General features: G+C 35.2%; 4 protein-coding genes and 1 long non-coding RNA gene across 7 annotated transcripts; 4 read left to right on the top strand and 1 right to left on the bottom strand.

Moving 5' to 3' along the window:
• The first annotated feature begins 45342 nt into the window (after window positions 1-45342).
• Window positions 45343-51161, top strand: LOC131007781 (kinesin-like protein KIN-14N). Of its 3 annotated transcripts, XM_057934699.1 has the most exons (18): window positions 45344-45573; window positions 45685-45829; window positions 46145-46396; window positions 46517-46661; window positions 46757-46866; window positions 46951-47070; window positions 47170-47373; window positions 48172-48381; window positions 48461-48535; window positions 48656-48802; window positions 48924-49059; window positions 49163-49272; window positions 49543-49704; window positions 49793-50004; window positions 50167-50248; window positions 50344-50448; window positions 50533-50637; window positions 50762-51161. In XM_057934699.1, the coding sequence occupies exons 2-18, from the start codon at window positions 45785-45787 to the stop codon at window positions 50939-50941; spliced, it is 2400 nt and encodes a 799-aa protein (XP_057790682.1). In that variant the 5' UTR covers window positions 45344-45573; window positions 45685-45784; the 3' UTR covers window positions 50942-51161. The 3 variants fall into 3 exon arrangements, with proteins under 3 accessions (XP_057790680.1, XP_057790682.1, XP_057790683.1); XM_057934697.1 differs by having other exon boundaries at window positions 45343-45829; XM_057934700.1 differs by having other exon boundaries at window positions 45344-45871.
• A 9480-nt stretch (window positions 51162-60641) lies between these two features.
• LOC131007779 (transcription factor ILR3) lies at window positions 60642-65021 on the top strand. The gene is made up of 5 exons (XM_057934696.1): window positions 60642-61165; window positions 63905-63967; window positions 64124-64201; window positions 64287-64449; window positions 64569-65021. Exons 1-5 carry the CDS (start codon window positions 61029-61031, stop codon window positions 64836-64838), a joined length of 711 nt encoding a protein of 236 aa, XP_057790679.1. The 5' UTR covers window positions 60642-61028; the 3' UTR covers window positions 64839-65021.
• Window positions 65022-65136: 115 nt separating this feature from the next.
• On the top strand, window positions 65137-66861 carry LOC131007777 (uncharacterized). The gene has a single exon (XM_057934695.1). The coding sequence runs from the start codon at window positions 65745-65747 to the stop codon at window positions 66762-66764; it is 1020 nt and encodes a 339-aa protein (XP_057790678.1). The 5' UTR covers window positions 65137-65744; the 3' UTR covers window positions 66765-66861.
• Window positions 66862-66907: 46 nt separating this feature from the next.
• LOC131007776 (probable galacturonosyltransferase 12) lies at window positions 66908-69874 on the bottom strand. The gene is made up of 5 exons (XM_057934694.1): window positions 69470-69874; window positions 69332-69387; window positions 67964-68701; window positions 67576-67878; window positions 66908-67485 (listed from the first exon to the last, which is right to left on the bottom strand). The coding sequence occupies exons 1-5, from the start codon at window positions 69678-69680 to the stop codon at window positions 67201-67203; spliced, it is 1593 nt and encodes a 530-aa protein (XP_057790677.1). The 5' UTR covers window positions 69681-69874; the 3' UTR covers window positions 66908-67200.
• LOC131007780 (uncharacterized) lies at window positions 69647-70184 on the top strand. Its single transcript, XR_009096277.1, has 2 exons — window positions 69647-69779; window positions 69867-70184. It is a non-coding gene; the product is annotated as an uncharacterized LOC131007780 (long non-coding RNA).
• Window positions 70185-72089: the final 1905 nt, after the last annotated feature.

Below are 72089 nucleotides of genomic sequence, written 5' to 3'. Positions count from 1 at the left end.
TTATTATTATTATTATTATTATTATTATTATTATTATTATTATTTCCCTTTTTTCCGCTTCTTAAATCCAACCCCCTAGTCATGTCCCGGCATTCGTGCCTTCTTTCGGGAATTGGGGCGTGACACCGAGGTATCATGCGATGAGTGGTGTTGCGTCCTTTCCTTTCCCTTGAAGTGACAGTTTCTGCAAACTTATGCTGACTCTTTCTTCGTGGATCCCTCCTTCATTCCTCAAATATTTGTTCTTCTTGGTCAGAATTTTCATTTAATTCAGTCTCCTGGACGTTCTCCCTTAATTCGGTTTCCAAACTTTTCATATTATATAATACTCTCCCCGTCCCATAAAAGAGTATCACATATGAGATGATACGGGTTTTAAGAAACTATTGGTAGATAATGTATTGAGTGGAAATGAGTAATTGTGGTTGAATTGATTGTGAGGTTAGGTAGAAATGAGTGATTGTGGTTAATAAGATAAAGTAGGGTTATGTCCCAAAATAGAAGTGATATTTTCTTGTGGGACGAACAAAAATGAAAAATGTGATACTTTTTTTATGGAATTGAGGGAATATATGATATGGTAATATAATCACTTGTACATAAATTGTTGGGACCCGGTGGGGTACTGAACTAGTGTATGGGAGGAGGAATACACCAGTAGGCTATTTTGCAAAAACTGAAACTGAAACTGATGATCAGTAAAAAAAGATCAGTTTATGAAAAAGGTTCAAGGCTGAGACTGATAATGAGTCACTCGGTTTAACTTCAGTGTGAGGAACTGGTCGTCAAACTGAAGTTTAGTTAGGGGTGCAGCCTTTTCAGTTTTGAAATCAGAGTAGTGTTAGAAATCCTACTAATTGTCCTTAGACTTGTCAGTTGGACTGATAACACTTAGCTTAAGCGATTTACGAAATAGCCTTTAGTGAAAAGATTGTCAGTTTTAGGGTTTATCCTTAAAGTTAATAGCTTTCAGAGAATGTCAGATTTAAAGCGCAGATAGAAACTAAAATACTGAAAGCAATAAGAACACAAGAATTTTTACGTGGTTCGAAATACTGATTCCTACGTCCACGGTCAGTAGATCACACTGATAATCGATTACTGTCGTGCTTACGGGTGCACACCAAATCTTATAACTGAAACACTCGTTTCAGTGCCAACACCTGTTGGACTTCTCTTCCTTAGCTTACTGGTGCTAAGTAAACCACACGCCCAGCTTATGGGTGCTAAACAACCTAGTGTTCAGACAACTGTCTCGAACACTCTCTCAAACTCTTTTTTCTCTCTTTTGAAAAAGGTTCGAATTTCTAACAAGGATTACTAAGAACAGGATCTTAGTAATCAGTTTCTAGGCTTAGGGTGGGAATGTATATACCTAGAATAACTAAGAGAATTTATGTTATCAGTGTAGACTGATAGTTACAGAAATGAGTATTCTCTTCTTCGATTCAAACTTGAATGCAGTGAGTTAGATGGCTCTTGAGTTCGATAGAGTTTCAGCTTTGCGCGTTGAATCGGGGAAGAATGAGGTTGATCCTTGAGCTCTATTTATAGGCAGCGTCTTGGGAAAGATCCGTTGGAGGAGGTCAGTCTTCAATTTTCTGCCGTTGTGACTCAGATTTGAATCTGGGCTAAGGTCCTCAGTCTTCGTTCTCTCCAATAGGAATAAGGTATCGTCCTTTCTTTCATGGGAGAGGGTGCTACAATGTAAAGCAGCACGTAAAGGGAAACTTCATACTCTGAAGAGTGATTCTTCATATCTCCGCATTAAATGTTGTTGTACTTGCGTGGTTTGAAGTGAAGGAGACAACCTTAAACTGAGAATCAGTTTAGGACAGACAATCAGTCCGAGGTTTCAGCTGATACTTTACTTCAGTATCAGTCTTGCTTTATTCGACGTGGCATGTATCAGTGTTTCCCTAGCATTGATACTTCAGTACATGCGTCCTTCAGTGCGAGCCAGCAATCTTGTGTATTCTTGGTATTCAGTCTTCAGTCTTCCTAACTTCAGTCTTCAATCTTCAATCTTCAGTCTTTGCCTCTTCAGTCTTCAGTCTAGCTAAAAACATGAACTCTATCACTTGAGTCCAGAAATACTCTAGTCTAGTGAAGAATAAACTAAGTGTTTTGGGATCATTAAAACGAGGATAAGATATTTCTATTATTTTCTCAACATAAATTATCTTGAATAGACGCAATAATTTATTCATAAAATTATAAAAGTTTATATAATATGAAATTTAGAAGACATAAATTAAGTATTAAAAAATATAATATGAAATTAAAAGGCACAAATTACGAATTTAGAAAAGGAAAAAGAATGATTAAGCACTGAAAACCAAATAGGTCCCTAAGGTTCATAAATTAAGGCAAATAGGTCCCTAGCTAACATTCACAGTCGTTAGACGAAGGGACTTATTTGCCAAAATTTGTGAACTTTAAGGACTTATTTGCCCTAATTTGTAAATGTTAGAGACCCAATTGCACAAAATATAACGTTAAGGACATATTTGCCTTTTGCTATAGATGTTAGGGGTGTATTTGCTACTTAAGCTTTTATTATATAAATTTTTGCTTTTAGTTCATACTCCCTCTGTTAGGTCCCGGAGGGTCACTGAACTGGTGTATGGGGGGGAGAATACACCAGTAGGTTATTTTTACAAACATCTTTTGTATGACTGAAGGAGTGTTAACTGATAATGAAGAATTGGACTGAAGTCAACAATCAAAGATATTTTCAGTTGAAAAGGGGTTGTAGACTGATACTGAAATAACTTCAGTATTTTGATTCCAGTTAGGCACGAAGCTTTAACTGATAATTCACGTAAGGTTTCAGTCTAGATTTTGAAATCAGATAAGTGTTATGAATCTTACTGATTATCCAAAGATTTATCAGTTAGACTAATAACACCAGCAGGGGAAAATAAACTTAAGAAATAGCCTTTCGGATTAGCACCTTGCCAGATTTTGAGTTTCTCTTAGCAAATTAACAGTCTAAGTTCAATAAGAGGTTTGTGTATAGATAAGAAAGATAAAAACTGAAAGCGATAATCAAGGCAACAATTTTTACGTGGTTTGGAACAAGTTCCTACGTCTACGATCAGTTAAGCACACTGACAATCACTCTGGGCTTGTGCTTACGGGTGCACAACAAACCTTCAACTGAAACAAGGTTTCAGTGTCAATACTCTGGATTGGACTTCTCGTCTCCTTCTCAGCTCGTAGTTGCAAGGACTACACTTGTCTTGCTTGCGGGGACTGAGAACTCTTGAGTTCAGACCACTGTCTCGAACTCTCTCTCTCTCAAACTCTCTTTTCGCTCAGTTGAAAAGGGTTCGAAATACCAACTAGATTATAGAGAACAAGCTCTGTGTAATCGGGAACTTAGGCTAAAGATTTTACAATAGATTTGCCAAGAATATAAGAGAATGCATATAATCAGTAAACTGATTTGGGCTTTGAGTATTCTCTTCTTCGATTCAAACTTTGAAGACAGTAATGAAGGCCGGGTTGCAAATTTGGCAGAGGTTCAGCTTGTGTGTTTGAATCGGTGAAGATTGAAGGTGTTCCTCGAGCTCTATTTATAGACGGAGTCTTGAATAGATCCGTTGGCAAGATGGTCTTCAAGATTTCGGCCGTTGTGAGACAAATTTGAATTTTGGCTGAGGCTTCAATCTTCGAGATTCTAAATTTGGTGAGGAACGGCGTCTCTAGGTGCAGGAGCATGGTACTTCTGAAAAGTTAGCACCAAAAATGAATGCTCTGCTCAGGAAAGGACGATCTTCAAAATCTCTGCATTTAATGCGGTTGTACTTGGTGTGTATGTGGCTTCCTTTTAACTTAAATTCTTTAGTTCGAGGAAGAATGTCAACTGATACTTGACTTATGTATCAGTCCGCTAATTCCACGTGGCCATCATTAATTAGTTATTCAGTCATAATTGAATCTTCAGTGAAGTCTTCGTCCATTAAATACTTCAATATTTGACTTTAGTACTTCCACATGCTATCTTCAGTCGAGCAGTCTTCAGTCTTCAAGCTTCAGTCCGTCGGTCTTCAGTCTTCAGAACTTCAGTCTAACTAGAAAACTAAACTCTAACACTTGAGTTCGAAAAGTTCTAGTCTACTTAAAAGAAAATCTAAGAGTTTTGGTATCATCAAAACTATAGTAAGGATATTTCATTAATTTCCCAACAGTTCATACTCCATCTGTCCCTGAAATATCTTTCTTTATTTCGTTCTTCGTCCGTCCCCAAAACATCTTCCTAATTATTTTTGGAAATAATTCCACTAACTATCACTCTTATAATTATGGAACACATTATACACTCATCAAATACACAACTGACTTTCGTTAAAACTCATGTTGCCTCTCCTTAGGAAGATGTTTCAGGACGGATAGAGTAATTATTAATGATAGTTCATGCTACATTTTTAATTGGAAATTATGTTTAATTAATTAGTTAATAACTATTAATTAATCTTTATAAGGTTGATGTTAAAGGTATTAATTAGTTTATAGTTGTTAGATAATGAAAATTATTCAGAATTGATTGTTTCATAATTGCAGTGTACAACTTTTATGTTTACTAATAATTATTAACTCGAATTGAGTAGTACTATTTCATTATTAGGGTTCATATATCGTTAGTTTTTAAATTTTTCAAAAAAGAAGAAGAAACAGGAGATGAGAGGCAGAAAGCTGGAAATATCACCGTTTAGTGCACAACGTGATTTGTTATTCAGATTTATACATGTATAACATATCGTAACATAACATAACATAACATAGTGGAGATATATTAGAGCACATTATATCAACATCATATTTTGCTTACTTATTATTTCATTTATGTTATTATCTGACTTTTTATAAAGAGGTGGTCTTGGCCCTTGGGTACACTTGGGTGTACCGTACACTCGGGTTGATCCGTACCTAGATACTAACCTGTATCCTGACTTAAATCGTGTAAATGACACTATTCGATTATACAAATGATATTGCATGTAATTAATACTATTCTGTTATACAAATGACACTGTAATATTATAAATAATACTGTGTATAATTGACACTATTCAGAAATATAAATGACACTTACTGTAATAGACACTATAAGATTGTAAATGACACTATAATTATTTTAAATAACACTATAAAATTGAAAATGACATTATAACATTTTAAAATATTACAGTGTCATTTATATAATTGAATAGTGTCAATTACAAACAGTATCATTGTATAATTGAATAGTGTTCTTTACATGATATGGGTCAGGATGCGGGTTTGAATTAACATACAGGTCAGGATCTGAGTACGGGTCAACCCGAGTGTACGGTACATCCGGGTGTACAGGAGATTTTGTGTTTTATAAATATACTTAGCTGATCACCAATTAGATGAAATTGTATACCACAAAAAAGATAAAAATTAGATGAAATTGTGATTAACGCAAAATTACAAATACATATAAGTAAATCGCATATGTAAAATACACGTGCACCAGATTATATGTGTCCAATATATGAACTTCTTTTATCCTTTACGGTTATGAAAACTTTTTTTTCACACAAATTTTAATAAAAACTTGTCGAATATATTGATACTAAAAAAAATTGAGGGTGTTGTTAATTTAATTATGAATGAATAAGTGTAAGTCATAAAAGTAAAATTATGAATGAATAATATATAAAATAATGTCTAGAAATAAAAATATATATATATATATATATGGGGGATATACTAAAAAATATATACATAATTTTAAAAGACGAGTAGAGTATTGAAATAACGACTATTAATAATTAATAAAAAAAATTAAAAACTTGGTTGAGGCCCCTTATAAGGTAACCTAATTGTGGAGTTATCTAGTTCCGAGAGAATTCGTAATTGAGTTATGGGAAAATGATTTTATTCCGTGTGTCACTCTTAAATCTCAACATTTCAAATCTCTTAATTCTCCTTTATTTACAATTATTATTCTTTATTTTATATTTGTTGAACTATAAATTATAGTAATTATTAATCGTATATATCCTAATTGACATTAATACTTATTAATTAATCAATTAATAAATCCGATACAAAAGCATAAATCAACTAATTTTTGTTTTTTTTTAATTTGTTACAACCAAAGAAAGGAAAAAATCCACTCACACTTGAGCTCCTAGGGTGACTCAAACCCCCGATCTATTAGTTGGAGGAGAAGCGTCTTACCAACAGACTGCGTTTCATCGTCAAAATTAAACATAAATCAACTAATATATATATAGGGGCGCGCTCCATTGAGACCCCCTATCTTTCGTGAGACATTAAGTACAATGAATAAGACATATATATTGATGAACAAGGACCACAAGGCAGTATATACTAATGAATAACGAAATTTAAAAAATGATAATGAATAAAACATATAAACTGATTAACAAGACAACATATACCGATGAACAATGCAGTATATATTGATAAATAACGAAATTTAAAATATTTCGCTCCCTCCAGGATTCGAACCCTGAGAAAAAAATTTCTCCCTCTAGATACAATATCAGCCATAGGATTGATGAAATAAACGCACGAGATCGTGTCTTAGAACTCACTAAAAAATAGGATTGATGAAATATATATATATATATATATATATATATATATATATATATATATATATATATTTGTGTGTGTGTGTGTAAAAAATTATTTTTTACTAAATTTAAAAAATTAAAAAATTAAGAAAAATTCACAATAATAAAAACTAATATTATGAAAAGGCAAAACAAGATATAAGTTTAAAAAATGAAAATAAATATAAAGCTAAAATTAGAAAAGATGGGATAGGATTGAGAATGTTTAAAATTTTTAATATTTAAATAAATACAACTTTTACATTTTAAATCAAACATTTACTTGGTTGTTGGACCGCCGACTCCGCCACCGCATTCGGCATCCTGCGGCTCGTCTTCCACGGCACCAGCTACTTATCCCTCTGCGTCTCTGAGGAGATGCGCCGCCACAAGCCCTTCAACCACGTTGTTTCCGATTCCGAGCCCTTTCTTATCCCCAATCTCCCCCATCAAGTCCAGCTCGTCAAAACCCAGGTCTCCGATTACAATTTGCACGAGAACAAAGATCATTTCAGCCGCTGGATTCAGTAGATGAGGGAGTCCGACGCCAGAAGCTACGGCGTCGGCATCAACAGCTTTGACGAGGTCGAGCCCGACTACGCCCACCTTTCTTTCTTCTAATGGTGAAAGCTTGATAACACTCATGTTTCCATGGTTTTTAGTGTTCATATGATGTCAATTTTATAGGGAATTGAGTGTTGGATGATTGTTTTGTGCTTAATTTGCTTTATCTTGTGAAACATAATTCTTACTCGAAATTTGAAGGAAATTGCAGGTTTATTGAGTTCGAATTTCGAACACTTGTCTGAAATAGAAGTTGTAGATCGTCTCGATACAAGTTTGTGAGTACAAACGGATAATAAATCAGAGTTCGGACGAGAAAGTTATGACCAAAACAAGAAAGTCGCGCGCAGCAGAGAAGACGGCGGCGACCGCCGCCTGTAGAAGGATTTTTGGGAAGGAGCCGGCGACCGGGCGGCGACCGCCGCGCAGCCCGCCGAGTTTTCGGAGCCAGCGGCAACCGCGCGGTGAGCGCCGTCCGATCGCCGCCAGACCGCCGCGCCTCCGTATTTTTACGTTTTTTATGCGTTTTTCAAGTTCTTTTCCAGCTCAAACTCTGTATTTTACCCTGGTACTATAAATAGGTCTTCGTTTGACCTATTTTGGGTTCCCAACTTTATTTTTCAGTTCCCAAACTTAATTTTTCAGTTTTATAGCTTTAGAATTTTATTGCTTTCCAGTTTTCAAGGCTTGGATCTGGATTGAAGATTCAAGCCGCTATAATTGTTCTTATTCGGTTTTTATATAATTCAGTTTTTCCAATTGCGTTCTTATTAATTATGTTTATGTTTTATTTCATTATGTCTGGCTAGTTTCGTTTAGCTGATTCTAGGGTTTGTAAATAGTTAATTGAATTTATGTGATTTATTTGTTAATACATTTGTGCCTTCTAGTTTATGATTCATAATTCTTGGTGCTTGTTTTCTTGTGAATTATCTGATCAATAGTTTGCATGTGTAGCTATTCGGTTTGAGACCTAGCGGAGATAACTGTTTAGCGGATTCGGGATTGTATGATATGATTTTAACCTTGAGACCTAGCGGAGATTTGGGAGTTAGTAGATTTTCTTGAGACCTAGCGGAGATAGAGAATTTACTAATCTACGATCGTTGCTAGGGCTGGGAATTTCGGGATCGGGTAATCGGGTACCCGATACCCGACCCGAAAAAATCGGGTATCGGGTACCCTATACCCAAAAAATTCAGGTTCGGGGTCGGGATCGGGTATTTAGGGTGTTAGAAAATCGGGTATCGGGTATACCCGATCGGGTATCGGGTATACCCGAAATACCCGAATTAAATTCCCAAGTTCCCATTTAATTTTGAATTGATTTATGCTACCTACACCAGAACGGGCCCTTCCCATTTTCCCAAATCCCAATCCCAGTCGGGCCCTTCCCATTTTCCCAAATCCCAATCCCGCTCGGCCGTCCCCCACATTTCAGATTTCATTCCCGTCTCCGGCAACCCACCCAGCGGCGCCCCTCGCTCGCCCCTCTCAATCCAGAAATCCGGCGACCCTTCTCCAGCGCCTCGCCTCGCCTCGGGATCTGCTCGCCTCGCCTCGCCTCGCCCGCCCGCCATTCTCCAGCGGCGCCCCTTCTCGCCCGTCGTCGCCCTGCAGCGCCGCGCCGCCTTCGAGCTCCAACACCAGTTCTTCTTCTTCTTCTTTAATACAAATTTCCTATGTCAATGACTCAATGTTGAATAATTGAATTTGCTGCTTTGAATAATTGAATTTGGTCCTTGAATTTGACTATGGCAATGTTGAATTTCGCTTGAATTTGCTGATTTGAATTTGCTGATTTGAATTTCGGGTAATTTAGGGTACCCGAATACCCGACTCGGGTACCCGAGTCGGGTATTAGGGTACCCGATTTCAATTTTGGGGTCGGGATCGGGTATAGGGTTTAGGGGATTTTCGGGTTCGGGTACCCGATTTTTTCGGGTAGGGTACCCGAACCCGACCCGATTCCCAGCCCTAATCGTTGCTGCTCTAGCGAGAGTGATTGATTAATTAAGTGATCTCTCATCATAACTGGATTAAACTCGTACATAGGATTAATAGATTAATTGTATAGATTTAGTTAATGAATTTACTACCCTAGGATCAGTTGTCTTTAATATTTGATTTTTCTGCGTGCTTTTCTTTGTTGCTATTTGAGTTTAGTGTTAATCAAACCTTCTTTTTATTCGTTTGCCTGTCTACTGTTATAGTCTGTTTAGGGGATAGCTAAAGTTATTTCGTTGTGTCAGTCCCTGTGGATACGATACTCGATTCCTGTTTATACTACGATTACACCGTGTTAGTTGCGGTATTTTTATTGCTAATAAAATAGTGATCAACTTTTTGGTGCCGTTTCCAGGGACTGATTAGAAGTTACTTTAATATTTCCAATAAGACTTTATAGTAATTCAGGTTTTTGTTTATTTCCGTTTTTTCTATTCTAATTTATAAGTGGTGATTCTGTAGGTTGCGCATGAACACAAGATCTCACGGTAATCCTCTTTTTGAGTTTGATCCTGAAATCAACACTACTTTGCGCAATATCAAGAAGGAAAAGAATCAAGCTGAGTCAGATACGATGGCTACCCTGAGCAAATTCAAATTCGAGCTCTGCAAGATCAAATGAAAATGCTACTTGATGAAAAGGCGGCTGCAGGGGCTTAGAAGCAACCCGCTATTAATAAGGCATTCATACCGCAGTATGTATACCAGGAGTCAATGTTAACAATTTTGAGCTGAAAACGGGTTTGATCACAATGGTCCAACAGAGTCAATATGGTGGACATGCGATTGAAGACCTTAATGCGCACCTGGCGCATTTTGTGGAGCTATGCAGCACGATAAAGATGAATGGTGTTCCCGATAACATTATCCGTCTTCGTCTTTTCCTTTTCTCACTGCGAGATAAGGCGAAGTCGTGGTATCATACACTGTAGTTGGGAGAGAATACCGTGTGGGAGGATTTGGCTCATGCGTTCCTACGCAAGTTTCATCCGCCTAGCCTTACTTTGAAATTGAAGATGGACATCGTGCAGTTTCAGCAGTATAAGGGAGAAAATCTAGCGGATACTTGGGAACGATATCAGGAAAAGCTCAGAAAGTGCCCGAGCCATGGATTTGATGAAGGCACGCTCGTGATCATGTTCTACAATGCTTGCGGGGAACGTACACGGATGCATATGGATACAGCTGCAGGTGGCTCTCTACTCCAGAAAGGCAGTTCTGAAGCATGGAGAATTATTGATAGTATGGCTTCTACGAGCTACCAATGGCCATCAGAGAGAATGCAATTGAAAAAGGTTGCAACTGCTTCTAGCTCTGTACCTATAGCAGCAATGGTTACACAACAAGCAGCAATGGTTACACAACAAGCAGCAATGGCTACACAACAGGCAGCGATTTCTGCACAGCTGGCAGAGTTGCATTAGAAGTTCAGTGAATTGACTATTGGACATCCTGAACAAGCTGTGAAAGACCCGTCGAGCATGGAAGACATTAATTTTATTAATGGCAAAAACTATGGAAATTTCCAGTGAGGACAACCAAGAATGTATAGCAAAGGTCAGCAATATCAGTCGGGTCAGCAGCAGTTCCAACCGGGAGGACGCCCGCATCCGAATCTATCCTATGGCAACCCAAACAATGTTGTGCAACCTCCACCAGGATTCTCTGTTTCTAGTGGGGGAGTGATAAATGAGCTAAAGAAAGATTCCATGGAAGACATGATGAAGCTGATGCTGAAGAAGATGACTGGGATAGAGACAAATGTGGAGAATAAAATATCTAGTATAGAAAGTAATTTTTTAGCACTTTCCAAACAGGTGCAGATGTTGGAGAATCAAGTTGGTCAGATGGCCAACCAAGCAGCTGCGCAGGACAAGCCGGGCCAATTCCCAAGCAACACTACTGTCAATACTAGGGGCCAATGTAATGCTATTTTCGATGGCACTCTATCTCCAAAAGATAGGAGGATGAGCAAGGAGAACGAACAACCAAGTGAGGAACCATACAGGGCTCCTGTTCCACTTAGGGAATACATCCCAAAGGTTTCATTCCCCCGTAGGCTAATGAAGAGGGAGGTGCTTGAAGAGCAATGTGTTGTGAAGCCGAGCAAAAAGATGGATGCCAAGGAAATCAAGCTGTAGATCTCCCATTGCAAGAATGAGAAAAAAGTTACCAATCCCGATAAAACAGAGCATAGACGTATAGTGGATGAGCTAGAGAGACTACTTGAAGAATCGAACCGACGTGCACAGCCTCAAACTCTCTCAAAATTTCAGGATCCCAAGGAGAAAGAAGAAAAGGTAGTTGTTCACACCAAGAAGATGGGGGATGAGGATGAGAAAATCCCGCAGGCGAAAGCTGTGTGCACTGAGCTGCCAATGAAGCTACTTTCGAAGAAGAAAGATCCAGGTAGCTTCACCATTGAGTGGGAGATTGGAGGAGAGCTCTTTCCCGAGGCTCTTTGTGATTTAGGGGCTAGTGTCAATGTGATGCCCATCTCTATTTTCAAGCGGTTGGGAATTGGAGATCTCAAGCCGACCTCGATGGAGATTCAGATGGCGGATAGATCAAGAGTGAAGCCGAGAGGAAAGCTTGAAGACATCTTTGTGAAGGTTGACAAGCTCATCTTCCCTACGGATTTCTTGGTCCTCGATATTCCTGAAGATGCAAATCCGTCGTTGATTCTTGACCGATCATTCTTAGCTACGGGGCGAGCTATGATAGATGTGTCGAATGGAAGCGTTATCTTTCACGCAGCTGATGCGCATGAGTCATCTGTCTCTATTCATGTTAGGCGGTCTGTCACGCCCGCTGCGTTTGATGTTCATTGAGGCCATGAGGTATCGTCGAGCTCTAGACGTTAAATTAAGCACTTGTTGGGAGGTAACCCAACCGTTCTTTTTTGTTTTCCTTTCGTTTAGTTTCTTTTTGTTTCTTTGTTTTCTTCGTTTTGGGGTTTTAGTGCAGTGTTGAGTTTGGAAGATGCGGGAACTCGTGCCTTGTTCATACCACCACCGTGGAGTATAAATTTTCTGTACGTAGTGACACACATATCATCATCCCTCCAAACTTATTTTCAAACTTATGTTCTGTAATAAGTTTGGGGGAGGGGTGAGAGTAGATATGTGTATCACTTTTATCTTTTTGTTGGTTTTATTGTTTTATCTTGCTTGGTTGGTGATGTGTGTTTGTTTTATTTTTGAGTTGATTAATGCTCCATTAGATTTCTGGTAAGATGTCAATGATGATTTCTGTGAAAAAATTTTGGAGTTTGATTTTCTTTGATGATTTAAGCATAATTGGAACTAATTTGCATAATTCTAGAGTGATTTTGACCTTGACTTTTAGACGTTGAATAAACCTGTGAGATTTTGAGCCATAGCTGTTTATCATACACAGTTTATTCTTTATTGTGAATTTTGTCATGCATGTGGTGATCTTCTAGAAAAAGAAGGGATGATATTGTGATACTATTTATTGTGAGTTTTGAGCCATAGCTGTTTATCATACACAGTTTATACTTTGTATGGTGAATATCATAGTGGTTCATGAAAAAGAAGGGATGATATTGTGATACTATTTACTTTTATAAGCTCTAGAAGGTTGTGAAGAAAAAAAAAAGAAAAAAAAATTGTTGAAAAAAAGAAAAAAAAGAAAAGAAAAAGAAAAAGAAAAAAGTATAAAGTCGAGTGTTAATTGAGAAATTTGTTAGAAAATCGACTTTGTGCGTTGGAAATAAATGGAGAGCATAAAAGAGTGTTTAGTTCTGTTTTGTGATGATTAAATCCCTTGCGTTGTGTGATTATGGTGGCATAGTTGGGAGGAAGATGGAATTTATTCCATACTTGATTTGTGAAGTTATAAGGTTGGTGTTCTTAATTATTTTGAGTCACTTGGCCTATATTTCCCACCTTAACCAATGTCCCTACATTATAACCCAAAGAAAAAGACATTTTTGATCTTAGTCCTGGCACGCTATTAGCGATGGAGATTGTAGACGATTGACAAGCTTATGGTAAGTGATCTATATTGCATTGAATTTGATGAGAGCATACACGTCCTATATATTCCATCAAATTGAGAGTTGAGTGATACACATACCTTGTGAGATTCAATTGTTTGGAATGTCAAGGTTGATTTTGCTATAGGTTGTGTTTATTGGTGAATTTTGTGCTTAATTATTCAGAATTTGAGAATTCTATCATTCTTTATCTTTCGGAGGCATCGATGAGCTAGATTTCTTACCCATTCGTGTTATTGATTATGTTCTTCTCATTATTCAAGGACGAACAATGGCTTAAGTTTGGGGGAGTTGATAGCACTCATGTTTCCATAGTTTTTAGTGTTCATATGATGTCAATTTTATAGGGAATTGAGTGTTGGATGATTGTTTTGTGCTTAATTTGCTTTATCTTGTGAAACATGATTCTTACTCGAACTTTAAAGGAATTTCCAGGTTTATTGAGTTCGAATTTAGAAACATTGTCTGAAATAGAAGTTGTAGTTCGTTTCGATACGAGTTCGTGAGCGCAAACATATCATAAATCAGAGTTCGGACGAGAAAGTTATGACTAACACAAGAAAGTCGCGCGCAACAGAGAAGACAATGGCGACCCGGCGGCGACTGCCGCCTGTAGAAGGATTTTTGGGAAGGAGCCGGCGACCGCCGGGCAGCCCGCCGAGTTTTTGGCGCCAACGGCGACCGCGCGATGAGCGCCGTCCGATCGCCGCCAGACCGCCGCGCCTCCGTATTATTACGTTTTTTATGCGTTTTTCAAGTTCTTTTCGAGCTCAAACTCTGTATTTTACCCTGGTACTATAAATAGGGCTTCTTTTGACCTATTTTGGGTTCCCAACTTTATTTTTCAGTTCCCAGACTTAATTTTACAATTTTATAGCTTTAGAATTTTATTGCTTTCCAGTTTTCAAGGCTTGGATCTGGATTGAAGATTCAAGCGCTACAATTGTTCTTATTCGGTTTTTATATAATTCAGTTTTTCCAATTGCGTTCTTATTAATTATGTTTATGTTTTATTTCATTATGTCTGGCTAGTTTCGTTTAGCTGATTCTAGTGTTTGTAAATAGTTAATTGAATTTATGTGATTTATTTGTTAATACCTTTGTGCCTTCCAGTTTATGATTCATAATTCCTGGTGCTTGTTTTCTTGTGAATTATCTGATCAATAGTTTGCATGTGTAGCTATTCGGTTTGAGACCTAGCGGAGATAACTGTTTAGCGGATTCAGGAATGTATGATATGATTTTAACCTTGAGACCTAGCGGAGATTTGGGAGTTAGTAGATTTTCTTGAGACCTAGTGGAGATAGAGAATTTACTAATCTACGACAGTTGCTGCTCTAGCGAGAGTGATTGATTAATTAAGTGATCTCTCATCATAACTGGATTAAACTGGTACATAGGATTAACTAGCATTTGCACCCCGTGCAATGCACGGAAAATATTTTATATTTTTATATTTATATAAAATTGATTCCTACTCAATTATCATATTTATAAATATAATAAAAACTTATTTATTACATAATATATTTGAGCTAACTATTGAAAAATATAAAATAAAAATAAAGAAAGATTCACAATAATAAAAATTGATATTATGAAAGGAAAAATAAATAAGTAAAAAAGTAAAAAATTAAAATAAAAAGAATTGAAAATTTATTCAAAAAAAAAAGATGAGTGGGGAGAGAGAATTTTTTTAAATTTTAATCTTTAAATAAATATAACTTTTTTATTTTAAATTAAATATTTATATAACATATATCAAATTAAAGCTCTTATCACGATCTTTAATTTGATATGCGTATTAAATATTTTATAATTAGTCAAATTTCACAATTTTTGAAAGAAATAAAAAAAATAAGAAGATAAAGAAAAAGGAAATATAAAGAAAAATATAGTTTACAAATAAATCTTAAATTTTATTATGACTAAAATTTTTCACTCAATTTTAAAATCAATTTCAAATAAAAATTTTAGCTTTTTAATTTAATATGGACTTAAGAAAATAAATTAAAAATCTATTTTTTTTTTTGCTGCACAAATCTATTTGCTATTTGCTTTCTTAAATTCAATTGCAGTTTCCCAATGCATTTGCACGTAAAAAGCAGTTTTTAGTGCAAACTCCATTTTTGGGGTGTGGGATTTGTAATTTGTAATTTAAATTTAATCTATTTTTTGTGTATATATAATAAGACATTATTTTTTAAAGAAATCACAAAATCGCCATTGAAATCAATTTGAAATTGATTTCAAATTAGAAACTCCTTTTTTAATATAGTATAGATATATTAATTGCGTAGATTTAGTTAATGAATTTACTACCCTAGATCAGTTGTCTTTAATATTTGATTTTTCTACGTGCTTTTATTTGATGCTATTTGAGTTTAGTGTTAATCAAACCTTCTTTTTATTCGTTTACATGTCTACTGTTATAGTCTGTGTAGGGGATAGCTAAAGTTATTTCGTTGTGTCAGTCCCTGTGGGTACGATACTCGACTATTGTTTATACTACGATTACACCGTGTTAGTTGCGGTATTTTTATTGCTAATAAAATAGTGATCAAAGCTTAGCAGCTTCTGAATCTACTGCTGAAATGAAAATTTTATTGAAAAAAGAAAATTCGAAACCCTTGAGGGCACAGGCGCAAACTAAGGGAAGAGCCTCAGAAAAGAGAACTCAAATGAACAAACGAAAAACATCAAAGAACAAGACGGGCGGTGGCGGAAAGGTAAACCTCAAAGGCTCCGGTCGAACCATCGCCTCTAGGGAACCCGGCCCTAGACCCCAAAACAGGAAACCCAAACAAGAAGAACAAAAACCACAGAGAAGCCAACAGCCAGAGAAACTGAAACAGAGAAATGCTAGACGCATCAGGAGCCAGCCTAAAAGCCAAGTACCCCGGTACCAGCTGCAGCAAGAAGCACCAGAAACAGCACATCGGCGAACGAAGTAGCTTCCAAAACACGCAAAGACCACCCAAAAAAACACAGAAGCAGGGGCCAGAAACACCAACTACGAAGCCTTGCACACCTGAAACCTGCAAACCAAAGAAGAAACACAAGCAGCCAAGCAAAACCAAGGGAAACACAAGAACGAGCCCGACCACAAGCCCCAGAAAAATCGCTGAGGGGAAAGACCCGTCCAATCAATACCAAAAACAAGCTCCCAACGACCACCTCCAGAAAAGAGAAAGAACACAAGTGAATCCAACAACCAAACAAGACTCAAACCAGACCAAGTCCCTCAAGAAACTACAATCCCCAAGAGGTGTACAAGGGTTTGCAGCTTCTGAATCTACAACGTATGAGTGATTGAGTATAAAATTTCTGGAGCAATCGGATGAATTTGCGGAATTGATGTACAAGGGTTTTTAGTACAAACAAAGATAAGATGAAGAATTATAAGACAAAGAAAATGATCGGAGGTTTTATGGGAAATTTTGTTTCCATAATCGTATATTAAAGAAAATCAAAAGAGATGATGCACATATTCACCAGCTTATATAAATGCCCTTTATCCAATTTGTTTTTTATCTTCAATTGTCAGAGAATAAGGAGGCGATGGGTTTAGCTATCTTCAATTGCTGGTCTTGTTTGACTTGTTGTTTTTAAGGAGAAGAGGCAATGGTAGAAGAAGAAGAAGAAGAAAGGAAGGTGGGCCCCACAATTTGAATTAAAAAAGAAAAAGAAAAAAAGTTTGACTAACGGAGTTGGACGGCATTAGGTCAAAAGGGTTTAAATGTATGATTTTTTAAACTTTGAGGGCCTATTTGCACACACAGTGACTATGATGAGTAATACGCTATAGGGGCCTATACTACAGGGGTCTATGTGCACCTTAACCCAATATTTTATAATTAGTCGAATTTCATAATTTTAGAAAAAATAAAACAAAACAAAAAATATAAAGAAAAAGAAAATAAATTAAGTTTCAATTTTATTATAACTACAAAATTGTCACTCAATTTTAAAATTGATTTGAAATTAATTTTCAATTGAAAGTTGCCTTTTTAATATAGTATATATTATTTATTAATATTTACATATAATTTTAATATGGTGTGATGCTATTAAATGATTTGTGCGTGTTAATTGTATAGAACTAGTAAATATTAAAATGTAGTAAATTAATTCATAAAAATAAAAATAATAATTGTTAATAAATTCTCTCTCTGTCCCATTAGTAATGTCTCAATTATTATATTGGGACGTCCCACTAGTAATGCCCATACCATTTTTAGTAATAAACTAACTATTTAAAAATATTATTAACGTGGGCTCAACCCACTTTATACATCAACTCACTTGAAATAATCCTTAAATATCTTCAACCGACTCACTTTATACATTAACTACACTTTTTCAATCTCCGTGCAAAAAATTAATGAGAGAAATGGAGTATTATATACATATGTGTGTGTGTGTGTGTGTGTGTTTATTGTGATGCTAATAAACTCATGAAAATCGAAAAGAAATTGTTGAGTTCAGGAATAGATGAGCAGTAAAACTACCTTTTAATTGAGTTTGGGCATGTACAAATAAATAATTTTTAAAGGCCTCCCAATATTAATCGACTTGCCTATGTTGATTTTTTTAAAAATATTTTATTATTTATATTGTTTATTATTAAGGCATATAACTTTGTAATGTTTGATTATATAGAGACAAATAATCAATTATTATATTTATAAATTTAAATAAGTTTGATTATTCAAATTTGGACGGATACGCATATACACGTTCTAGATATGTCTAAACATTTATCGACATGCTTACATGAAATTTTCTCTATTTTTTTAATTTTTTATCATTTAAATTATTATGTGTTCTGTAATGTCCGAATGTGTATTGAGAATTTGAGACAAATAACCATTATCACACCAATTTATAATGAAAAATTTAATTATAAATTATTAAATTAATTCAAAATATAAATTATTAAACTAATTCAATTTATTAACGAAAATTTTAATTATTATTAATTAAGTTGTTAGAATTTTGTTTGCTACAGAGCTGACAATTGGACTATGAATTAATATCATTTTACATTTGATGTTGTTATCGCAAGCGCCAAAAGTGATGATATTCAAAACTCAGTTATGGCAGTTCAAGTTCGAAACGAGATAATACTCATAAGTCATATATGGTTTATCAAACTCCAAACGAGATGATTCTCAAAATTTAGTTATGGTCTTTCAAACTACAGAGAAAATGATGCTCACAAGTCAAATATGATCTTTTAATTTCTATATGATGCTTAGAATGGAGTTCTGACCTTTCAAATTTCAAACAAGATTATGCTCAAAAGTCAATTACGATCATTCATGCTCGAGAAGAGATTATGCTAAACAATCAATTTTAATCTCACAAACTTCAGATGATATGATTAACAGAAAAATGCGACACATCAATCATCCATCATATATATCTTACATAAAATACATATTTTCTTCTTTTATTTTTCTAAGATCTATAATTTCACATTTACTTTTTATAAACCTCAATAAAATGAAAATTAATATATCAAAGTTTTTTTTATATTCCAACAAAAAATTATCATTTAATTAACCAAGTGGTTGAAAGTATTATAACTTAAAGGGTTAATTACGCCAAAAACCATGAACTTTGGGCCAATTTCTAACCTTGTCATGAACTTTTTTTTTATAAAAAATTCCCTGAATTTAATGTGTTGAACAATTTTTTCATGATTTTTTGCTCTGGTGAAACTCCGAGCAGACATGGCGCCGACATGGCGCCTACTATGACTGAAAATTGACATATGAAAAAAAATAAAAATAAAATAATAAACCCTAAAATGCCGCCCTCTGCCTCCCGCCTCTCTGTCACCCTTCTCCACTACCACACCTCTTTCTCCGCCGCCCTAATTCTAATGATTGCATCCAGTTATAGTTTCATGTATTCAGATCTCTAAACAAGTTGGGTACGTAATATGCTGATAAAATCGGACCTTACAGCCATCAATTCTTCGCCCGCCATGAAGGTGCCCCCCTCTGAATCTCTATGTTTGCCTCCTCTGTGTGACTGCGTCAACCCTAGTGCACTGATTTTCAAATTGAAGTCAACCAAGGATGCGAATGTCGAGATCGATGGGGCGATGAATGTGAGGGATGAGAATCAAGGATAGCTACAGGCTCGAATCATAGAAAGAGAAGGCGATGATGGTCGTTGAGCACGACGACAACTCAAGAAGCCCAACTCTGACAGCGGCAGTGGGAGAAGTTTGGCGGCGGCATTATCGCCTGAAAGGGAAAGGCAAATTAGGAATTTATTGTGTGGGCGTGCTCCTGAATTGAGAAATTGAGAAGAGAGATCGAGAGATGGGATTTATTGTGTGGGTGTGCTCCTGAATTGTAACGGCGGCACAGTGATTTTGATGATGAATTTGGGCGAAAATCTTTGGAGAAAATCCGCACTCCGGCGAGCACGAACAAAGAGAGAGAGAGAGAGAGAGGTTTGAACTTAAAACGACGTCGTTTTACCCCCAACTAAACGACGTCGTTTTGATTCACCGCCGACAACGTCATGTCACTTTTCAGATCACTTAAAAGGTGTCATGTCAGCACTCAATTTGGGGATTCTTGAAAGTCATGGAAAAATTGATCAACACATTAAATTCAGGGAATTTTTTATATAAAAAAAAAAGTTTCATGGCAAGTTTGGAAATTGGCCCAAAGTTCATTGTTTGTGGCGTAATTAACCCTAACTTGAAATGCACCGCTAACTTAATTTGATTAAATTAAATTAATTAAATAAATAATTTATATAATAAATATTCCATATACTAAGATTATAAAAATAATATAAAATGATTCAATTCGACGATTTAATTACACTCTAGAATAGACCAAAAAAGATATAAAGTTAATTTGATAGGATTACACTTTTTGTTAGGAAGAACATGTCACCAAAATTCGAAGATAAATTAAAATCATAAAAAACAAAGGAACGTGAATTTTCTCATCATGACCATCATTTTCATCCGCACGATATGATATTCAAACACTTACATACTTCCTTTGTTCATGAAAACAAATTTTAAGAGAGATCAATATGAATTTTAAAAAAAATTAATTATTTATTTAATGGGTAGAGAAAATGTCTCACAAATTAAAGCAAATGGAGAAAATTAATGAGAGAAAAGGCCCCATAAACTTAAATATAATGAATCCATGAATAACAATATGCGTAAATATGTGAGAAACTTAAAAATAATATTAGTGAGATTATTTCAAAAAAAATTAAGATATATTTTTATGGACGAACAAAAATAATAAATTATAACTTTTTTTCGTGAACAAAGAGAGTAACTAACTGTTAATTACATTATTATCTTGATGGGCATGCAATGGGATTATTTGGATTGTATTATAACTATTTATTTATATTAATGGGAAAGAAATGAAAATATACAATTGTCAAAATAAATTAAAAATATCAATTTTTGGCTCATCGTTTGAGGGTATTGTTAAAAATATCTCACTCTAAGCATAATTACAAAACAATACTCATCGTTTCACTTTTTTCTTATTTATGACCCGCTAAAATAATCTGGCAACCGATATATGACGTGTTCTGGCCAAGTGTCATTTGGGTAATACACGCGGAATTTAAAAAAAAGGAAAAAAAAACTCATGAATTCCACGTATTGCAGCCGCAAAGGTTTTCTTCCTCTTTCAAAAATCCTTTGATTCCTTCCAATCACGTAAGAAACCTTGTAAGCAAAAATACCTCTTTCAGGTATTTCATCGAATAACTCTTCTACGTCCATCAAGGACCCGCATTTTCCATACAGTAACATAAGCTTGGTAGTCAAGAACATGAAATCATGCAAACTGCGACGCTTTATTATGTGGACGTGAATATGTTTTCCATGCGATAACGATTTCTGGGAGGCTTAATGATCAAGAACAGACGCATAAGCTTCGTCCAAAGACTTCAAGAATTAATTTTTGGGTGAATGAGAAAAGGGATTGGCTCAAATTGGTGGGTTTGAGAAGTGGGAATGTGGTGAGGGTGGGAGGCGGTGTAGAGATTGAAGCAGAACTCAAGTTAATGTGTTGGATTAACGTCGCCATTATGTTATACTCTTATGCACGGGAGATGCTAAATAAATGTAAATTTAAGAGGAAGAAGAGCGCCTTTTTGGGAGGTTGAAATCTTTTTGAAAGAGGAAGAAGAGCTTTGCAGCAGTGCAGCTGCAATTCGTGGAATTCATGATTTTTTAAGGGGTTATGGCAAAAAAATACATGAACTTTGAAAAAAGTTGCAATTTTCACCTCAACTTTCAATTAAGCCCCAAAATACATGAATTCATATTTTTGTTGTAATTTTCACATAAGTTTGACTTTCAACGAAATTAGAGCTTAATTGGCAATCGAAATTAAGTCAAATATTTTAAATTTTGCCTTCTTAGACCTCCGAGCTTCTAAATACTCATCATCATTAGAAGTTAGATCAACATCAGGTGAATTTCCGACTGTCAATTAAGCTCTAATTTCGTTGAAAGTCAAACTTAGGTGAAAATTGCAACAAAAATATAAATTCATGTATTTTGAGGCTTAATTGAAAGTTCAGGTGAAAATTACAATTTTTTTCAAAGTTCATGTATTTTTTGGCCATAAACCCTTTTTTTATATATAACTTCGCGTGTATTACCCACACGGCACTTGATCGGAACACGTCATATATACCGATTGTCGGATAATTTTTGTGGGTCATAAATAAGGAAAAAAATGAAATGATGAGTATTGTTTTGTAATAATACTTAGGGTGGAATATTTTTGAAAAAATGTCCAAATAATGGACCAAAATTTGATATTTACCCATTTTTTTTTTAAAAAAAAAGAAGGAAAAAGAAAAAATTAAGATGACCAAGATACCCCTTAATTGTTGAGATGAGATCCAATGTCCCACAATCTTATGTGTACCATTGTGTCCCATGCTTATATCTATTATTTTAAAAATATTTTTTTAAAATATAAAATTTATTATAATACTATGAATTATATTGAAGTTTTATTTCAAAAAATTAAATTTTTTGAAAAGTATATACCACGACTTTGAATTTATCAACCTATTATTAGCTAATAAAAATGAAATTAAATGATGAAAAATAATTATATACTCTAAATTGATGGAATAGACCCTAGTTAATAATTACAAAATTAAACTAAAGCATATAAAGTTGAAATTGAAGAAAATATATATAAAAAATTAAATAAAATTGAAAGTGAGACACAAATTATGATATAAAGTGCGGTACAGTAAATCTCATTTGCAATTGTTGAAGTTTATGTTTATGCAGTTTTCAGCAAGATTGGACCATTTCTAGACGTTGGGCCCCCGCTCATCATTCCTATGTAGTGGTTCCACTTTTATTTTGTGTGTGCAGGCGATTAGGTTAAATTTAATACAAAAGTTAATTCATATTTTGACTTACACACCCACCCTCATATCATATCACACACAAAAATATATTCATGGATGATTGATTTTATGGTTAAAAGTCTTAAAGTTTAAATTTTATCAATTCTTTTTAGACGTAAAATCATCGCCGCACTCACAAATTACACACATTTTTATGGGTACCCCTCCCCCCAAAAAAAAGAAACAATTTGTATGTTCCCACTTATAATACTTCCTCTGTCCACGGAAGAATTTCCTATCTTTCTTTTTTGGGACGTCCACAAAAGAACTTCCTACTTATTTTTGGACTATACTCCATCACTTATAATCCTCTTACTTTTCACTTTTCACAACTCCCAATATTAATTATAACACATTTTTCACCACTCCCAATACACTCAACTACCTTTTATACACTCTCAATAACACTCAACAATATTTTTTCTTAATACCCGTGCCACTCCCTCCTATGAAGTTCTTTCATGGACGGAGGGAGTATTATAATTGAAATTCACACAAATTAGTACAAACCAAAAGGAAAGTATTTATCTTAGTGGGCTATTCTGGATTTTTAATAGAGCAATTATGATTTTTAACAAAATGTAGCCATCGCATTTATGTTTGTTAGTTAATTGGGAATTTGAATCCACCACGGATGCATCTACTCATTAAACTTGATGCGCATATAATAATTACAAATCATACAAGGAAGGTACACTGTACAAATCATATAATAACTTTATGGGACACTGTCCAAATTTGGACCAAGTGAAAAATATATAAACATAGGGGTTGGACGTTGGACGGTAAAGTATACCTTATTAATCTCTCATATTTTATACCTTATTTTTACCTTCGATATGGAAAAATCACATACCTTTATCTTATCTTTACTTACGGTATACCTTAGTTCAATATACCTTAAAGTACGATATAAAAAAATCTCATATCTTTACTGTACCTTTATTTTGATATATCTTATTATGTTTCGGTATACCGTATCATATTTTAGTATACCGCATATTAACGGTATACAAAATAATCGGTATATTAAAATTGATAAGTTTCGATACGTTATTACCGATAACTTATTTTTTTCAAATATGTTTACCTAATGAACAACATCTAACAAATATAATAACTACAATAAACTCAAATACAATAAAATAAACTACACAAAATTTATTCATGTCTCAATAATTTCAAACGAGTACAAGTCCTAAGTACCATATTCACATATATGTATATTATAACTATGTAACTCATATAAAGCTATTATTATATCATAACTATGTAACTCATATAAGGTAATTATATAATAACAATATTATAATACTAATATAAACAATGCTATAATTCAATTATATTAAATTATACTCCCTCCGTCCACGAAAGAACTTCCTATCTTTCCTTTTTAGGACGTCCACAAAAGAACTTCCTACCTATTTTTGGAAGAGTAAAATTTTGAAGTAGCCAAAATGAAGCATAAAATACAATTTATGGCCACACATTGAAAAAACATAAAATTTGGTCATTTTTATTGATTTGGGCGTTTTTACCCTTAATGATGCGGACCGGATATATAGGATCAGGCACTCGGGTCGCGTGCCGGGTCGGGTTAGGCACTTATGGCACTATTAGTGTCATAAGTGCCAAGATTTTACTTTGGTTTTATTTTGGATTTCCGCTGGCACTAATAGTGCCAAAAGTGCCAACGGAAATCCAAAATAAAACCAAGTAAAATGGTCTTTTTGGCACTTATGACACTATTAGTGTCATAAGTGCCATACGTGCACTAGAAACAACAGTAATAGAATCAAGAAATCATAAATGGATCATCTAAACCCTAAATGGATAATCTAAACCCTAAATCGAACATCTAAATCCTAAATGGAACATCTAAACCCTAAATGGAACATCTAAACCCTACGGGGAAGTGTTTAAAATGGTTCTTTTAGCACTTATGGCACTAATAGTGTCATAAGTGCCAACGGAAATCCAAAATAAAACCAAGTAATAAAATTATGTGTATGGCACTTATGGCACTATTAGTGCCATAAGTCCCATACGCGCAGCGGGCGCTGGCTTTTCCCCGCGAGCGCGCAACTCACCCATAAGCTCCCAGCGGCCGCGCAATCATCCAGCGGTCGCGCAATCACCCCAGCGGCCGAGTAAAAATGGCAAATTAGGCATACCACCTAATTAATGGCCATATTTTGATGTTTTAAGATTAGGGGCCAAAAATTAATTTTCAATCTTCATTATGGCCATTTGACTACATTGTTTTTTTTTAGAATATACCCCACCACTTATGATCCTCTTACTTTTTACTTTTCACAACTCTCAATATTAATTATAACACATTTTCACCACTCCCAATACACTCAACTACCTTTTATCCACTCTCAATACATTCAATAATATTTTTTCTTAAAACCCGTGCCACTCCCTCCTAGGAAGTTCTTTTATGGACGGAGGGAGTATATTACATTTTATTCATTTTTATATAGTTTGATTATATTTATATGATCTATAATACATCTATATTCATATATTATAGTATTAAATTGCATAATAAACTACATAGATTATATACATCATTCTACAATATTATTAATCAATATTTTTAAAAGTATCTACATAAAAATATATAATTTTTAAATATATATATATATATAGGGTGTGGTTCTAGAGAGAACTACATTATTTGTGAAAACCTGAGAACCATCAAATCTAATGCATCCACTATAAAAATTAATGCATTCGCTGTTAAAATTAATGCACTCAAAAAAAAAAATTGCTCCCTTCAGAATTCGAACCCAGAATCTGCATTCATCCAACAAGATGATGCATCCACCGTAGATCTTGATGATCGAATGGCTAAAAATGGTTCTTTCTTGAACCTCTCCATATATATATATCGTAATTTTCGGTATACCGACAATCGCGGTATCATATCGGACAAGGTATGATACCGTATTATCGATATATACTGTAAATTGCGGTATACCAGACAAAGGTATCATACCGCATCAGCGGTATATACCGCTAGACGGCATATACTGGTATACCAATAATACGGTATATACCTTTAATACGATATTTATTGATTTTTTCGGTATATATTGTGGTACCGGTATACCTCGGTATTTGAAAAACCCATACCTTTACCTTCCCGAAAATTTTCGGTACGATACCATACCATACCGAAAAATCCGGTATACCTTAAGTTCGATATTTTATGATATTTTTCGGTACGATATGACCGATATACCGAGTTTTCGGTATATTTCCCCAGCCCTATATAAACATGAATCCGTTGTGTATATATGCAATCAAATTCTCGATATACTCGATTACAAGTATTTTAAATTTTGTTAAATATATAGTGAAATTTTATTAATAATTGTGGTCTGAGCATTCTATTAGAAAATTTTGTCAATATATTAGGACTATAATGCACAAAAAGGGTGTCGCACGTGGTCAGGGACGGAGCTAAATTTTAAAAATAGATGGGCATAATTATAATTTTACTTATAAAAAATTGATATAAAATACAAAATATAATCTAAATATAATAATAGTAATACAAAAATTGTCTGGGTGATCGTCTAATCAAGTTTAGTATGTAGCTTCGTCCTTGCATGCGGTCCAGGCATACTGCCACATGCACTGATCGTGTACAAATTTCTTTTCTTTTTTTATAAGAAAATTTATATGAAAGAGCAAACTTCGGTACCAGAAGTACCATGTTCAATTACAGTAGCCATTGTGATAAATCGTCATACAACCAAGTAGAAAAACTCATTTCTATCTCAAGAATTCCAAAAATTTTAATCCAATTCCACATCCTAGCTTTTACCTCCATTATCGCTTTCTTGATGTCCCCAAGTCTTGCCTTCCCATCTGCTCTCGTTTTGCCATTTCCAGATAAGCCAACAAGTACAACTCCACAATGCTTTTAGAATGTAACAGCCCGGCTCCAGAGTTGACGGCTGTCCCCACAGACCAATACGAGTCTTTTCTAGCGTGTTTTGTCCTCACTCGCACGCTCCCTGAGAAACTTTCAGGGGGTCACCCATCCCGAAATTGCTCCAAGCCAAGCACGCTTAACCTTGGAGTTTCTTCCGTGTGGGCACCAGAAAAGAAGATGCATCTTGTTGATATGAGTAGCACCTATCAAATCACTTAAGCTCTCCTCAAATATGCAGTCCCATACCTGCATATTCTTGGAATCCCTCTCGTTCGGGTGTGTTTCAGTTCATCCCTGCGCCCCTCCGCTTGGAAGTCTTAACCGGAGCCGCTCCTTGTCCGTGCCTCTTTTGCACCGGCGATCACTCCGCACTTCGTCCCCGGGCGTCACATAGAAACTTTTCCATCTTTTTTCCTTTGCCAAGTTGCGTGAATTGGATTAAATGAGTGGCGATGCTTTGTGGGCGAATAAAATTGAAACCCAGCCATGAATAGATGCCGTCCCAAATCTTCTCTGCCTTTGGGCAATGTAGAAAAGTGTGATTTGCCGTTTCAAGATTTTGAATGCATGCATTGCAGCTGCTTTCTTCATCGTTCGCCAAGATGTTTCTTCTTCTCAGGTTGTCAGAAGTTGGTAGACGATTTCTAAGCAGTCTCCATGCCAACACCATTGCTTTGTGTGGAGCGGCCATACCCCAAACCTTCGACAAGAACTCCTGGTAAAGAATTGTATCTGCTGCTGCGTTCTTTGCTTCTCTAATGGCTTCATAAGCTGTCTTCGTGGAAAAAACGCCATCCTTGGCGCCATTCCAAATCCAGCCATCATTGATTCCTACGCTAGGAACAAAGTCAGCAATATTCTTTACCAAATCATTGACCACTATCTTCTCTCTCTCGAGTAAATCCCTTCTCCACCTTAACTCCCATGACCAACTTCCATTATTCCACTTTCCCGACTCGCTTATAAGTGCCTCTTTGTTAGTGCTCAGGTGAAAAAGTCTAGGGTAGACAAGCTTAAGAGGTTTCGATCCTACCCAAGTATGACTCCAGAACTTCGTTCTCCCTCCATCTCCAAGCTTGCGTCTAATCTTATCTAAGAACCAAACTGCATTCCCCCCCCCGACAACACTATCTTCGGCCACCACCCAGATGCAGACCTCCCTTTCCCCAAGCAATGTAGACCCTGCTCCCCCCACTCCACCTCCCCATATATTGATCTCACTACACTGCTCCACATCCTGCCCTCCCCATTCAAGTATCTCCACACCCATTTGACAACCAGTGATGTATTAAACCACTCAATGTTTCTAAAGCCTAGCCCTCCCCCCCCCTGTCTTTTGGTAAACACAGCTCACACCACTTGACCCACGCAATTGACCTTGAATTCACCCTCCCTCCCCAAAGAAAGTTGCAGAAAAGGGAGTTAAGAGTTCTCACAGTTTTTTTTGGGATGGAGGAAAATGAAAGCTGATAAATGGGTATGGATTGCAATACCGCTTTCACCAACGTAATTCGCCCAGCAAAAGATAATTTTAAATTCTTCCACACATCAATCTTCTTTTTGACTTTATCGACAATGTAATTCCACTCCAAAACTTTGTTACTGCAACCACCAACTTTGATCCCAAGGTAGACGAAAGGAAAAGAGCCGACTTTACATCCCAGAACCGTTGCCATCCTCTCCAACTTGTTGTCGTCCACCACAATCCCCATCAAATTACTTTTGTCAAAGTTAACTGCCAAACCTGAAATTAGCTGAAAAAGCTTCAGGATGTTTTTCACTGCCTCTGCATTCCTCTCATCATCCCCCAAAATAAATATAGTGTCATCGGCGTATTGCAGATGTGAAATCTTCAAATCTTATTTCCCAATCACAACTGGCTGTATGAGGTTTCGAACAGCAGCTCTGGCGATCAAAGAATGGAGGCCCTCGGCCACAATGAGAAAGAGGAACGGGGACAGAGGGTCCCCTTGTCGGAGACCACGTTCCAGACTGAATTCTCCAGACGGAGAACCATTCACCAACACATTTGCCGACGATGAATTGAGGCAGCCTCTAATCCACTTCCTCCAAAGGGGGTCAAAGTTGAATCTGTCAAGCATAATATCAATGAAGTCTCATTCCACTAAATCATACGCCTTGGCAAAGTCGATTTTGAAAATAATACGTCCCTTATTCCTCTTCTTTGCCTCTGCTATCACTTCGTTGAGAATGACTACTCCATCGAGTATGAATCTTCCGCCAATGAAAGCGCTCTGATTATCGCGTGCAAATTTCTATTGCACATTGTTTTTGTTTCAGTTCATTTTCTTATATTTGTAGTTTTATTTTTGATTCGTTTCCACCTATAAAACTTGTATAGACATAAGCTTCAATTCTATCAAGTTCAATATTTTTTATTTTTACCTAATATTTTATAAAAATTCACTCAAACAATGAGAAAGTAGCAAGTTTTTAACAATAAACAAAATTACTCTCAAATTAACCATCAAACATATAATTTTGTACAAAGTTGATATTGATTTTAGAAATATTGAAATACGTGTGCTTGTTTTTTTTTTTTTTGATCAAAATACGTGTGCTTGTTAGAAAAAACAATTTGAGAAAAAAAATCTTTTGATGCAATCAATATTGCAGGCCTTCCCATACAACAATTGGACGATTTTGTAATTTGTATCAATCTATCTAAATCAAATTGACTAAATGACTCCCTAAAAAAAATGACCGGCTTAGTTCGGACCATTAATTCAATTTCACGACAAACAAAAGCTACAGCCATTTGTACCATTCTAATCTCACTAATCTTATTTTATTAATCTTCTTTTTTCCTTAACTTGAAAGTGATCCAAATTCTTTGACAAAATTGCCACCAAATTATTACAATCAGAATTGGCATGACGGCGTAAATCAAGATAATTAATCTTTACGGTTTTATATCATATCATTTAAAATAATAAAATATAAGTTATACAGAGATATTCAGCGAGACATCATAATTTTGGGAACCGAAAATGAATACATGGTTTTATTTTTATACAAACCTAATATTTTGAAATTTTAAAAAATATTTTTTTATAACTTATAACATTTTTTATAAAAATTTAAAATTCCCACTAAGATTATACGAAAGCATGATTCGACCGCATGGTAGTTTCAATTTGGCGATAACATATTAACAATTTAACAAAAACTTTCATAAGCAAGCCGATGAGGCCTAGTTCAAATGGCAAAGTTGAGGCACCCAAAGACTCTCCTTTATGAGAGGTCTTGAGTTTAATTCCCGCTTGCGTGCGGGTAATTTTCTCACTTTTGTGTGAGTAGTGTTCCCACCTTTGTGTGTATAGTGGTTCCGCCTGCATACGGTTGTTTTCTCACCTTTGTGTGGTGTAGAGGTCTTGCCTGCGTGCGGGTTGCTTATTAGATTATATTAGAACCCTCTTATAACTCTTAAAAAAAAGTTTCATAAACAACTTATCAAAATGACATGGATGCATGGTCTTTTTTTTTTTAACAATAATAAAATGACAGGAAATGGTTTTCTAGTTCTCTGTCTCTAGGATGTCAATTATTTTGTGTAAAAATTACAGTATTATTTTTCAAAGTTGTTTTTTGAGACGTATTATTTTTCAAAGTTAATACGGTGAAAGTCCAAATAACTAACAAAGAATAAGAGTCAATATATCAAAGTAGCCATTTTTTTTTAATAAACTTAAAATTTACCCACTCAAATAAAAAACTTTAAAAATTACTCATTTTTGTGTTAAATGACTAAACTGCCCCTAAGATTAAAATTAAAAAACTACCCACACTAAATCCCTATCTCTCTCTTCTTGGTCTCTCTCTCCTTCCTTCCCCACCCGCTCTCTCTCTCTCTCTCTCTCTCTCTCTCTCTCTCTCTCTCTCTCTTTCCAGTGGTTCAAGTGCCGACTTCTAGTTGCCTCTTCGTGAATAGCTGGAGAAATTGATTGTCGTGATAAGTTGTTTGATTCGATGCCTCTTTGGGTTACAGGTGCTGGAATTCGCCTGAAACGCCGCGAGGGACAACAAGAAGAGTAGAATTGTGTCGAGGCGTGTGCAGCTGGCGGTGCGGAACGACGATGAATTGGGGAAATTGCTTCATGACGTCACCATCGCTAATGGCGGAGTGTTGACCAACATTAATCCGGTGCTTTTGCCGAAGAAGTCTACGGCGGCGGCGGAGAAAGCCTCTAAAACCAAATCACCCAAAAAGGCTTAGTTTTGTTGTTGTGTTATTCACCTTTTCTAGATCTGATGTTCATCACTTGTTTCTCTGATATATTTTAGCTGTTAGGTTTAGTCTTGAAAGTAAATAATTTATGAATAGAAGTAATCTACTTTTCGTTTCTCAAATTTTGTTACCATTTTTGAATTACCAGCATTGGTTGTGAATTCACAACCAATAAAACTTGAATTCATAACCAACACTATTTCTAGTTGTGAATTCACGCGAATTCACAACTAACACTATTTTTAGTTGTGAATTCAAACTTTAAAACTTGAATTCACCACCAATACTAGCTATTCAGTTGTGGATTCGAGTTTCAAAGCTTGAATTCACAACCAAAATTAATGACAACTGTGAATTCGATTGGTTGTGAATTCGCGGGCAATTTTTAAATTTTTATATGCAAGGGTAAAATGGTAAGTGTGGCTAATTTTTAAATTTTTTTTTATCTTAGTAGGTATTTTTTAAATTCACTATTTAAAAGTGGCTATTTTCAAAATCCACTCAAAAAATAATGTGAAAAAAATACAGCTTTTATCAATGCCCCTTCAACTTTATTATACTCTCTCTGTAATAATAATTTATTTTCTCCACTCATGATATGTTCATTTAATATTTATTAAAATTTATGTCGATTTTTTTCACTCATCACATATTCATCTAATATTCATTAAAATTTATATTGATAAAGACTATGCATACTATTATGAGAAGGAGAGATTATATTACTAAAACATATGAATAATTACAACGTCTCATGTACTATCAATTTGTTTTATAATTAATTCTCCGTCATTTTTTTTGTCGCTGAGAGATGCGCATGTTATCGCATTATAGTAATCTAATGAGTATAAAATTAAAGTTTTTTTTACAATTCTATCTCTTCTCAATTTTTCTCACCAATTTTTTTTCTCTTCTTTTTCGTTTTATTTTAATTCTTTTCAAAAAAATTGTTAATTTTGATTCATGAAAAAATATTCATTAGGGGTATTATATTAATGATTATGAGAAAATCTTTAATTCGATATAAAAATTATGAAAATTGAATTTAAAAAAAATTAAGTTATGATCATTAAAAGCGTCAATTATTTTTACTCTCTTATTTATCTCTAATGTTGAATATCATACTCTTGTTTCCTGTTGTTTTCATTTGTTGGTGGAGAAATAAGTAGATGTCAAATTTTTGTCCTTTCAAAAAAGTTTACATACTATAATTATTTAAAATTTAAATATTTTTTGGTTATAATAATTTTTGATGCAAGTATGGAGAAGGAAATTTGCATTAATTTTAGTATGAATTTGTAAATAAAAAAATTAGAAATCAAAAGATTATATAGATTTATTTGAATTTAGTTATGTTATATGTACGAATTATTTATTTATATAAACAGATTTGTTGTTATATTTTTTTTATAATATTCATATATTTCCTGATTTTTTAAAATTATTTTTGGGTTATCTAAATATGAACTTTTGATAATAATATAGTTTGAACTTTTAAGAGTCCAATTTTTTTTATATTAAATGAACTATTAATTTTGTTATATTGATGGTTTAGTAATATTTGCTCAAAATGAGATTGACTTAATTGATTTTCTTTATAATAATAATAATAATAATAATTATTATTATTATTATTATTATTATTATTATTATTATTATTATTATTATTATTATTATTATTCGTTTTTTTAATGACGCCCCTCATCGAAACTATAAATCCCTATCAATATTCCGATGTTATTATATGAGTGAAAAGGGCCATTATTTTTAAAAATTTATTTAGAAAATCCCCACAAAAGTAAATATTGGGCATTTAGCCAAGAAAAGGCAAGAAGTGAGCATCAATTAGTGTTTGTGAGTTGGAAAGTTAGATGTATAACAATAATGTTCCAATTCCCATGAAAGTAATGCACAAGCTGAGAGGCATAAGTGCGTTTGTAAAGAAGAAGCATCGATCAGCTTTAAAGGTTTGAAATTAAACAACATCAACAAACGAAATAGATAGATTAACAACTCTCATGCACTGTTTCTCACCTTATTAATTAATTAATTAATTATTTACTATTCTCTCTGTGTGTTACAAGTTTTCTCTCGTGAAAAGGAACAAAGCTAAACTTAAAGGGGAAATTCTTGTCATCCTCTTCACGCAAGGGAAAGAACAAATTAAAGCTTTAATGTTGCAAATGTCTCTTGAATTCAATTTGTGTTTCATTTAAATTATCGGAGCTGATTAGTTGTGCGTTTTGATCTGGTCATGATATTAGTATTATGTTTAGTTTTATGCTTATGCTTAATTTATCCATACATATTATGGAATAAAGTAGTTTTGTGTGTGTGTGTGTGTGTAAGTTGGAGAGAGGATTTAAAGATCTAACTTGATCATTAAAGTGATAATAATTAATAACATCACTAATCGGGTAAATTGATATTGAAATATATATGTATAGAGAGTAAGAGAGTCATACTCCTTCATTGAAAACTTATTTATTGATTAGTTTGATTATGAGCTAATTCAGGTGATGTTTCGGTGTCGCATGTTTGCTGAATACAAATGATAGTGTTAAGTAGCAAATACATTCTTGAATGTGTGCATGTGTTGGTATAGTGGTAGTGTGATTAATGCCTGAGTCCAAAAATTTCAGGTTCGTTCAATCTATTGTCATACGATCTTTAAAATTATTTTTTCTTTCGCCAAAGAAAAAAAAATGTTTCTTAACATTTATAAAAAAATACATACACCTTTACCGTTATTTTTTGTGCAATTTAATCTATACATATTGAAAATAGTGCCGACCTCAAAATATTAGACATCGTTTAAAAAGAAAAATATTTTTTTTTCTTTTTTCGACAAGGTTAATTTGAGGGGCAATAGGGAAAAAGTATCCTTGAAAGTTTTAGTGAATTTAGATCTATTATATATATTTTTTTCTAACTTAATTTTTCTAATCAACAAATTGTGGATTAGAAATGGCTTCTCCCAATGATTATGTGGATTTTATCTCTTATATATCAATACACGTCAAAGCTCAATGAGAATAATCTTCAAATGGCTTCTCCCAATGATTATGTGGATTTTATCTCTTATATATCAATACACGTCAAAGCTCAATGAGAATAATCTTCAAATGGCTTCTCCCAATGATTATGTGGATTTTATCTCCTATATATTCATCACCATGAAAAATGAGAGGAATTCGCTTCATTGCGACATCGCCTCTTTGTTATTCTATGTTAAGGATGCATTCCCAAATTGTAACTTCCATTCCCACCATAGCTAGAAAGAGAGGTGCTGAAAAGCCTAAAGCTATTCTTAATTGTAACAACCTTCTCATTAGTTGGAAACTCCTATTTACTATCATTATAATCTCAAGGGATTTCAAAGTTAAAGGAATTCACTTGATTGAATTAGGTTCATGGATGTAGGAAAAGGTACTCCAAACCACATTAAATAATACCCTCTCCGTCCACGAAAGAAATTTTTTTTTTGGGACGTCCAAAAAAAAAACTTCTTACTTATTTTTTAACTATATCCCACCACTTATAATTACTTACTTTTCACTTTTTCACAACTTTCAATATTAATTATAACACTTTTTCACCAATCTCAATACACTCAACAACTTTTTCTTCACTCTCAATACACTAAACAATATTTTTCTTAAAACTCGTGTCACTTTCTCCTAGGAAATTTTTGCATAAACGGAGAGAGTATGTGTTATTTAATTTACTGCAATGTCATGCATCTAAGCATCATCATCATCATCATCATCATCTTCTGATTTCCATTCATACTCTAAGATTGTTTTGATAAAGTTAGGAGTCTGCATTAACATGGACTAATGAGCTACAACGTTTTCAAAATAAATTTTTCTTTGTCAAATGAGCTTTCAGTCACAACCAAATTTTACACATACGCAAGTATTAGATGGAAAAGATCTCATCTGTTCAATCACTTATTGTAGCCATCAGTTGGAAAAATACTTCACCACGATCAATACTCTGATAATGAAGCTCCCTGATGTACACTAACAATCTTAAGAGTCAAAATGCAACAAATCCTCCCCCTATCCACTGACGGAGAAGCTGGCGATCCTTTCGCAAGTATGCCATGGGCTTACCATTTCGATCACCCACATCAGTAATTTTCTCTCAACTCAACCTTCAATTAAAATATTCATTTTTCTCTCCTCCACATACACAACCCAACCTTCGTCTTATTTCTATTCCCATATGTGACACTCACATGACCTATTTTTTTATTTTAATTTTTTTTATTCTTATATTTAATTTGCTATACATTTAAAATTATTACAAAAATAGAAAAAATATAAATTATTTTTTAAATTCATATTTGAGATAAAATTAATTATCATACATTTAGAAACTCATAATTTATTTGATCATAAAACAAAAATTACAAGAGTTAAAACAAAATTAAAAATACATAAATCAAATTACAAATAGATAGAAATACGAGATGGAGATAGAAAATAAGGATAACAAAAAAATAGCTTCAGTCCATATAGTGATGATAGAAAATTTCAAGTCCTAAATATAGAGAAATTTGTCAAATTTTAATTTTTTTTATCATGAATATTTATTAAATATTAGTAATATTTAAAAATAATATATATAATTAAGTGGCACCGATAAGAGGGTGCCAAGTGGCAATGGGTTTCTCATGACCTTGGGGCGGATGGCCACCAAATGTCACACAAATGAGTGCAATTTATATTTATTTCGTACTTCTTAATTTTTGTTCTTTCCCACTTTGCTGATAAAGTAACTGATAAGAGTAATCTTAGGGGCTGTTAGATTTGAAGGTTAGATTAATTTTATGATAACTTGTTCTGTTGGATGAATACGTTTCGGTAGACAATCTTGGGATAATATCACATAAAAATAGTTTTAAATTATGGGTCGGGGTCTATTAAAATATAAATTTATAAAATTATTAATGCATTTTATGTTTCATGAATTATTTTTCACAAAAATAGAAAATTTAATAAAATTATTTTAAAGTAAAAAAGTTATAATATTAGTATTTGAAATTGACCTAATTTAAATGTCTTATAAAATTTATATGTAAGCAGAGTTTCGATCCAAAATATATTAAAAGAGAAATTGGAACAATTATTTGAAACGTATCTATATTAGATGTCTATAGTTGGAACCAATAATTAAAAAATAAGAAAAATAAATAAATTAAATAATATCATTAATGACTTAAACTTTAAAAGTTTGAATAAATTATTAAATTTGCAATTACCTCATAATCTATCGAAAATTTCATCATACAACACGTTAGTTGTCGCGTCTTGCATATGACCTCTTTTTTAGTGACTTTTGAGATTGCCACGTAGAATTGTCCATAACTAAGAATAGGTTTCGGCAGGTATAATCCTACATTTGAAAAAGATTGTCCATGACTTTTATTTATTATCGACATAGCAAAACAAACACTCACAGGGAATTGCCTTCTCTGGAACCGAATTGAAAATTTAGTGAAATGCGATGAAATCGTAATCATTCTAGCTATAGAAAACCTATTGCGCTCATTTTTTTTTCCAGAAAATGAGTTTCTCTTCACTTATGTGTTCCCCAAGTTGAGTTACTATAAGCCTGGTGCCATTGCAAAAAGCTCATTAGATTGATTATATTTTTGAGAAGCGTGATTATGCATTTCTCTTTTAATTTAATCATATGAATCAATGAAAATTGAGGAAAATTAGAATGAAGTGATTATACGAGGCTACGTAGGATAGAATTTATTTTGTTGAAATATTTATATAATGATTTTTTAGATATTTAGTTTTTAAATATATCATGACTTTTAGATTTTTAATGGTTTTTAGATATAGAAATTGATTAAAATTTAGAAAAAAATAAGAATGAATGAGAATTGAAGAAAATTAGAATGAAGTAGTTATAGGATGCCACGTAAGATAAGATTTATTTTGTTTTAATATATATAGAATAGATTAATCGCGAACCAACTTAATCTCAAGTAATCTCAGATCAATTCAATCTCGTCAATCAGACACACCCTTAATGCACAAAATAGTGACTAGATTTTTCCTTGGCATGCATAAAAAACCTGATATCGATACTTTATTTGTCAATAAGGATTCTGATTAATTATCTGGTGCATAATAACAACATTTTTACTTTTATTTTTTAGCAGATAGCGACATTAATTATTTGATGCTGGATGGAAATAAGATTCCAAATATTTTACACGTGAATCGATTTTACAAGAACTTTGAATATGAAAACACACTTTTATGGAACTATAGTCATGCATCATCCACCCCTTTTGACTGCGATCAACTTATTAATTATCAATTAAAGAAACTTATTAATTATGAAATATAATGTGTTAAAATGTAAAAGAAAAAAGGAAAAATAATAAGTGCAGATTATTAGATTAGTTGTTACTTTACTTAAATTAGTTGCTAGTTAGTTTATTAAGAGTATATACTCTTCTTCTGGTATTTTATAGTTACTTTTACACAATATAGTCTACAAAGGATTTATCCCAAGTTTTCTCTTCTCCTTCTCCTTCATCGTCTATGATATTTCTCTATATTGTTTTAACATTTTTAACATAATAATGTACCTAAAAAAATTCATAATTATTTAGATTCCTAATAAGTGCTCGTTTGGTTTAAGTAGAAGAATGAAAAGGGAATGCAATCAAATAAATAAGTGGAATGGTAAATATAAGGGGTTATTGCCAGAAAATACATATAGTTTGTCAATTTTCTGGTTTATAACATGACCTTATAATTTGACTAGAAAATACATCAATTTTTAATTTAATCGCAATTATAACGTGACTTTATAGTCCGACCATAAAATACACCAAGTTTCAATTTATTCTCAATTATAACATGACCTTATAATTAAGTTAGTATAATAATATCAAAGTTTAATATTAAATATTTTTAATTTTCTTTTCATCTCACAATATACTATATATATACATATATATTTGATAAATATACATCTATATGTAAATAAAATGTAATATTATTTACTTTTTAACATAGTTTCTATTATATATGTACCTAAATTGTTTATTGGTCCTAATTTAAATAAATAAATACTTATTATCTATGTAATATATTAATAGAATATTAAAATCAAATATATATATATATATATATATATATATATATATATGCATTTGTGTGTTGAATATATATATATATATATATATATGTGTGTATTTAAACCATCAATTTAATATCTTGATATATATATATATATATATAATGAAATAATTATTATAAAATAATTAATCATCTAACTTAATTTTTATAAAAATTAATTAATCAATTAATAATATTTTATACATAACAATTTAATATGAATACAATAAATATTAATACATCTATGATGAAAAATAATCTAAATAAGGTCATGTCATAATTGAGAATAAATTGAAACTTGGTGTATTTTCTGGTCAGACTATAAAGTCATGTTATAATTACGATTAAATTGAAAATTGATGTATTTTCTAGTCAAATTATAAGGTCATGTTATAAACTAGAAAATTGACAAACTATATGTATTTTCCGGCAATAACCCCTAAATATAATGATTACTTTTATTAAGTTTTGGTTTAACAATGATTTCTTTTGTTTCCCCTCTAATTTGGGGAGTAACAAATTAGGTGATTGAGTTACCCTTAAGTAAAGGTAATGGTTAACTTATTACCCAAACCAAACAACAAATAATTGATTCACTTAATTGATTCATTTTCCAACCTCTAAAAACATCCAACCACACGTGGACTAAATATGAAACGAAGAAACCTGATTTATTTAAAAGGAGGTGGAGTTCTGCGGCCCAAACTCGATTTGGGAACGCCTGGCACTATTTTAATATACTTATTTAGGGGACACTACTTTTTTTTTTTTGATCAGTAAAGTAAAAATTTTATTAAAAGAAAAGGGATCAAGGCATCAGGAATGCCAATCAAAACAACAAAACAAGTTTGAAGTCTTTGGAACACCAAGAAGTAAAAGTAATTCCTAACTCCACGATTTTGTAGGCCTCGTTCCAACTCCAAAGTCTCCCCTTAATCTGTAAAACAAGTCTATCAATATCCCAAGCCTTGTCCCGGAAACGACTATCATTCCTGCTTTCCCAGAGCAACCACACTGTTCCCACCCACAAAGCTTTAAGCAGTCTTCTTTCTCTCTTCTTTTTTCCAGCCGCAATGAAAGAAATGAAGTGTTGAAAAATACCTCTCGGATTTGCCGTTTTGATGTCAAGCCATTGAAAGATCTGGTCCCACACCGCCGCTGCTTTAGGACAATAGAGGAACAGGTGTTCCGTCGTTTCCTCACTAGAAACACAGGCATTGCACCATCTCTCCTCCACGCTGATCTGGACATTTCTTCTACTCAGATTATCACATGTTGCCAATCTGTTTCTAAGACATCTCCATGCCGTCACCTTGGCTTTATTTGGTGTTGGGGCCTTCCAAACCTTTGCCATCTCCAAAGGTAAAACTTGTTGCTCCTCTCTTGTTTTTGCCACAATTTCATATGCCGACTTGATTGTGAAGCATCCATCTGGTGTCGCCTTCCAGTTCCATCCGTCTATTACATCTACACAAGGAACAAAATCAGCTATAACCAACTGGAGATCCTCCGCAAACCCTTTCTCCCTCTCCCTTAACTCCCTCCTCCACTCCACCCTCCACACCCACGACCCTCCTTCCCAAAATCCACTTTCACCAACCAGCCTTTTCTTGTTCAGGCTCAAATTATACAGTCTCGGAAACACAAACTTAAGGGGTTTGTCAACCGCCCACACATCCTCCCAAAAGCTGGTATCAAGCCCATCCCCAATTCTTCGCCTCAAATTATTGATGAACCACCGATCTCTCCTTCCTCCTACCTTATCCACAATTTTCTGCCACCACCCTTTCTGTCCACCTCTTCCCGCCACCGAACATTCACCCCCTTCCCCCCACACTAGCCCCCCATAAATCGATTTGATCACCCTTACCCACAGAGCTTTCCCCTCCCCTAAAAATCTCCAGAGCCACTTACTTAACAGGACCTGATTAAACCAATCGATATTCCGAAACCCCAGACCTCCTGAATCCTTGTTTAGGCACAAGGCATTCCACTTGAACCAAGTGATACCCCCCATCTGTGTGCCTCCTCCCCACAAAAATTTGGTGAACAGTGAATTAAGTTCCTTAATCACCGCTTTAGGTATGAAAGCGAGGGATAATTGATATACCGGGATGGATTGCAACACCGACTTGACTAGAGTAATTCGCCCTGCCAATGAAAGGTGTCTCTTCTTCCAGCTTGCCACTTTGTTTGAAACTTTTTCAATCAAAAACTTCCAATCTCCAACACCATTGCTGCGCCCCCCCACTTTAGTACCCAAGTAGTTGCACGGAAAGGAACCGATCTTGCACATGAGGAGCGATGCCCATCTCCTCTCAACTGCCTCATCCACTCCCACTGTCAGAAGACAACTTTTGTCGAAATTTACAGCTAAACCCGAGGCGAACTGAAAGAGAATCAGGAGTTTTTTTACGCTCTCCATATTCTTGTCATCTGCCTCCAACAAGAAGATAGTATCGTCCGCGTACTGTAGATGTGAAATGGGCACTTTATCCTTGCCAATCTTCGCCGGGACCAGGAACTGCCTCTCCGTTGCTCTTTCAATGAACTCGTTAAGGCCTTCCGCCACGATAAGGAACAGGAAAGGTGACAATGGGTCACCCTGTCTCAAACCTCTCTCCATTTTGAATTCTCCCGTCGATGACCCGTTCACCAATACACTTGCCATTCCAGATTCCAGACACCCTTTAATCCACTTCCTCCAAACTCCGTCAAAGTTAAGTCGATCTAGAAGCATATCCAAGAAATCCCATTGCACAGAGTCGTATGCTTTTGCGAAGTCAATCTTGAAGAAAATACGGCCCACTCTCTTCTTTTTTGCCTCAAAAATAGCTTCATTCAGGATAACCACCCCATCTAGGATGAAGCTACCCTTGACAAAAGCACTTTGATTATCGGAAATGATCGACCCCATAACCCTCTTCAATCTCTCAGCCAGGATTTTAGCCACAATTTTGAACAAGCTAGTGATAAGAGAAATTGGGCGAAAATCATCGAGCGACCCAGCCCCTTCTTTCTTCGGAATCAAAACAATAAAAGAGGCGTTACCACCTTTCGGTATTTTGCCGCTTTCATGAAATTCCTTCAAAACCTGGAGTAAGTCCTCTTTAACCACGTGCCACGCCGCTCTCCAGAATGTGAAGTTAAATCCATCGGGTCCCGGACTCTTGTCTCCACTACAGCTCCAAACTGCTTCTTTAATCTCGTCCAGATCAAAATCCCTGATCAGCCACTGCCTCTCGTCATTTGAAATTTTCCTCCTCATGAAGTCCAGGGGGAAATCGGGCATCAGTCGTTCATTCCTTTTGAAAAAAGCTTCAAAATGATTTCTCACTCTTGCTTTAACCTCTTCCGGTTTAGATATCCACGAGTTATCAAAGAGCATTCCGCCAATCTCGTTTTTAACACGTCTCCCACGAATTGCCCTATGGAAAAAACCCGAATTAATGTCTCCCTCTTTGAGCCATTTGATTTTGGCTTTCTGTTGCAGCATCATCTGTTTATTCTTCAGTTGAAGGGAGAGCAGGGCTTGAATCTCATTTCTCTTAATCACCTCTGATTCTTGAAGACCTCTCTGTTCGTCCACCTTATCTTTCTCTTGAAGTTCCTTCTGAAGTTCTTTAATTTTGTGATCAATCTCACCGAAAGATGTCCGATTCCACACCTTCAAGGCCTCTTTTAGTTTCTTTAGTTTCTCCTTAACCTCAAAAAATCTCCATCCCCCCACCTTAGTCCCTGTCCAAACCTGCTTGACCATCTCCTCGAACTCCGAATGATTCACCCATGCATTGAGGAACCGAAAAGGTCTTGGTCCCCAATCCTCCGATCTTGTAGTGAGAATAATCGGACAGTGATCCGAAATTGAACGTTGAAGTCCTCGTGCCGACGTCCGTTCCCAAGCAGCCAGCCAATTCTCATTAACGAGGAAGCGATCAATCTTACTCTTGCACTTTCCATTTGGTTTGTGCCAAGTAAACTTCCGGCCTTGAGTTTTAATTTCCTCCAAATCGTTCCCCTGAATAAATTCTTCAAAACTTCTTGCATCAGCCGCGCAAAACGTCTCCCCACTGCCCACACGTTCATCCCTCCTCCTAACTGAGTTAAAGTCGCCCAAGATACATACACTCCTATCCGTATTTTGTTCCACAATTGAGCTTAAGACATCCCACAAGATCCGCTTATCCCCTGTGCCGACTGGTGCGTACACGTTGATGATGCAACATAAAATATCACCCTCCTTGTACCTACCATTCACCACCACCGCCCCCGGTAAATCCCACGTACTAGAAGCTTCGAAAACCTCCCTATTCCACAAGCATACAATTCCTCCTGCCCTTCCCTCCGAATTCCTAATCGCTCTGTCTGTATAATTAGACCCCCACCAAGATTTACAAAACAAATCCCTGAACACCTCCATCTTTGTCTCCTGCAAGCAACAAAAATCGATCTTCTGCCCTTTCACCAAATCAGTAACATCTCTCTGCTTCGCAACACTCCCCAAGCCCCGAATGTTATAAGATAACAAATTCATTAAACATTCCTCAAAATACTCCTAGCATTTACGCAAGAAAGAAAATTACCTTGCGCCTCAATCTGTCGAGCAACATCTTCGTCTGGAATTTGACTTGAAAGCCCGATCTTCTTTCCAAAATCCCAGATCTGCTGACCTGAAATTTGCTCCCCAACTGTCGTCTCATGCCCTTCTTCGTTCTCCCCCTGTCTTTCCTGCTCTGCCACTTCCTCCCCCCTTCCATCAATTGGCTCTAAATCTGAAATGAAGTGTTCCCATTTCTCTTTCTCCCTGGCTCTATTCTTTTTCTTTTCTCTCCCTTTTTTTCCTTTTGAATTTTGTTCACCAAACCTTTTGCTTTGCTTTGAATACCTTTTGCTTTGCTTTGAACGACTTTGTTCCTCAGAGCTTAATATCTGAAGCTCGTTGACTTCGATCCTTTGCCCTTCCTCATTCCACGCCTTGTCCTCCACCACATTTTTGGCACCTTGACAATCACTGTACACAACTGAATCGGCTTCTTCCCTTTCCGGAATAGGGCATCTATTCTCTCCTTGCGCTTGGGTCGACATTAAAGTAGGACCTCCCTCATAAACGCTTCTTCGTGGCCCATCAAGAGAAACACCAGTAAAGCCACCAGTTGGACTTTTTTCCTGTACATTCTGAAAGTCGGTCCAATTCTGTTCCTCCAAAATCTGATTTGGACTTTGAAAAGCGTGGCAGTCCATCTGCCCATCCTTAACGAATGGCTGAGTCTCACCTTCGACCTCAACCAAATTTAAAAGCATTTTCGATCCTCCCTTCACCGCCCCCTCAAAATTAGTTTCCTCAACAAACGTGTCTTCAACGGTTTGGAACAAAGGAGACGGAACGATGATTTCTTGGAGAACCGAAACATCACCATCCCTTTCACCGCTCTCGTTCCGATCTCCGAAGGTTGCAGATGCCGGATCCATGGAATCATCCCCGCTCGTCCATCCCGAATCCGACCCCGAATCCTCGAGCTCCGACTCTCCGATCATGGAAGTGAAAGGATTCTCGTGAATTTCCTCAATGCGAAACGTGAACCTTGCTCCATTAATACAACACTCCGTCACTTGATCAATGGATCTAAGGCCCGTGGATATTTGAATCAAAGCAACATCCAATTTTTCTTTTTCTTTCGTCTTCTCATGCATCTTCAACACCCGACCGAACTTTGCAGTTGCCAACTCAAAGAAACGAGGATTCCATGCATGTAGTGGAATCCCGGCCCACCTCGTCCACACAACTCGTTGTTGAAACACATCCACAACGTTCCATTTCCTCTTCCATTGAAACCAGAACTCACTCCATTCATCCATCTCCGTTAAAACTTTTTCTGTTGGCGCGTCGCAGACACTACGAATCAACACCAAATTTCCTCCCATCGTCGTCACTTTCAGTTTGCCAGCACTTTCACTATTGATTTCCTCATTAATCTCTTCCCACAAGAACTCATTTTTGATGAAACCCGTGAAAGCTCCATCTAGCCATCGTGTTTCCTCATCCGAAGTTTTAAACTGAAGCAAATCTGAAAGTCCTGACTCTCCTTCTTTGGATCCAGTGAGTACCTCCTTAAAAGAAACCCCCATCATCCTTTTTGCGGCATGCACGAGCTTATGCTTTTCCGGCTTTCTACCTGCGTCAGATTTTATTCCCTTCCCTTTACTTCCTTGGACCTTCACTTCTCTCTCGAATCTCGGTTTGAACACCCTAATTTTATAGCTCCCAATCCACAACTTATTCAACTGCACTAGCAAACCGTCCCTATCTTCCACATCTTCGAAGCGAACAAAACCGAAAGGTTTCCCTTTTTTGTCTCTCTTTCTTGGACAAAAGATGTCTGTCGGTTCTCTCACGGAACCGAACTTTCTCCTCAAAAAATCGAAGCTACATTCTTCTGGAATGTTGTTGAAAAAGAATGTAACTCTTTTTGCTTCATTCTCGTCTCTTTCTTTCCAATGTTTCGAAAACCTTTGAGTCTTTTGGTTTAACTGCTTCTTCACCATCCCATCTTGTCCGGTCCTCACCACCCCTCGTCTCCTCACCTCTCTCCATACCTCATCTCCCATCTCTTAAATTGGAACTATTCTGCCATTATCATTTAGGGGACACTACTAGTTACATTACTTAAATAAAACTTTTCTTAAAAATAAATGAGACTTTTCATCAAAGTAAATCTTTTCTTTTAAAATATATAAAATTATGCACACACAACATGAGTTATATTAATTAAATAAATATGATTTTGTTTGAAAAAAAATTAAATTTTTTAAAAAATGACACTTTTATGAGCCTCTGAAAACTCGAAACCATTTTCACATTTTTCACAATAATATCATTTTAACATCGAATTTTACTCGGCACGTAAAATATATACATGAAATTTGGAAACTTACACGTGATTGTGAGATTTCAAATGTCATATGAAAATTTTCAATGCCATAATTCCAGCCTCATGACTTTGCAAATATAAATATTGCATACAAATTTGCCAAGATTTAAAATTTATAATATTGAAATAGATGTCAAACGTTGTAATACTAAATAATATAGATGTTTTTCTCATAAATGTCTTCTAGTATAACTAGTAAACAAAAGAAAAAGTATTAGACATTTCTCAGAAAATATCCAATATTTGGATTAAAGTTATGTTTAACACAATATAAATTCCCAAGTGGAGCCTAGATATGGTTTCTGCAACCACAGGGGCATAATCGTCAAGTCATATTTACAACGGATCTCTCTGAACATACCGCTATATTCAATTACAAAAAAATTCAAATGACGCTCACCCTTCTCCATCTCTCTCACTCTCTCTCTCTACACTCTCTCTCTAGCCGGATCGCCATACTCTTTCTTCCCCAGTCAAACCTACCTTCCTTCACATCTCACCAAAATTACCAGTTCATTACTCCACCAATTTCTTCATTCCCTATCAAAAGGAAGACGAAAGTAGCAATACCCAATTTTATCCTAATTTTTATCATCTTAAGCTTCAGAAAAGGAACCCAGAATTTTAACTGTCAGTAATCTGTAATTCCACACTCCACTTCTTCCTTTGTGTTTCGACTTTTTAATTTTTTTTCTTTTCTGATCCCTGCAATTCAAAGCAATAATAAATTTTTTGCCTTAGCTTCCATTGCAATAAAGGGCGGTCCCACCAGCAAATTTAAACCGGCTGCCTCTCACTATCTCCTCTCTCTTAATCTCTAATACATCCGCTCTTCATTCAAATGGCTTCCAAGAACCAGAATAAGGCTCCTTCCAGCCCTTCACAAGTGAGTTTCTCTTCAACTAATGTTAATCTCTTTTGAAAATTGGTAGGATTCTTTTCCCCTTTTTTGTTTTAGTTGCTTAATTTCTCGGATTTCTACGTTTACACACATTTTGCTTCTAGATAAATTCCGGAGCTCTATGTTCTCTAAATTTCAGGGAGGATTTTTATGGGATTATTTTGTTCTGTTCTCGTTGTTGAGTTTTTTTTTTTTTTTTTTTTTTTTTTTTTTTTTTTCCGTTGTAAGTTTTTCTCTAGTCACAAATTAACGATATTTCCGTTTAGTGTTATTAATATTGGGTGCTGCTGGTTTATACAGAGCAAGTGTAGCGGTATCGATGAGGTTTCCATAGATAAGAGGAGAAAGATTGCAAGCACAAAAATGCCACCTAACACTGGACCACGAACGCAAACTCGTCAAGCATTTTCAATTGTAAATGGGGGCCAAGATCTACCCCCACTCAGTGGGCCGCCAAGCAATTCTGGTTCTGATTGTGGTGCAATTGAGTTCAGCAAAGATGATGTCGATGCATTACTCAACGAGAAGTTGAAGAAAAACTTAAACTACAGGGTATGTTGTAGTGGAGATTTCAGTTAATGAGCATATGCTTTGGGTTGAGGGCTTTGGTAGTTTGTCCTATTATAGAAAAGTTTCATGCTTGGATTATGATGTGATTCTTTTGTGTTGCAGGAGAAGAATGACAAAATGGTTGATCTCATTAAAAGGCTTAAGCAATGTATCAAATCGTTTCAACAGCGTGAAGCAAACTATGTGGAAGAGCAGGAAACATCTAAAAAACTATTGGAATTGACAGAAAAGAAGTGCAGTGATTCGGGTATACTGGTTCTTTGTCTCATCAACAGTGTTCTGTTTTACCTGGGAATTTATTAGGGAAGTTCCAGAATTTAACATTCTTGTGGCTCTTTCCAGAGTTGATGATGAAGGCCAAGGAAGATGAATTGAATTCTATTATTATGGAATTGAGGAAAAATTTGGAGGCATTGCAATCAAAGTTTGCAAAGGAGGAAGTAGATAGATTGGTACGAGGCTTCACATGCATTAACAGTTGTATCGTTTTTGTGTTTTGGATTGTCATAAACTATATTGTTAAATGAATCTTCTAGGAAGCATTGGATTCTTTGGCTAGAGAAAGAGACTTGAGAGTAGCTGCAGAGAAATTACAAGCTTCTCTTTCTGAAGATCTCAGACGAAGTCAACTAGATAATGATAGTGCCAACCACAAGGTAAGTAGTGAATGCTTGTAAATTTGAAGTATGATTTCGAATTGATTTCATCTGAGTGCAACACTGAGAATTGTCATCACGGATACTGCCTTTCTGCAGATTCAATCACTTAATGATACATACAGGCGGTTACAAGAGTTTAACACGAGTTTGCATCAGTGGAACACTAGGCTTCAATCAGATCTTGAAACGACAAACACAACACTCAAGCGTGTTCAGGAAGAAAAGGCAGCCGTTGTGGAAAACCTAAGCACTCTGAGGGGCCACTATACTTCTCTGCAAGAGCAACTTATTTTGTCACGAGTAAGATTTTTCTGGGTGTTCCTTGTTTCGTAATATCTGTTCTTTTCATCCGGCATGAAATGATAAGTAATTCCTCATGTTCCAAATATAAGTTAAAGAATAGGATCTCATGTGCTTTAAGTATAGGCTCAATGGCGATTAGATCTATTTATTAGGATAGTCGAGCATTGGTCTGAAGCATTGCATTTCATAATAGCAGGTAGTTTGGCTTTTGGTGTTCACCAAATTATGTCACTTTCACAACAATGTGGGTGGGTTTCTTTGGATATATGACAGCCACCTCTATCATGTTGAACTGCAGATATATGATTAACATATGTAGATTGGTATGTCACGTTAGGTTATTTTTGTTGCGCTTTATTGCTTAAGTATCCATTATTTTAATAATCCTACAAAGAATTTACTGCTCGTTAATAATATTTATAGCTTTCTATGCTAATTTCCGCATGCTAATTTACGTCTTCGAGCTGCTTTCATTGTCAAATTTAGATTGTTGCCTTTAATCTCACCGGAAAATGCCAAATGCACTGATAGGCATGTAGATGAACTGTTACTGAGATTAAATATAGTGAAAGCACTTATAAAACACATTCAACTTCATTGAATTTATGGTTATCGCTTGCTCGATTGGTTTATTTTTGGACTGTTTCCAAAAATTTTGTTGTCAATCACTTTATGCCAAGACTTATTATTCTATGTTCATGCACATGCATTTCTTTGTTCATAACCTCATGCAAGTTAATTGAATATTGATTAACACTATTTGAAAATGGCTCATTTCATAATTGAACTTCAAAGGCATCCCAAGATGAGGCAATCAAGCAGAAAGATGCACTAGGCAGTGAGGTTTCAAGCTTGAGAGGCGATCTGCAACAAGTGAGGGAGGACCGTGATAGACAATTGTCACAAGTTCAAGGTTTACAATCTGAAGTTTCAAAATACAAGGAATGTACTGGAAAGTACAAAGCAGATTTGGAGACTCTGAGCAGTAAAACGATGGAACTGGAGGTTTGCTTTTTTCAATTGTATGTTTGCTGGTGAAGGCTTGAAATCTTTTATTTAATAGATATATATATATATTTTGCAGTCAACATGCTCGGCTCAAAGTGAGCAAATAAGACAATTAAATGAAGAGCTCGGTGCTGCACAAAGGAAATTGCAGGTTGTTGATTTAGCCTAGCTTTGTAATTTAAGACACTTTTAATGTAATCATAATGCAATTTATTTAACAAAACTACCTTTGTATTTGTTCTATTTTGCCATTTTCTTTTTTCCTTTTTAGCTTTCCGATCTATCAGCCATGGAAACAAGATCCGAATTTGAGGAGAACAAGTCATTGATTCTTGAGTTGAAAAGTCGTCTAGCTGATGCAGACATAAAGATTGTAGAGGGGGAAAAAATTCGAAAAAAAATGCATAACACTATTCTGGTAACTAGTTACATGATAATTATTTGATTTTATATAACTACACTTTCCTATTGTAGAAAAATTTAAGATTTTTTCCTATTCGAACTTTTTAGTCTAATTGCAATCCTTGTTAATAATACAGGAGTTGAAGGGAAATATACGTGTATTCTGTAGAGTGAGACCCCTGCTTTCTGATGATGGGGAAGATGATGCAAAAGTTGTTTCATTCCCAACATCAATGGAAGCACAGGGTCGAGGCATTGATTTGAGCCAAAATGGTAAGTCAATTTTCCTAAGTCTTGGTAATATATATTCTTACTATTAATAGTTCTCATGTCAGTAATCTCCTGACAATTTACTACATTTTTGTTTTACTGCAAGGACAAAAGCACTCTTTCACTTTTGACAAAGTGTTCGTGCCTGATAACTCGCAAGAAGATGTTTTCTTGGAGATATCACAGCTTGTTCAAAGTGCACTCGATGGATACAAGGTTGTATATTTGTGCTGAACTCAAGAATCATTTGCACTTAAATTTAAAGATAGATAAAATTTTTACTAACAGCTGATCACTGATGAACTGATAAGAAAACTCTACCAACTTATTAGTAAGGGTGAGCAGTCACTTATTTACTTGCCAAAATTTCAAAGTTTTTATGAGGACTTAGGAATAGAAACTATACTTATGATACGGAACTTCATTTGCCTAGATGCATTAGTGCTCGTTGACAAAGTATAATAATTTAATTGCATTTCATGTCAGGTCTGCATATTTGCATATGGGCAAACAGGCTCTGGTAAGACATATACGATGATGGGTAAGCCAGGACTACTAGATCAGAAAGGTTTAATTCCACGATCACTAGAGCAAGTATTTCAGACAAAACAAATGCTTGAAGCCCAAGGATGGAAGTATGAGATGCAGGTGCGGGACGCAATTGTGGTCTTTCATTTATGCCTTTTCAAAGAATATACATGTATATATTTTGGCTAAAAATTATTTGCATGTTCAGGTGTCAATGCTTGAAATATACAATGAGGCAATACGTGACCTGTTATCAACAAACAAATCAACCTTTGATGCATCACGAGTAGAAACTGCTGGGAAGCAATATGCTATCAAGCACGACGCAAATGGCAACACCTCTGTCTCTGATCTTACAATTTTTGATGTCTGCAGTAGCAGAGAAGTTTCCTATCTCCTAGAACGAGCTGCACAGAGCAGGTACAAAAACAAATGCGTGTTTACTTTCACCCTCTTTTCTCCTTTTCTTTTGACAGAGTATATAAAGCATTTACTTTAAAGTTATATGATTGCTTTTGGTTGCTAGGTATTCAACCGAGATACTATTGATCTTTCTTACATTATCCAAATTTATCTCTTTAGGTCTGTTGGCAAGACCCAAATGAACGAACAATCTTCAAGGAGCCATTTTGTCTTTACCCTAAGAATAGTCGGTGTTAATGAGGTATTACTATTTGCTCAAAGTATGCTGTTTGTTCCTCTATTGCAACTCTGTTTCATTGTTTGGAACTTGCTGATACACATTAATGTATGGTATAGAGCACTGATCAGCAAGTCCAAGGTGTGCTGAATCTAATTGACCTTGCTGGTAGTGAGCGTCTTTCCAAGAGTGGTTCGACTGGGGATCGGCTTAAAGAAACCCAGGTATCAAAAGCATAGTTGCCTTCAATTGTTCTTGCAAAATTTCTTGCACTGTCTGATTAAGTACCTTGTTATCAACATGATCAGGCCATCAATAAAAGTTTATCGGCACTTAGTGATGTCATTTTTGCCTTGGCAAAGAAAGAGGAGCACGTGCCGTTTAGGAACTCCAAGCTCACTTATCTTCTCCAGGTAATTCTGCATGACAACATTATCTTTTGAAAAGCCCATGAGTTTTAAGCATTTTGACAATTTTATTAACGCAATTTATGTCATGAGACTATGTTTGAATGTTTTATGTTGTTCATATATACAGCCTTGCTTAGGCGGAGATTCAAAGACTTTGATGTTTGTGAATGTTTCACCCGATCCTGCATCCGTGGGCGAATCACTTTGTTCACTACGGTTTGCTGCTAGGGTGAATGCTTGTGAGATTGGCATCCCAAGACGTCAAACCAATCTAAGATCTTCAGATTCACGATTGAGCATTGGTTGATTTTTGTTTATGGGATCACACTATTTTAGATTAGGAAAGTTTGTTTACCATATGTTGTGGGCATTTGTTTTAAGTTGATAACAAATGGCAGAAATCTAACTGCATTTGCATAGAGTTTGTACAGTTGAAGAGATATTAAGCTGATACACGGGGCTTCAGCTTTAGCCCTTGTATTATTCTTTTGTGTTTATCAAGAATATTAGTTTGTGCTCTTCACAAATGTTTGCTTTGCTCTTTTGTGCAATGTGAATATACCTTCTTTTGTGACAATATGTAGCTAAGTTTATATTTCGTTAAATTATGTCATTTGTGAAATATACCAAAACAGTAGTGTGGATATTAGTTGTTCCTTTGGGAATGGCGAATCAAGAAAGGGATAAAGTATTCCTCAATAATGCAGTTTTTAATTACCATTAAGAATAATTGATCTAATTCCATATCTGAGATCACGGAAGGGGATATGATATAAAAGAAGAGGGATTTCATTTATGTTAATAGTTATGATGCATATATCGCATTCTTAAATATTTCAGATTGAACTAATGTTATGATGTAATCACAGTAAAAGCTAGTTATTTGAATTAGTGTATAATATAGGAATATGTACTACTTCTAGAACATGATAATGACGGAGCAATCGAAAGTTGAATTTCAACAAATATAAAAGTGGCACAAAATTTTGGAGAAGCTGAGGTAAACATGCATCTTGAAAAACAGCGAGAGATTCCACAAAAGTGAAGGTTAATATGCTCTTTTGCATACTTAAATTAGATTGTGACTAGAAAAGCACACACATCATTTTTGACAAGGACGGTCATTTTATTGAGTGAAATAGTAATAATTTGTCTTGTAAGATTTCCATGCACATATATAAACAAATCAAAAAGGGAACAATAATAATGAAAGATGGCATCAGCCACATTCTTAAAAAAGGCATTATAAAGGCAGAAAATGAGGAGCAATTAGGCTTTAGATAGTGGGAGATAACAAATACTACTACTATAATTAGTAGATATTCTGACTAAGCATTTACAAGTGGACCAATTTATTGTTTAGTTTCTCTTTGGTGCCACTGTTGGTAGTGCACAATGTGGCGCCATTTTCTTTGAAAACCGTTTCTCTTTTCTTTTCTTTATTTCTTTAATAAATCAACTTCGATTATCGAACATTAATCTACATCACTTCTGCTTATATCATAATACAAAATTTCACATTCGGTTGATGAATGATATGTTATGGCAGAAAACAACCTCCCTTCCATTTTTTTTTCTTGAAAATATTAGTAGACTTTTAAACTACTCCCATCGTCCCGTAAAATTAGTCATTTATTCTATTTGGGATGTCCCAAAAAGATAATTCACTTTTTTAAGTAATATTATATAAAAATATTATTTTACTAAATAAACCTTATTTAATGTTTCATTTAAATGTGAAAATGATGTGTAAACATAATAGATAAGGTATAAAAAATAAAAATACAATTTATGAATTGATTAATAAAGAAGATTAAATATATTTTCTTAATATGTGTGAAAATGAAAGAGAACTAAATTGATGGTACGGAAGGAATGAGTATTTTTTTATTGCAGTTTAGTGCCCCTTGAAATTCTTGGATTTTTATCGGAAACTTTCGCCTTTCGTAGCTGATAATTTTGGCATTTAGCTATTCAAAATTACTATATATATTTTTGCATCTGCTACTAATTGCGAGTGTTCTTATCACGCTATAGCTGCAGATTTGTTGATTTATCATTGGAAGTTCTTGAATACTACTTTACTTCAAATTTTATACATGAAACACGTCTTAAATTAATTAGATGACTAAAGATATATACTCCCTCCGTTCCGGCCAAGACATTACATTTGCTTTTCGGCACGGAATTTAAGGAGTTATAGATTAATATTTTAAGTGTGTAGTAATAAAGTGATAAAGTAAGAAAGAGGAAGTAATAAAGTGATAAAGTAAGAAAGAGAAGATAATAAAGTGATAAAATAGAAGAGAGAATGTAATAAAGAAATATTTAATTAGTGTTAATTAAGTGTTTAAAATTCCTTATTTTTGCCAAATATAGAAATGTAGCATCTTCGTTGGGACGGCCCGAAAAGGAATATGTAACATCTTGGGCGGGACGGGGGGAATATAACTTAATTAGTTTTAGAACAAAAAATATAAGGAGGTGAAGACTATAAGATCGACACGCCCCAAGAAAGAATAATGTGATATCATGTTTTGATGCATACGAATGCAAAGAATATCCATACGTACTTCTTGCTCACTTGCTCTACTTAATAAGTAATTTCTATCCACTTAATTATCATTAGTGAACTCTCAGCAAACCAACAAACTCAACTATCGCTACACATCTAAGATTTTAAAAAAACACCAAAAGATTAAAATATTTGTAATCATGGACACATTAGATTTTTTAGATCTAGCTCGTCACTCTTGTTTGTAATTGTAACTTTCAAGTGACTTAAGTAGGAAACTTATTTGAAGGATAATACATATAACAACTATAGTGCCAAGACCCTACATTTGCAGACATAAATTCAAAATACAAATAATTGATGACATATTTGTAATTCATTTAAAAAGTTGAATATTGAAAGCATTGATTGCTATATCGAAGAGTATTCATTTGTCCTATGATTTATGCTATATATATAATTGAAATTTTATAGTAAATATTAATATTTCTTCCGTCCGTGATGGAATTTACTTTTTTTTTAAACGTCCACAAAAAAATTTCATATTCTACTTTTGCAGTGTACCCCACCACTTAATTATAATATCTTATTTACCCTTATTTTCACTTTTTAACTACTATCAATAATAATTACAACATATTTTCACCACTTCTAATATGTACACTCAACAACCACGTCTTAGTTATAACCCGTGTCATTCATATGAAATTTTATTGTGGAGGAAGTATTGGTTTCAAATTTAGACCCGATTTCGGGTATGAAAATCATTTGACATAAAATTCCGGCATTACATAATATACCTTCAAAATTTGGAGTTTTATTATACTTTTTGAAGAAATGAAGAGTCATTAATGATTTGTGAAATTGGAGTGGGTCTTGATTTCTATAAATCATCACACGTTGAAGGTGTGTACCACAAATAGGGCGTTTCCCTAATGATTTGTGTACCGCTCATTTTCAATCTTGTGATGGAATTTTGATTATTATCCACCAATGGGAACTCGACACCTCAGCCTCCCACCAACATCAATATCCTCGTAGGTTTTGAGCTCAATATTCTTCAAATAACATCTCAAAATTGGGTGGAAAAAACACCACCTTTTAGACCATATATGCTATTCTGATTTTTAGCTTTTTGAAGATAATTAATATATTTTTTATTCTCTATGCTCTTTTCTTTTTAAAAAAGCTGATTTTTTTTTATGTGAGTTGGTTTACTGGAGGTGGCGTTGTTTCGTGGAAGTTGGGTGCTTCACTCATTTCTTAACTAAAATATTCTAACATCATTTTTTGCATGTCGATTGATGACATGACTTGTGAGTTTGTTACCAAAAGTTAAGTCTATATATGTTGCCGTTCTTGAATTCTCATTTAAACTTTAGATTTATACTCCATCCGTCCACGAAAGAACTTCCTATCTTTTTTTTTGGGACGTCCACAAAAAACTTTCTATCTATTTTTGGACTATATCCCACCATTACTTTTTACTTTTCACAACTCCCAATATTAATTATAACACATTTTCACCACTCCCAATACACTCAATTACCTTTTATCCACTCTCAATACGCTCAACAATATTTTTTTTAAAACCCGTGCCACTCCCTCCTAGAAAGTTCTTTTATGGACGGAGGGAGTATATGTTTTCTTACTAATATATTGCATTTTACGGCTTATTCACTTCTCTTTTTATCTACCAAAATCGATAGTCATCGAAACATTTAATCATCAATGGGTGCCTGATTAGGAAAAGAGAGATGACAAAATATTTTGCTTTGAACACGAATTACGATATGCATATACATAGTACTTGTACCTATAAAAGGATATAAATTTGATAAATTTTGATAAATTAGTAAACCTTAGATTGAATTACTTTCACAGTAAGTGGGCGATGATTCAAGTAATATACAATTTATTTAGAGAGGTTCAAGTAATAAATAATTGGAAAGCTATGTATATTACTTTCCAACAAAAGCATGGCTATGATAACATGTTCATGTGATTTAACTGTTGTAAGCCAGCTTTAAAAAACAACTTGTTTATTCGGAGATGAATTATGATCATGAGTTTTATATACTTCCTCCGTCCACTAAAAATAATCCTAAACAATACGAATTTTAATAAAAATAATTACTGTATTGTGAGTGGAGAAATAATCTCACTTGAAAAAAATATTTATAATGATAATTAATTGTAGTGTAAGTGAAGAATATGACTCATCATAGATAATTTTTAAAAAAAATTAATAAATATTTTAAAATGACAAAAACTGACTATTTTTTATGAACGAATGGAGTATATCACTGCAAAGTCACATTAGACCCATCTAAGAGACGAATCTCAAAAGCAATGTTTCTAGAAAGTTGTACGTAGTGATCATTTTAATAAAGTTTGTACGTATATAGTAATACTTCGAGTGCATTATCTTAATTTCCTAAGATTCTTAAGCACTAGATGGCTATAAGGACTAAACATCTAATTTTACATTTATATTTACTAGACTTTGGACTATAAATAAATAAAAGGGACCAATAATAAAATTACCCAATTATACAATAATATGTTGGAAAAATACTACTCCCTTTGTCTCAGTCTAATAATCTCATTTTTTAGGCACGTGGATTAAGAAACTTGCTTTTTGAATGTAAAAGTGTGTAAATGTGTGTGAGACCATATTATTTGTAGTGTAAAATCATTACAAAGAACATAAATAAGACTATTGGAGTGGGACATCCCGAAATGTAAAACATGACTATTAGAGTGAGACGGATGAAGTATTTTATATCCTAATGTTTGAACTATTTAACAATTATACCTCAATTGATATAAAATTACAAATTAATATTTATATTATGTGTTTTCTTTGAGGTACGTATAAGGAATAGATAAGCTACATTTATCACCTTATACCTCGTTTACTTTGATGTATGAAAAAATTTGGGCAGATTGTATAATTTTTTGGGCAGCTCCTTATCCTTTAGAAAATGGATAATTTTATACTTAAGAAAAGCTGTTATAATTTTATACCAGAGTGGATAAATATATTATCATTCAAACCAAATAAGATATAAAAAATGTGGTCCCCATTTTAAATGATAAATTTATAGTACTTCATTATATTATCCCTTTATTTAGAGGGATAAAAAACAAACAGATCCGATGTGTTTGGTTTGAGATATAAGGAATGGATAAACTACATTTACTATCTTATACCTTATTTGTTTTAATGTATGAAAAAATTCGGGTAGATTGTATAATTTTTCGGACAGCTTCTTATCTCTTGGAAAAATGGATAATTTTATACCTAAGAAAGGGTGGTATAATTTTATACCACCTAGTGGATAAATATATTATCCTTCAAACCAAACAAAATATGAAGAAAAAAAATGATCCTAGTGGATAAATATATTATCCTTCAAACCAAACAAAATATGAAGAAAAATGGATAATTTTATACCTAAGAAAGGGTGGTATAATTTTATACCACCTCATCATGTTATCCCTCCATTTAAAGGGGTAAAAAGCAAACCCACGTCAAATTCTACCATATCAAAGAGACGTCAACTTTCATTTTTTGCGTTGTCAATTTCGATCGATACGATCACCACTCACCTGAATTGAGAGCACGAATCCCTTGACATGAACTACAAAAATTCCAAACCAATTTTTCATTCTGACATCGTTTTGATGTTGGAGTCAAATTTAGAGTTTCGTGACTTTTTTACAATAGAATGTCAAAATCGATGCCAGATTGTAAAATTTATTTAGCAATTTTCTAGAAATTTAGATCGTGATTTGAATTTCAACTAAAACGATGATAACGATTCAGTTCAAAAAATTAAGATATGAAATAATATTTTTGTTGGAAATTGGTTGTGAGTAATCAATGCTTGATAATTTTTCGAGTACCGAAAACATTTAATTTAGCAGAATTAAATGGGACAGGATCGATCTACGTTCCGAGTAGATGATCGTAGTATATTTATTTACTCAAAATCGATTTCCGGTGAGTGGGAAATAATTATTTAAAGTTAGGTACTTGAAATATGGAGTTGTGGAAAGAAATAAGCATTAAAAAGATGTTAATGCCTATGCCACATTATTTTGTGGATGATAATTAAGACATTATATAAGTTATTACATCAGTGCATGTAATAAAAGAGATGTGCACAAGTGATGGGTTGCAAAGCCCACACACGCGCGCCGCCGCCGCTCGCTCGACCCCGGTCCCCGACCTCGACCGTGAACTTGGATCTTGACAATTGGTTCTTGGGTTGGTCTTTGGGCCTACCCTTAGCTCCCAAAGGACCAACGATTTCTCGGTCCAAAGAACGAGGCCCAATCGTTTGGGCCTACACGTGCACAAGGGGCTCGACCCGACAGGAGGACCCGTTGGTCTCCCAACTAAAAGCTTCCACACCTCCATAACTCCCGTCATTATTGGACGGGAGGGAGTTACAACGTAACTGCCGCTTTTACTGCCGTCATTATTGGACGGGAGGGAGTTACAACGTAACTGCCGTCATTACTGCCGTCATTATTGGACGGGTGGGAGTTACTTGGTAACTGCCGTCATTATTAGACGGGATCCTCCATAAGTAGACTGTGTCTATAAATAGGACAACCACTCCATGCATCCAAACACTCTGAAATCTGCATTCTAGCATCCACATACTCTCTGCACTCATATAGCTCAGGAGCTCTGTTCTCGCCTCGTTTCAGTTCGCCGGAGCTCGTTGGTTTGCGGTGCTGCTACCCACGAGACGAAGCCGTTTTATCTTTGGAGACGACACGCCAAACCGTGAGCACTACCCGGCGTATCTCGTCTTGCGGAAAGAAGATCTTCCTCGACTCGACTGTTTTCCTGGTTTTATTATTATTGTAATTTCAATACAGTTTTTTTTGTAGTCTCATCTCCTACCTTTCTGTTTCATTGTAACTACGCCTGCAAGCTATTGTATCTAACAATTTTTTATTAATATATTCTATTGGATTCAATTCGATTTGATTCTATTTAAATACTACATTTCTTTCAATCTTCAATAATAATCTCTCCGTCCATACTTTGTGGACGACACGAGTTTTATGAAATTGATGAATAGTACTCTCCGTCCATGAAACAAGTACCTATTTGGTGGTGGGCAAAGAGACTAAGAAAGCTGAAAAAAGTGTTGTGAAAGACTAAAAGGGTAGTGTTAATGACTTTTACTTACTTTTATTAATTTCTCATTAGCATAAAGACATTTAACATTAGTTTTATTCATTTACTTATTTTGACTTCAATTTAACTTATTTGTAATTTAATTTTAGTATTCCTCTATTTACTTTATTTCTTTTTTTATTTATTCTTTTATTTTCTGGAAAGTGGCAGATTACGTTCAATTTAAAAGTGGGTAGATTACATAAAATGGAAAAATGGCAGATTTCATAAAATTAAATAGTTGCAGATTACATAAAATGGAAAAATGGCAGATTACATGAAATGGAAAAGTGACAGATTACATAAAACTAAAAAGTGGCAGGCTACACATAGGCAAAAAGTGGCGCCACTTTTGTTAAACCTTAACTCCAAATTGATAGTAATGAATATTGTTGTGTGTGAGTTTAAGTTCCGCTATTATTGTGAGTGGAGTTTTGTGAACCCTACTGCTATAAATGAAAGTGAAAATTATATTGTGTACGAACCAAAATAACAAAAGTGGAAATGATATCGTAAACAAAAAGAATAGTGTTAGAAGTGGACAATATGCATTTTAATAAAAGTGACTGATTGAATTGTGAATGTAGAAATAATCTCATCATCTTAAGGATAATGTAGAAAAGATTGAAACCGACATCGAGTGTGATGATGGCGGAAATTATGGCGATTATACAAGGAACCGTCGTTTGTGTGGAGAATGATATCTCGTCGGTGGAAATTTACACGGATTCGATTCTTGCGGCGCGAGTTATGGTCAGTGAAGATGAGGATTCTCGATGTTTGCCCGATGATTTAAAAGAGATAGTTCAAGCTGCGAGGCAAACCTTCCTTATTAATGTGAAACATGTGTTTCGTGACGCTAATACTGCTGCTCATAGTTTAGCGAACCTTTCTTGTCGTTGCTCCGAGCCCGTCTGTTGGACGAGAGAGTTCCCCTCTTGGCTTAGAGAGATTGTATCTGTTGACTCTTCTTAATATTATGGTTCGTGTTGGTTCTAAAAAAAAGGATAGTGTTAGGAATTATTAATTGATTGTATTGTATTATACTCCCTTCGTCTCAACTAATTTGATTAATATTGCTTTTTGTATCGTTCCAATTAAATTGATCAATTTCCTTATATGGAATAAATATAAGTAATGAAACATTTAATCACTTATTCACTTTATTATCAAACACTTAAAATAATAGTTTCTTAAATTCCGTGTCAAAAAGAAGTTGACCAACTTGACTGCGACGGAGGGAGTAATAGATAAAAAATTGATATATTGAAGGTAATATATACTACCTCCGTCTACAAAAGAACTTCCTATTTTTTTTTGAGACGTCTACAAAAGAACTTCCTATCTATTTTTGGACTATACCCCACTACTATCAATACTAATTAAAACAACTTTTCACCATTCACAGTATACTCAACAACTTTTTCTTCACTTTCAATACACTAAACAACTTTTTTTCCTTAAAAATCGTGCCACTCCGTCCTAGGAAGTTCTTTCGTGGACAGAAGAAGTATAAGATAATGCTTATAAATAGAAATAGATTAATTTTTATGAATGTATAAATATAGCAAAGAGGAACTACTTCTTCCGTCCAAGAAAATAGTTTAGAACGTCAACAAAAATTAGTATTTTTTCATTTTTCGATATTTTTTTTATTACATGGTAGACCTCTTCTTCTCTCACAATATAATTAATTATGATTATTTATACTCCCTTTATCCCCCAAAATTATGCATACCTTTCCTTTTTGGTACGTTCACCAAAATTATGCATACTCTATTTTTGGACATTATCCCACATATTCTTACAATTTTACCCTTTTAACTTACATTATTACTCATAATTTACTTAACAATACTCTCAATGCGGGACCTTAATGTGAGACTTTTTCTCCACTATCATTATTATAAATAACTTTTTATTAAAACTCGTGTCGGAGTCAACCATGCATAATTTTGTGGGACAGAGAGAGCACTTCTTTTCATGTGAAATTTTTTCTCAACTCACAATTTATTTAATTATTTTTATTAAAATTTGTACTGTTTTTCTATGACTATTTTTTGTGAACAAATGGAAGACTCACTCCGTCTCATTGATAATGACTCACTTTTCTTTTTAGTCTGTCTCATTTCCCATTGATAATGATCTGTTTCATAAAAGGAAATCACTTTCTTTCATAAAATCTTGTGGGTTTCATTATTTTATATCATTTTTATTTTTAAATCTCTTTTTTTCTTAGTAATTGTGTCCAAAAGTAATACGACGACGGAGGGAGTATTATTCAGAGATGGAAGGAGTATATTTTTTGACTAAAGAAAGTTGAGGCCCAATTGGTAAATTGGGCTTATTGACTTTGAAGGCAGTTGATGTGTGCCGATAATAGTGCGTCACATAGTCGCGTGTCTGTGTGGGGAATCTTTCCTTTTAATTTTTAATTTAATTTATTTTCACGCCCAAATCCCATTTGCATCAAAAAACCCACAATTCTAATCCGAATAATTCACGACAAATAATAAGAAAATGGCCCTCCAGATTCCCCTTCACCCATTTCAGCTCACGTGAAATTCTTGTTATTCCCCAATTTCCCCTAAATCCGAAGACCTCCTTTTTCCCTGCTCAATTTGATCTTCCGTTTTGCCCTAACGCCGGAGAAGCACCTTCCGGCTTTGATCGGAGATGGTTTCGCCTGAGAACACGAATTGGCTCTACGATTATGGCTTCGAGGATATCACTGTTCCAGATGCCAATTTCGCGGCTCCCAATTCCGGCTTTTCTTGGCCTGTTCAAGCCCTGACTGGCTCGACCAATGCCAGGTGCTCTTTTTTACTGTGATTTTCGACCTTTTAAGCATGAAGTTAAAATTTCGGGCTCTTTTTTGAGATTTTTGATGATTTCTGCCTTTTGTGTTTTTCTGAAATTAGCTTCGGTGCTTAGTGGTTATCTGATTTTATGGAAGTAAGTGTTGGTTTCATGTTTCTCGGATCAAATTATGGTTTTTGTTGGTAGTTTTTGTTTCTATTTTGTTTCTTCTTTTTTTTTTTTTTGTGGCTTCTGTAATTTGTTGGGATAAGGTGTATTTCTAATTTTGTTCCTTTCCTTGCTTCTCTTATTTCTTTCTGTCTTTTATTTCAGTTTTTGTCCATTGATAAGTTTGATATTGGTTGTTATCTTATTTAAACTAGTTTAGAAAGTATAAGAGGAAGATCACTAAACCTTCACGGGTACAACTGTGAATCATCTTTCTTACAACAATTAGTAAATGCCCTAACTTTGATTTTGTGCCAGTAAATATCTGCCTGATTATCATATGTTGGTATCTTTACGCATCACCTGCTCCAAAATCTGGCCGATGTTTACTGGCGCCGTTTTAAGTCCTTGCAAAATCAAGAGAAATGGTGCAAAGTTCTCATTTGCCTTCGCGATTACTATATCAAAACCCATAAGGCTGTTTTCAATTTAGTAAATTTTCAGAATGGATCTTCATGTCTCCCTCTGACAAAGTCTTCCTGCACATGAAGAAATCACAACATGGGGCCTAGTGTAATATTTTTCACCATCACGAATTCACAACTATCTTCTACCAGTTGCATACACCAATGTTTCTGCATGTTCTTTCATTAGGGGATTAGCCAGTCCTCTTAAAAGTTAAAACATTTTGGGTGCCGGAGGGTAAAGAAACAAAGGAAAAAAGAATGGGTTGAAACCTAAGGTTGGTAGCACTGCTTATTGTAGCTTCTAGGCATTCTGGCCATTCAATTTTATAGTTCTCTATTCTAGGAGTCATCCAATATACGGGTTTATCGTTTTACCAAACTGTACTAAATGGGGTTCGAATAGTTTGAGGATGTTAATTGGAACAATTGGTTATTGATTGAGAAAATTCTTGGAGGCTTATCTTTGAGAGGCTTTGGTGGTTCTTATTCAGTTACTTTTTGGGGTAACTCTAGCTACTGTGCAGCTGTGCCTAGGCTACAATTTGCTGTGTTTTCCAAATCATGGATTTACAATTTTACTTACATTCTCTTGATTGGGTGAATTTGTTTATTGTTTATTTATTTCTAAGAATTTTGTTTTGTTATTGATAACAGTTAGAATAGATGGTTTGCTTTTCATTTTCTGCTAGTGCCTTTTGTTCTTCCAGTTGAAGTGAGTATAGAATATAACATTAGCCTCTACTTGAACTTCAACTTTTCTCTTTACTCGTGTTGGAGTATTGACTTTCAAGCATGAGTGACATTGCAACTTAGAAGGCGTAGGAATCACTGTGGAAATTACTGTTCCGATATCCCACACTGGTTCTACATGAAAGTGCAGAATGGTATATAAGAGAGGGTCAACCCTTTACCCTTGAATGTGATTTTGGGGTTAAGTCCCTAACTTATATGCCTAACAAGTCCGACCTGCCAGATCCGGATGTTTACCGGAGAGGACTACCAGGGAGAGTGCCACACGGCTCCAGGGGCTCAAAGGCGACCTGCCTGGGTCGATCGAAGGCTCCATAGAGTGAGAGCTGTCCGTAGACATCCGATCTTAATGGGGGATGGGTTGTAACGATATCCCACATTGGTTCCACATGAAAGTGTGGAATTGTATAAAGAAGGGTTCAACCCTTGATCATGTTTTTGGGTTAAGTTGGGCTCCCTAACTTGTGGGATATTGTAACAATCCATCCTCAATTAAGACCAGACGTCCACGGACGGCTCTCACTCCGGGGAGCCTCCGATCGACCCAGGCTGGTTGGCTTCAAGCCCCCTGGAGTCGTGCGGCACTCTCCCCAGGTAGCCCTCTTCCGTTACGGATCTGGCAGGTCGGACCAAATTGTCAGGCATATAAGTTAGGGAGCCCTAACTAAACCCAAAACCATGGTCAAGGGTAAAGGGTTGCCCCTCTCTTATATACCATTCCGCACTTTCATGTGGGATATTGTAACAATTACTTCACCATAGTTTTATGTTCATGCTACGCAAATACTAGAAATTGGGTGTTTTGGTTTCTCTCTCACTTGAAGACCCAACTGCATTACTTGAGAGAATAGTTTCCTGTTTGTGTGTTTCCCATTTTCTCTTTCATCTACTTCTAGTATTACTGGTAATTTTCATTATAGAAAATTCAATCAAGCCATTTGTTCAAGTCCAGATATGCTGTTTCTACAAAATTCTTTAATATTTCAATGACTTGAGGTTCATAGTGTTGATTCCTTGAGGATCTTGTTTGTATGATGTAGTTTTAACAATTTTTTTAGCTTATTTTTGTGTGAATGGTCCTTATAGAAGTTTTGATGGTCTAATATGAATATGGAATTGTGGTATTCTTTTGTGTCTGCAAATCAAGCACAATTAAGAAGTTGATACAAAGTACTTACAGACAGGATGTTTAGGGTATGAGTTGAAAGGATTTTTGACAGAAAATATGTTTGTGTAATGTCACTGGAAATTTCTTTGTGTTTGTGGATGTGTGTCTATCTCTTTATACATTATTGTTTGCTCAAGACATGTGGCTTACACTGCTTATTTGTTACTGATTTATTATCGCGTTTTCTTATGTCTTCATAGTGTCGAAATTGATGGATCATTTGGAGAATCTGATTCGCAGAAGGAAACTGGGTCCAAAAAAAGGTATAAAGCTTTTTCCTTGAACTGTGAGATTGATTGGTCTGAACTTTTACCAAGCTTTTGCGTCTATATTTTGAATTTTACAACTATCTACTGTACTAGACGAACTATCTCTGCCACAAGCTATATACATCAACTAACATTTTATAACTTTCACAGAGCTAGAACTGAGACATGTGCTATATCAAGCTCTAAAGCATGCAGGGAGAAACAACGAAGGGACAGGCTAAATGACAAGTAATTCTGCTCTACGCTTGTTTGACCATGCTGGTTTTCTCTTTGGCTTGTTTCCTCCAGTAACTGTGGGTGGCCTATTCTCTAGGTTCATGGAATTAGGTGCTCTTCTCGAGCCTGGGAGGCCTCCTAAAACTGATAAAGCTGCAATCTTAGTTGATGCTGTCCGAATGGTAACTCAGTTAAGAAGTGAAGCTCAGAAGCTGAAAGACTCAAATTCGAATCTGCAGGAGAAGATCAAGGAGCTCAAAGTAAGACACGTTTTTTCAGTGTGTGATCGTTTTTTGGTCTGTGCACAAGTTGCTATGATTATCCAAGGCGATGCAAATCATCCAACTCATAATATACTATTCCATGATGATGTTTGTAGACCGAGAAGAACGAGCTTCGTGATGAAAAGCAAAGGTTAAAGGCGGAGAAGGAGAAGCTGGAGCAGCAGCTGAAGACAATGAGTGCTCCCCAACCTGGTTTTTTACCAGCTACCCCAAACATCCCAGCTGCATTTGCCGCCCAAAGTCAAGCTGGCGGCAACAAGTTGGTGCCAATCATCAGCTACCCTGGTGTCGCTATGTGGCAGTTCATGCCACCAGCAGCCGTTGATACGTCTCAGGATCATGTGCTTCGCCCACCGGTTGCCTAAGAGAGCAATCAAACCCCTTGTTGACGTGATTATCGTGGTTTAATTGTTAAATTGTTGGCCTGTGCTTGACTGTTACTTTTTGTTAAACCTGTCTAACTTGGATAATGTTGGACTAGAGACCGTTTGTGATTTGCCAAACTTTCTTATCATAGTGAAGTTTATTGCTTCTTCTGATGCTGTAAATCTGTATAGATTATGTCTGCCTAGTTTAAAAACAAGTATCATTTTGATGTCAATATCCAATTGACACATGACATGCTATATATATTACAAATTTATGTGTATGAGTGTCTATTTGTCTCTGTTTGTTGCGTGTTCTAATTTGGGTGTGACCGAAAACATTCGAAAACTTTAAATGTGTCGTCAAATGAGCTGAGCTGAATATTAGGAAGCTCGAGTTCGGCTTGTGAAAGTAAGCTCCGTTCGAGCTCAGCAGTTTGAGTTTGGCTCATCACTTATTCAGCAACACCGTATTTGAGCTCCAGCTCGGGCTATCGAAGGCTTGGTTTTGGGTCAACAACATGTTATTCGAGCTTGACTCATAAAAGGCTCGTTTAAATACTTGAACATGAGCTTGGAGGACTGAGTTTAGGCATGAGCTTGAACATGTTCGCGGACCACTTTAGTCGAGCACGGTCAGGCTTGACCTTGGCTATTGAGCTCGGTTTGAGATTTGGGCTCGACTCGTTTACGAAGATTTTGAACAAGTTTTTTTTGAGCCAATCTTCAAATAACTCACGAAATAGCTTGGTTCATTTGCAATAACTAGGATCAATTAACTAAGTTACCCATTTTCCCATTCTATCTCTACAGATTTCTTGAGGCTCATATTGTGTGCCTTTGCCCCTTGCTTTCCTTATCTTCCCTTTGATTTATTACCAGTTTTACTTTCTTCAACTGCCAAAAATGGCTTCCAAACTCCAAATCCATGTCCGAACCATCAAGAAATCAACTCTCAACTACAACTTCCAACAAACAACTACTTCCTCTTCATCACTTTCATTCACTAAACATCTTTCTCAACTCCACCTACTAATCTCTTACACACACGAGAAAAAACCTCAGCACGAATCAATTCTCTCTCCAAAATGCTCTCTCTCATCTCCCAAGCCACCAGCCACCAAAGAGGAAGCCATTCTCCAGGCCAAAACCTCTCTCTCATCCACCTTAGAGAGGCCCCTCAACAATCCCAAACTCGCTGGAAAGATGAAGAAGATCAAGCAGCCCAGACTCCGCGTTGAGATTCCGGTGGTCGACGACTCGCCGGCGTCGCTCTCTCAGCTGGCCCTCCAAGTATTTGCAGATATGCCAATCAGAAGAAAAGGCCCACAAATCAAGATTCTTCTTTTATGGCCTAGCCATGGCCTAATGCAGGCTGCCACTGAGGCATTCGCTTCTCTCTCTTCAGGCATCCATGTACAGAGCATTGCCATGTCATCAGTTCTTGAGGAGGATGTCAGGATTCTGACTTCTGCTGACGTGGCGGTGTTCTTCGCTCCCGAGGCGTCTCAGCTGGCGGTTATGAAGACAGTTAGTGACAGTTTGAGTCCTAGGCCGGTGGTGATGTTCAATCCCAAGTGGAGTTTTGATGAGGAGTCTGAAATGGGAGAGATGAGTGGGTTTTTGGGATCGTTCGAGGTGGTCTATTCTTTCATGGGATTGGAGGTTAGAGGGATATTGAGTAAGCGGAAAGGTGTCATCTTTAAGTGTGTGAGAGATGGGGTTTTGAGTGGTGAGAGATGGAATGTTTTGGTTGAGGAAGAAAAAAATGAAGGGGAGATGAGAGTCGTTTCCAGCTTCAAATCGAGGCCGTCCATCGTGCAAGTCGAGAGCGTGCTGTACAATCTCATGGCTATCAATTCACCAGTCACCAAATCTGCCAAGTTCTTGAAAGATTTGGTTGAGAATGTGACTGGGAAGAAGTAGTGTTGTTGCTATTTTTGAAAAATGAGTATATTTGTGACATGAGATTTTTATGTGAATCTTGATTGTTTAATCTTTCATTGCTGCATGATTTTATATAGGAGATTGTGTTTTCTTGTGTAATTTTTGTATGAAAGATGATGATATGGATAGATAATTTAGGAGATTGTGCATCTCATCTTTATAATAGAAGTCCCATCCCAACAAATGCGCACTTTCTATAGGAATGAATCATTCCTTTGGAGAAATTAAAAAAAAAATGAAAACATTGTATGAGTTGAGATATATTCAAAAACTCGGAAGCAAGGGAGAGTTGTGAAAATTTGAAGCCAAATATGGCTGCTGTGCTGTCATCTGTCTGCCTGAAAATCCTCATGAACAACTCTCCATGTATGCTTCCCGTCTCCGATTTGAATGATAAAGCATGCCAAATTTGTTTCTAAGATGCTCTTATGTGGCAGCTCTTTAAGAATCTATCAGAGAAGTCGAGGTACTTGGTCCACAGAGGCCGCAGCTCTGGGAATGCTATGTCGAGCCATGGCTTTGCCCGGCCATTGAAGTGGACGACACCAGCTGCTTCAGCATCAGCAATGGTGGTGTTGTCTTGGTACCCTAATCCGAGCATGTGCCAAAACGGATTGATGGCGTGGACATGGCCGCGGAAAGCTATCAGCCCGGGAGGTAACGTCCCAAGCTGCCATAGACTTAGGTCTGATTTGAGATTCTGCATCATTCAGTGTGTGTGTGTGTTTAGTTTTTCATAAAGAAAAAGGACAAGTGTGTTGTGGTTTTGGAAGTTTGGAAGTTTACTTGCCTCTTCAATCCAGTAGTAATATGTTTGGCTGATGTTTGTTTTCCTCCATTGCTCTAGATCGAAAATGTTCATGCCATAAGCCCATGCACATTCATTAGGATCAAAGTTGGTTGCAATGAGAGGGTGAGAGAAGTTGAGATAGCTTTTTAATCTCTTTGACATCACATATTTGTCTTCCCCTCTACATGTCTCCACTGCTCCATTCACCTTCCCGTTCATGTCGATGTCCCACAGAGGCGATAGGTCCGTCTGAACCACAATGTCGTCGTCTAGGAACACCACTTTGTTCAGACTAGGAAACATCTGCACAAAACAACATGTTTGGGATTTCAAGAATTGGGTTGAGTTAGAGGTTGGCCTATGTATGTAGATGAGTTTGGATTGGGACCTCTGGCAAGTTTATGCGAATGTGGTTCATGAGTGAGTTGTATTTGGGGCTGAGGGCCTGCAGTTTGGCTGCGATGACTTTAGGTCTGTCGGTGTTGATGGCCACGATGGCCGATGATCCGCCCCTGAAGTGGGCGCGCACCTTCTGATCCTTCTCCATGGCCTCCAACACGGGGACCTTCCCCTTTGTGAACCAGTCGAAGTGGTGGAGTGCCTTGACCTCGATGATGGCCGGGGCTAGGGGGTGCAGCGAGAACCACGCCTGCATTGGGGCGTACGTCTTCCTGTCCGTGATGATGTGGAGGACCACCTTCTCAGGTTGCAACGAGTTGTGCACCAGCGATGATGCAACCACGGAGGCAGCCAGGACGTTGTCTGAGGCGAGGACAGAGTGGAACAGGGAGTTGTCCACGAGTGATGGGACGAGCTCCGGTGAGGGCAGCTGCAGCCTGGCGTTGGCGTTGGTCGAGTGCTCGTTGGCCAGCCGGAGAGTGAGGCAGTGCAGCTGTTTTGGGATGCTGCTGGAGGCCACATGACGGTAGAGGTACTCCTGAATCTTAGCACTTCTACTCCTTTCTTCAAGGAATCTTACCATGGATTTGAGCTTCATGGCAAAGGTCTTGGCATCTGCAACTTCACTCTTCATTTCTGCAACAAATTCTTCCAATGTTTCTGGGCCTCTCTCTTTCTCTTCTGGATTTGTGTCTTCTTCTAGCACTTGGTATATCACTTCAGGCACCTGCTCAAAAACCCATCCATCATCTTTCATATTCTCATTCCCTTCAACACAATCCATCATTGTCGGCCTATTCACTTGCATGCCTCACTCAACCACAATTTTTGACCCATCAAGCTAGAATGTTGATGAAAAAAGTTTAACCTATATAAATTTATCTTATTTTTTAACAAACAAATACACAAGACGTGATTTCAACATCGATTTACATATAATTAACTTTTTCAGAAAAAAAAATGATTGGTCACACAATTTTTTTAAATGATTATTATTATTTTTAATTTCCACTTTAAAATGTTTTATATTAAGTATTGAAGTAAAAGGACAAAACTGTAAAATGATGAATATAATTTTCAGATGATAAACCAAAAACACATTTCATAAGCATTTAAAAAAATCTTATTATACTAACTTTAAAAAATAAAGTAATAATTGAAAATGAAGTAACGAGGAAAAATTTCAGATAATTAATGGATTAGGTCAACCCACTCGGTTTTCAAGCCAATTCCGGGCTAGGAATTTTCAACACCAACTCTTTTTTTAGTACGATCTATTCGGGCCAACCCATGGATTTTAAACAAACTTGCATTTCACAACACATAAACACAAAAACAATGGAGCTCAAGAAATTACATCTTGTTCATATCTTCTTCCGAGTATTCTTGGTCCCAACCTTTTCCCTAAACAACCTGCATTTCAGTTCGATCAACACACATGATTCTGTCAGTGATTTTTACAAGTGGCAAAATCATGAACAAACCATAGATATACCTATGGAGGAGCATTTATTCTCTCCATCAATGGCATCAACGGCGGTGAGCACGAAGACGAAACGAAGAAGAAAGGTGAGGAACAAAAGGGAGTAGAAAACCATGCGATACGACAGCCTTCTTGATCCAATCTTCACTTTGCAAAACTCCCTAAAACCTTTTGCAGGCAGCACCGTGATGTGCCTCAAGCTCGGCGATATGTGCAGCTGCATCTCCAAAGACGAAGAAGAATCGAAACACAGATTAGGACTAGAGAGGAAGAAGCCACAAGCAAGAAACCTTGTGTGAAATGTGAGGTGAAAAAAGGAAAGGTTAGAAGGGTGTTTGGAGTTGCTATCGGCCACCTAAACTTGCTTAGGAAAGAGGTTATTGAATGTGTACATGTATTTGTTGTGTAGAAAATGCAGGCTTGAGAGAGAAGATGAAGAGAGGTTGTTTGGAGGAAAATGACTGCAGACTGAGAATTTCTCATGTGTTAATGGCTTAGTATTCAAGAAGGGAGGTTGGATTGGAAAAGAATGTGCCTTTTTCAAAATAAAATATTAATGATTGATCAAAAAGTATTTAAGGAAGATGGAGTTATATAGTTTGGTGCAGCTTCACTTTGCCTCCACATCAAGTATATTGGAGAAATTACTACTGTTTGTGGGCTGTGATATAACATAGTTTCTAAAATGGAAAACGACGTCTTCATAGATTGATTTATTTTATTTGTACTTTCCTTCCTATTTTTAGGTACTTGGACTAGAAGAAATTGTGGACGGCGAGTTTAGGATCGTAGGGATTGTTGTAAGGTCGTATCTATATATATATAAAAGTAAAATAAATCCGATCCTACGTGGCGTCGTATAATCACTTCATTCTAATTTTCCTCAATTCTCATTCATTCTTATTTTTTCCCATTTTTTTTTAATAAATCTCTAATCAATATCCACCCCCTAACCAAACTTCACCCATTAAAATATTCACAATTATTTTATACATACATATCGAATGCATTAATATATAATAACAATAATCAACAGATAAATATCATTGGACAAGTGTAGTACTCCAGGCAACTACTCATAAGAACTTACGAGTCCCATGCATGACTTATGTCACTACTTTTATATATTACATTCATCATAAAATAATTAGATTAATATAATATAATTAATGTTTATTATACTAAAATTTGGAGTTTGAAAAATTATATACCCTAATTACAAAATAATTGTTTACGTCTTAATGGGTGGAGTTTTCAAATTTACTTACAAGTTTTCGATTTTGTTTCTTTTTATGCATATAATCACTTTGCTTAAAATAAATTTAAAATAATATATTAATTATTAAAAAAATATTATTTTATTTTTTTTCAGATTATTCATTTATATGTTTATCAATTTTTTATTTTTATTATAATTTATTAATTATCTATTTACACAAAGAATGATCATAATAATTTGAACACATAAGAATCAATATAAGACATTATAAACTTATAAGCATATTCATGTATGAGACGTTTGTATCTACATTGTTACATGCATATATGTATGTATCTCTTGTGTGTATTTGATAATTGATTTAACATATTGGTTATATATACTTATTTTAAATATAGAAAATATCGACAAATAATGAAGTTATCCATTTAAATGTCATTTAAAAAATAATAATAAAAATGTGGTTATCATAATTTTATACTTATAGGTTCAGAAAGAAAAGTAGGGTAAGAAAGCATTGAAAATAATTGTGATTGATGAGATGGGTAAGTCTTAACATTATTTTTCAAATTATACAACCTATAAATAAATAAACATGATTTTTTTTTTTTCATGTAGGGCAACAAAATCCAAGTACCCCGTCTCAATAGGGTTCAAGAGAAAGTTTCATGAATTTCTCAAAGAGAGATACATAAGAGTTATTAAGAACTTCTAAGTACTCGAAAACAAGCCTAACTTCCAGTATGCAAAAGTCAATCATGAGTGGAAGATCAGTTTTAGCCTGAAAAATTGTTTTTAAATCAATTGAACGCCCAAATATTGTTGAGAATGAATTTGTTTTCATTCATTTTAGAAATATCCACTCACATGATCCCAAATTTGTATTGGATAAATATAATATATTACATAAAAAAATTTATGGTTTTGTTACATATTTTGCTTATATCATATTCATGAATTTGAATTTAAATTACATTCATGTGAAAATATTTTTGGGGAGGACAAGATCGAAATAATTAACATAGATTGTGTAGAATGAAACATGGCAAGGTTAAATTCGTTGAATAATGATTTAGTTTTTTTTTTAATTTATTTTATGTTTAGTTATGTTGTTAATTATAGTAGCGGCACACGAGTAACTTGCGTATTGTGGGAATAATATGCCGATGAACTCAAAATGTTTATGGAAAACAGTTTAAGTGAAAATAAAGAGCCAATAATAATAGCTTGACAATTTGTGTATTGAAACCTGCTTTGGTGCATAACATTATCTATGCCTCCTTAACTTCATCTCAACTTTGAAATACATATCAAGTTCTCAAGTTAACTAAGAATATGGTATTTTATTCTTATTCTCAATATATAATTTAATAAAATTATATTAGCATGCATAATTTATCCATATTATTTTTA

Source organism: Salvia miltiorrhiza, chromosome 2 (genome assembly GCF_028751815.1).
Source record: "Salvia miltiorrhiza cultivar Shanhuang (shh) chromosome 2, IMPLAD_Smil_shh, whole genome shotgun sequence".
In the NCBI taxonomy this organism is placed as follows: domain Eukaryota; kingdom Viridiplantae; phylum Streptophyta; class Magnoliopsida; order Lamiales; family Lamiaceae; genus Salvia; species Salvia miltiorrhiza.
Note: the sequence above shows the minus strand (reverse complement) of the source record. Positions and strands in the feature narration are given on the sequence as shown.

Coding starts and splice junctions, on each gene's coding strand:
- LOC131007781 (XM_057934697.1), top strand. CDS start 45,785: ATGGCTTCCAAGAACCAGAATAAGGCTCCTTCCAGCCCTTCACAA. Junction 46,397..46,516: donor AGAAAAACTTAAACTACAGG/GTATGTTGTAGT, acceptor TTTGTGTTGCAG/GAGAAGAATGACAAAATGGT. Junction 49,705..49,792: donor GATGGAAGTATGAGATGCAG/GTGCGGGACGCA, acceptor TTGCATGTTCAG/GTGTCAATGCTTGAAATATA.
- LOC131007779 (XM_057934696.1), top strand. CDS start 61,029: ATGGTTTCGCCTGAGAACACGAATTGGCTCTACGATTATGGCTTCGAG. Junction 61,166..63,904: donor ACTGGCTCGACCAATGCCAG/GTGCTCTTTTTT, acceptor ATGTCTTCATAG/TGTCGAAATTGATGGATCAT. Junction 63,968..64,123: donor GAAACTGGGTCCAAAAAAAG/GTATAAAGCTTT, acceptor TAACTTTCACAG/AGCTAGAACTGAGACATGTG.
- LOC131007777 (XM_057934695.1), top strand. CDS start 65,745: ATGGCTTCCAAACTCCAAATCCATGTCCGAACCATCAAGAAATCAACT.
- LOC131007776 (XM_057934694.1), bottom strand. CDS start 69,680: ATGCAGCTGCACATATCGCCGAGCTTGAGGCACATCACGGTGCTGCCT. Junction 68,702..69,331: donor GAAGAAGATATGAACAAGAT/GTAATTTCTTGA, acceptor GTTTTTGAGCAG/GTGCCTGAAGTGATATACCA. Junction 67,879..67,963: donor TTCGCATAAACTTGCCAGAG/GTCCCAATCCAA, acceptor TGTTTTGTGCAG/ATGTTTCCTAGTCTGAACAA.